Here is a 72089-nt window from a genome sequence, read left to right as displayed (position 1 = left end):
GCACCTGGGAAGCATTAATATTAACCAGCCAAGATCTTGCCAGGAATAGAACCTTGAGTTCTACTTTTGCCTCATAAGTTTCTTTTCACTGCTAGTCTCAAGAGTTTTGGCTCGATCACTGATGTTGTTAACTATAAAGAGTTAATTGATTAAATAAAAACAACCTAAATGTATTTTATAGTATTAAACCAAAATTATTTTCAAAATTTACTTTATAAAATATTTGATAATAATTAAAATAAAACACCCTAACTAGTAGTCAGTGAAATTTAATATTTTTTTAAATGTTCCTAGTTGCTTAAGTTATTGTTTCATGATGTTTGGTTTGTTATGAAGTCCTAGCTTTTGGAGTTATAATGCTCTCAGTTTATACTCTATAAAAGTAAATGTGGAATTTTTGGTATTCCTTATAGTTGCAGAGAAACATCCAAAATTTAATCACACTGGAATCTTAAGGATAGTTATAAAGAAAGCAATTTTTTTTACTTTTTAAGTCTTGTGTCTTTTTTCTTAGGGGACCTGAGGTCTGGGTTTTCCAGGTGGTTATTTTTAAATGATGGAGGTTGATAACATTACTTCTAACAGACATCTGGATTCTGAAATAGAATTACAGCTAAAACCCCAGAATTTTAAAAAGCAGCAAAATTAAATATTACAGTATAAAGTTGTTTTAATTAGAGTTAACAAGTGCATCATGTTCCACAAATAAATATAAAAGGTCAAAATTTAGTTTGAAATTCTTAGTGAAGGAACAGAATAATCCTGTGGAAGAGGACTTAAAAACTTTAAAGCACAGCTCCACTCCAAAGACAAGATAAACTCAGTCATCTGGGAAGTCCCTGAATTTTGGGTTAGCAGAACAAAGAGGGTTTTTCTTTTTCTCTGAGCTTTGTGTTCTTAAAAAAAAAAAAAATCCCTTTTGTAAGACTTTAGAATTTCTATGCTCGGGCAAGAAAAAGGGGGGCTTATGCACCTGGGGACTTGGGAACGATGAACAGTAACTGGTAGCTACAATTAAACATTAATTAGATATTCACTCTGCTTTACTTTGAATGTTTGTGCCAAGTCAGAAATCTCAATTTGCTATGGTAATTAGGCAGACTTTCTGCATAAATAAGGCTATATTAAGACAGTTTATGTGGATAATAATTTGTTCATAGACTTGATTTTTCTAGTTCATGATCACTCCCATTTTAATTAATTACTTATTTTTATATGAGTGATAGGAAAGTCATAAAACTGCACCCCTGCAGCATGTACCTGGGGGGGCTTCTGTTGAAGTGTTTTGAATAACAGATATAAGTTAATGCTGGGCAGACTGAATTTACATACTAAGTGGCGTTTTTACGTACATGTGCAAAAAGAACTCCTTGTTTATTGTAATATGACTCACAAATGTTCCCAAAGGGAAGAAATCTGTTATTCCCTTGTATCCTCTTTCTTATACATGATAATTATTGTATATACAAACATATGCACAAAAAAATCCTGTGTCTTGGATTAGAAGCAGTAATTATCTCTGCTTAATATATCTGTCACAGTGTTAGTAACCATCTGATAGGGAATGCTTGTGCTTTTTTGCATTCATTCAGGCTTCCAGTAATTTTTTTGAATAATTAAGAAAATTCAGTAAAGCTCAGCTGTGATTGAAATATTGGAAAGCGCTACAAAACCTGCTTAATTATATCAGTCAATGCTGCATCAGAAATTTGCAATTTGCCCACTGCAAATGGATAGTTCACGTGTGCTCCCAAACTGAAGCAGGCCATGACTTGTACTCCGCTCTATTAAAAATTGTTCAGTATTTTCATTTTTGTTTTCAGTCTGTACTAAGCATCATATAATAAGAACCATTACTTTTTATTCTGGGAACACTTGTTATGAACTTGATACTGCACACCTGAAGAGAGGCACAGGATGGATCTTTTCTGTGAAGCCATGGTTTGCCAAGCTGTCTGGGGGCAAGTTCTGCTGACATCCAGAGAGTTTCTGCAAAGACGTGTCATGAAGCAGGCAGCTGCAGGCATTAAGGTTATGATCCCCAGAGGAATTTATGATAGCATAACCTAGCTTTTAGGTGCATTGCACCCCTGCCTGAGAAATTCTCAGGAATTAGATCCATAAGCATGGGAGCCTCACTTCACCCAATGAGACACTTCATAATTATCCACAGGACAGCAGAGAGCAAATGCTTGTGGTTGAAATAATTTTCTTCATTTCCGAGAAACTAAGTACATTTCCTGAGACTGCCAGAGGGGTCTGTCTCCAACTGGGACTTACCACTTTGAATCCCTTTTAAAGGGAAATGAGAGACTTGAGGATTGTACCAAGGTGTGCTCATAAAATGCCCCTGAGAGGAGTGTCTCTCCTTTTTTGCATGACTTCAGTGATTATAGTGCTCACTTGACATGGGGGAGAATCTTGTTTAATACCTGTCACAATATAAGTAGTTCTCAGAGTGCTCCATATGCAGATTTTAGTTATCTGAAAAAATGCAATGGCAAAAGCCTTCAGCATAGGTTGGTAACTGATCCAGGATCTTGAGGATCTACCAGCTTTTTGAGAATGCTGAAACTACTAGGATGAGATGAGAAGGGGTAGTGCTTCACTGCCAGAACATGAAAAGTATCAGGCACATTAGCCATGGAAGGACTTCTATAGGTGTAAAGTGTACACAGTTCAGGGATCTGTGAGGTTTTTAATTTGGTTGTTGTTATCTTTTAGTCTGGCTATTTTTTGACGTGTTGAACTCAATAAGTCTATAGGAGGAATTAGGAAGGGAGGAAAAAGCAATTCATCTCCTAATGGTCCTTATGTTCAGAAAGCACTTGGGGACCAAGCATGCAAGAAGAACTCATAAAAAAATTCAGCTTAGATTTACTCAGCCTACATGTCTGAAAGTGTCTGGTTCACAATGTGCATGTCTAGAAGCTGTATTGTACTTAACATTGCGGGGCAGTCTCATTACGTCATAATAGAAATTTGAAGTCAACTTTTCAGTTTCAATTACTGATTTTCACTGGCTTTAAACAAGTCTGAGATTCTCCAGATTAAGACGCAGAACAGTGAATCTTTCTTATAATTCATGTTATTTCTTGCACATCTCTTAAAAGGGTCGAAACTGATGGGTTTCTGTGCTATCTATATGAAATAGATAGCTTGGCATATATGAGTTTATCACTTTTCACCAGTGCGAAAAGTGCAGGCTAAAGCTAAGTTCTCCTAGCCTCAGAATTTGTATTCTTTATGGTGTTATGGGCCACCATCAATAGAAAGAGGAAAGGCTATCCCCTCTGAAATAGCAAAAAACCTTTAGGCAGTCTAGGACCCAGCTTTCCTGCGCTAGGCCCTGGGCTGTTGTGTTACACCCAATCAGCTCAGTTAGGTCCCTGTCTTCTGAAAGTAATCAATAGTTCTTCTTGTAATGAACTGTATCAGTGCAGAAATGCCAGGTAATGTTCCTATACACTTAGATCTCTACTGTGTATACTGTTAACTGTACCAGTTTCCAGTATTCAAAAAGACTAGGGGCCATTTGAAATAGTCTGTTTACTGAGGTCGTCTTATTTTGAAGGGTTTAGACATTTAATAGTATGATATGGGCTGTTCTGTATCAGTTACTTAGATGCCAGAGAACAGCCCTGGACATTTACTTCCGTAGGCAATAGCCTCAGTGGACAAAGTTGCTTAATTCAGGGGCTTAACTCAGAGAAATCTGGGAAAAGATATACTGTGCTGGGTCTCTTTCCATTTGGCCAACTCTAGGGAGACTCCCTGTTCAGTATGTCGTCCACCAGTTGTCATGTCAGTTGACTCTTTTCTTAAAGCTTAATTACTCTTCCTATATTGTATGTAAAACTGTTGAATTAGGGATAATTCCCATGCTGAAGAGCTAAAAGAAGTTGCAGGTTAACAAAAGTCTTTTCTTTTTATATTATCTTTTAATCTGTTGTAAAAATGTCACAAGCAGGTTTCACTTTAATTACCAGGAAGACAGGTGATGTGATACACTATTTCTGCAGTTAGGAGCAGCAGTAACAGATATTGATTGATCAGAGCAGGACCCTCATCATGGACAGCCAGCATGATAGCTATAACAGAAGGACAGGGGAGCAAAGACATTGCGCTCCCTTTGATAAGATATGACAAAAATGCCAATAGTGAAAGAAACCAAAGCTGATAGCTTTCCCTACTGTTGCTAGTAGCTGTACTCATGTAATATTTCACTAAACCCAAGAATTAATTCTGAGTCTCAATGTTTCTTTTTGACAGAAACAATAGCAAGTATTCTGAACGTTGCTTGGCTTTACCCAGGGTGAAACTGACTGACAGAGTCAGAAATTGCTACTGCATGAATGTTGATTTTATTCTCAGAAGACTCATCAGCAACACTCCAACACTGTACAACCAGATTAGTCTCTCTGTCTCAAATACTCTACCTGTATTTTCCACTGCAGCTGCTTCTACTTCCATGACAATATAAGCAGCAAATTTTATTATCTTGCTGTATTTAAAACCAGATGGGTCTTGTCCCACTTAACCCCAGGAAAATGTTGTGATTCCTCCTTTGTCAGACAGATTTTTGATGTTTGGTTGCTGACTGAAACATCAGCGTTTAGAATCAGTGCTAAGTTACACAGCACCATATTTTTTCTACAAGCCTTTGTATGCATTTTGTATATTTATATGTGTATACATAGAGAAACATATTCATTTTGCTGCCAAATAGAAAATGTGAGCGGTCATCTAAAATACATGCATGAAACATCAAAAAAGAAAAAAACTCTGAGAGTGATAAAGAGCTCCCTGACTTTTATGTTCCTTGTTTACATGCATATCTAAATTTGGAATCATCAACACAAGCAAAGGCTTACAAAATGATGACATTACCCTTTGAATTAGAAATTAGGAATTATGATCAGTTCAGTCGAGTTTAGTAGTAGAACAATTCCACACTGTTTGTTTCCAAGATGTATAAGTATTTGCAGCTCTATAAAATAGTTATATTAGTCAGTATGGCACAGGAATTATATGAGATGATCACTTTAAGGCTAATGCTAGTTCACAACAAAATGCCCGTTGACCAGAACTTGTCACAGAGAGCTTTTCATATCTAAGATTTGTTATGGGATTTCCATCTGTAACAAAGTCTTCTGATATCTGCTGTGCTACAAAATCCATCTGGTTTCTGTATACATCTGAAAAAGAAATTGGGTGGACACCTTTGACTTCTATTCCATAGGACACAATAGTTTTAAAATCATAGAATCATAGAATCATAGAATAGTTTGGTTGGAAGGAACATTTAAAGGTCATCTAGTCCAACCCCCCTGCAGTGAGAAGGGACATCTTCAACTAGATCAGGTTGCTCAGAGGCCTGTCCAACCTGACCCTGGATGTTGCCAGGGATGGGGCATCTACCACCTCTCTGGGCAACTTCTTCAGCGTTTCACCACCCTCATCGTAAAAAATTTCTTCCTTACATCAAGTCTGAATCTACCCTCTTTTAGTTTAAAACCATTACTGCTTGTCCTATCCCAACAGGCCCTCCTATAAAGTCTGTCCCCATCTTTCTTATAAGCCCCCTTTAACTATTCAAAGGCCACAGTAAGGTCTCCCTGGAGCCTTCTCTTCTCCAGGCTGAACAACCCCAACTCTCTCAGCCTTTCTTCATAGGAGGGGTTTTCCATCCCTCTGATCATTTTTGTGGCCCTCCTCTGAACCCACTCCAACAGGTCCACGTCTTTCCTGTACTGAGGACCCCAGAGCTGGACACAGTACTCCAGGTGAGGTCTCACCAGAGCAGAGTAGAGGGGCAGAATCACTTCCCTCGACCTTTGATGTAACCCAAGATATGGTTGGCTTTCTGGGCTGCGAGAGCACATTGCTGGCTCATGTCCAGCTTTTCATCTGTCAGTACCCGTAAGTCCTTCTCAGCAGTGCTGCTCTCAATCCATTCATCCCCCAGCCTGTACTGATACCTGGGCTTGCCCCAACCCAGGTGCAGGACCTTGGGACCTGGCCTTGTTGAACCTCATGAGGTTCCCATGGGCCCACTTCTTGAGCTTGTCCAGATCCCTCTGGATGGCATCCTGTCCCTCAGGCATGTTAACTGCACCACTTAGCTTGGTGTCGTCTGCAAAGCTGCTGAGGGTGCACTCAATCCTGCTGTCTATGTCATTGGTGAAGATATTAAACAGTACTGGTCCCAATACAGACCCCTGAGGGACACCACTTGTCATGGATCTCCATCTGGACATTGAGCCATTGACCACTACCCTCTGGATGTGACCATCCAATCAATTCCTCATACACCGAACAGTCCGCCCATCAAACCCATATCTATCCAATTTGGAGAGAAGGATATTGTGGGGGACCATGTCAAAAGCCTTACAGAAGTCCATAAAGATGACATCCATAGCTCTTCCCTTGTCCACTGATGTAGTCACTCCGTCGCAGAAGGCCATTAGGTTGGTCAGGCAGGACTTGCCCTTGGTGAAGCTGTGCTGGCTGTCTTGAATCACCTCCCTGTCCTCCATGTGCCTTAGCATAGCTTCTAGGAGGATCTGTTCCATGATCTTCCCAGGCACTGAGGTGAGGCTGACAGGTCAGTAGTTCCCAGGGTCCTCCTTTCTACCCTTTCTAAAAATGCATGCAATGTTTCCCTTTTTCCAGTCCCCAGGGACTTCACCTGACTGCCATGACTTTTCAAATATCATGGAGAGTGGCTAATTAAAATTGCCTCTCTTTCTGAGGCTTTGGATATGTTTGTTTTATTTTTCCTGTTCAGTGAGGTCTCTGTGTTCTTTCTGTGGCACCAAGTTCTCATTTTCTTCTGTGTTTAGTCTTTCTCTGAGGATCTTATGAAATCTTTTAGTGTTATCCACCCTTCTGGCCAAAGGCAACAATGAGAGCAAGTCAGAGCTGCTTCATAATCATCGACATTTGTGTTTTCCAAACTAGGGGAGTATTACTCCTAATAGAAAAAGTTAGCAAGAAAACAAAACCTGTAAGATGGAAACTAGCATGTTTTATACCGGGTAAACAAAACCATGACCCCCCCAAACAAACAAAAACCTAACTAAACCAAAAAATCCTCCCACAAAAAATCCCAAGCACTCTGAAAGCTGTGTATACTGCACGTGCAACAGAAACCTTATAAAGTATGCTCCAGCTATTGCTGTAACCTGAGAATCACCGTGATTGTTCTTAGTTGTAAATAAGGGTATTGAACTTCCTAAAACCTCTTTGCCAGCTACTCAAATTGTATTAGAGCTGGAACAGTCTATGTGACCGGACTGACCTTCAACAAAATAAAATGTAACCCTTTTAAAAGAAGATTTAATCACTCTATAGAAGTGAAGCAGTGATATGTACAGTCCCTGACAAAATGAGCTATCTGGGTGAATACTCTGCCTAGTCATTGACTACACTACATATACATTACATACACACTTCGGTATCTGTTGATAGTACTTCTTGAGTATAGAGAGTGTTATGCTCAAAATCTTGTTATGGACAGAAAAGAAACGCACCTCAGGTGTAAACTAATTTATTATTAGTCCATTTGAAATCTTAAAAGTTTCATCAACGAATTATTAGTAGTCCAGAAGTAACTCTTAAAAAAAGATAAAAAACCCCAGTGATATAGAAGGAAAAGAGTTAAAATTTTTACACACACTACCCCTTTTCATAGCATCAGAGAGTCAGGCAGAATTACAGGATGGCTGAGGTAGTAAAGCACCCCTGAAGACCACCTAGTTAAACTCCCTCCTGCTCAAAGCAGGGTGAACTACACTAGGTTGTTCAGGGCCATGTCCAGTTAGGTTTTGGATGTGTCCAAGGACGGACACTCCACAACCTCTCTGAGCAACCTGTGCCAGTGTTTCCCCTCCTTCGTTGTGAAGAAGTTTTTTCTTACGTTTAAGTGCAATTTTCTGTGTTTCAATTTGTGTTTATTGTCTCTAGTCCTGTAAATGGGCACCACTGAGAAGGTTCTGTCTCTGTCTTCTTTACTCCCCTTATAAGGTATTTGTACACATTGATAAGATCCTCCTGAGCCTTCTCCAGGCTGAAAAGTCCCAGCTCTCTCAGCCTTTCCTGACAGAAGAGATGCTCAAGCCTCTTCATCATCTTCGTGCCCTTTTGCTGGATTCAGTCCTGTCTCATGATCCATGTGCCTTTTGTACTGAGGAGCCCAGAACTGTACCCAGCACTTCAGATATGGTATCACCAGAATTTTTGTTTGTTTGTCTGTTTGTTTTTATGCTGGTGGTGTGGTCACCTTTCCAATGCTCTTCTGGATCCTAAGATGAATGATTCTGGTATGTGTGTGGGGTATACAGTCAGTTGTCAACATCTCAAACCCTTTGTTGGAAGAAGTGTGATCATAATGATAGTTTCTTCTTTCTTACTCTAGGATGCATTTGAGATCTTGGTTATTTACTTACTAACAAGCACTACACTTTTTTGTCTCTGGTCTTCAAGTTCACATTATATTTGAATTTTCTCTATATGGTGTTTTTAATATATGTTAGATAGCTGTTTTTTCTTCTCTTTGTTACCCCTAAAACTGCTTTTGCCCAGCTTCATGTCTGCATTTCTTTAACTGACCATAGCCAAGTTGTTTTTAGCCTTCCAGTTTCTAGATTTCCAGTGCCATCCTGTTCCCATTTTCTTGTCACCCTGTGCCCATAACCCCTTTACAGTGCATCTTGTGTCCCCTATTCAAGGCCCCTGCTGCCATACCAGTCCCATATTCCTCTACGCTCCATCATCATCTTAGTGTCGTAAATATTTCTTTCTGCACAGAATAACTACTTGTTATTACTGTCTTTACAAAATTATGGTTATACCATACAGAGATTAACAAAAGTAAAATAAATAAGGCTTAGTCACTTGTTCATTAGAAAAAAATCTACTACATCTAAACAAACTAGAACAAAGTGGCAGACAGCTCAAAACAATTTCAGACAAGTAAGCCTAACAAACCTCAGTCCTAAGGTGCAGCAAACCCAGTATAAAGTCCATGGCCTGTTGCTAGCAGCAGCAATACTATATGAACTCCACTTCAGAGGATCCGGAAGGAATTTCTGGGTCATGGTAGAAAGTTCGAAATGGTGAAAAAATCTGAAAAGTGGAGAAGAAATATAACCTATATAAAGTTTGTGATTTGTGCCTGGTTTCAAATCAGTTTGCAGTGTGTTCTAAAGTGCTGGCTTGCTGAGAGTGTGAAGAAGTTGTTGCTGTGACATTTAGAGAGCAAGCATCCATAATTGAAAGTTTAAACTTGATTTTTTTTTTCAAGGCAGAACTTGAAGGACTGAAAAATCAACAAGACTTGATTAATCAAGTTGGCAATGTCAACAGAAAAGCCTTTTAGGCATCCTATTTGTATGTATGAATCAAGAGCAGCAAAAGATACATACAGTTGCAGCAAATGTACAAAAGCCGTTGTTCTGAAAGTTATACAGCCTGAAGCAGCTATCCCAACAGGGCCTTTGTCAAATAACAGCGTTCTGCAGTGAATTAATTACACGGCTAAGTATGTCAACATATTTATAGGGGTGGTCCTTTGTGCATCTGTTCCAGCACACTCAGTGGAAAACTTAGTAGAAACATCTCCAGAAGCAATCCAAGATTTAAATGCCTAGAGGGACTGATCTCTGTCAATCTGCTCCAACAGTGTTAAGGCAAAATAAGAGCATCTTGGCCACGCAGGTAAAGAAAATTAAACCTAACAACTCTTGCGTTCATGCTCTTGTAGTCCACAAAATTCTTGCCACTAAGATCATACTTGGAAACTTGTATGGAGGATGGATGACAGGTGTGACCTTCCATAAGGCTGTCAGAGGATTTTTGACTTAGTGGCATTGCTCCATGGTTCAGCTATGATTTCTTCTTTTGTGAGCAACTTTTCTTTGCCATCAGCCGATGAGGCTATCAGCAGAGAAGGTCTAACATGATTCTTTGAACCAGGCTCTAGGCTTTTCTAATGACTAACATTTGTCCTTAGCTGGTGATGCCTTCAGAAATTAATTTTGTGTGCTGCACCTTATCTACCTTCTTGACAGCTCCAAGCACCTAAATGAGCAGAACTTTTCTCTCCTGAGGCTGAAACTGAACCTTTGTTTACATGTAACTTGATAAAAACATTCATCAGAAAACTTAAGGGTGGTTATTTCCTAGGCATATGGAACAAGTTTATCTTGTTTAAGATCTTATTGACAGAAACCAAAACCAGTGTCTGAGACTGTTACGCACCTTCACACCTGGTGGTAGAATTGTTTTCCTGATAGGATGGGAAAGAAGTGCTTATCTGTCAATTTATCTGAGCTGCTATTGGCTGCGTTGTATGGGTTGGTCATTTCAAAGTGAATAGTAAATATCTCTTAAGATTGTGCTTTATGGGTGACTTTTTATTTCCCATAAGCTCAGAAATGTTTACTCTCTCTGAATAAGAACCCAAGTTTCTTCACAGAAGCCCCAGCAATTCTCATTCTATTTCTGTCTTCTGAATCAGGCTTCTTTTCCATCACAGTGCCAAAGAAACTATCTTGTTAATATTTTTGGTCAAAAGTGACGTAGATTAAGTATTCCTACAGATTTATTTTTGTGTAGAATATCTCTTACTGTCTGAAAAGATTTATCAATCACCATATTTTTATGGTGTTTTGAAGTGTCATCCCTTTAAAAAGATCTTCCTGTCTCCAAAAGACTATACTACATTTTGTTGTTATTTCCAGTATTGTAAGAGTCCTGAGAGAATTCCAAGATAATATTTCCTCCTCTACAGATAGAAACTTCCATTTCAGAAAACTTGGGAACTCTTGTTCTGCAATGGCTACAGTCAGCTTTGTCTTCTACTAGAGCTAATTTAGCAGTTAGGGGGCAACGTCTCAGTCTGTATAAGTACACAGAAAGAAAATCTGACAAAGAAATGAAACTCCAGACTCTGACACAGCCGTACTGAATGCCTCTTCTGTTCTGCCAGACCAGTTTAGCTATCTCGCTTTTTCTTCTGTGCAGGCTGAGAAGCCCAAATCTAATTAAACAGTAGAGAAAAATGAGACATGCAATTGATCTGTGAGAGGAGAAAGGGGAATAAATTAGCATTGAAAAGTTTAAACTAAAAAGTAATTTCAGTGTATTTATCAGATTGGCATTTGAGGCAATCCATTTGTTTTGGAAGCCATTTTTACAGTTAGCCAAGAGATAATCCACCATTTCCCCCCCCCACTATGCTTCTTCCTTTCAAAAGCAGAAATCAAATGCTCTTGATACACCTTCAGAATTTATCCTAGAGAGGAAAACAAAAATAAAAGCTTTCCTAACATCCCATTTCTTGTCCTTGCCATGTACCTAATATTCTCCCACAAGACACATATCCTTGTCAAGACCTTTTTTATTCAGCTACATCTTATGTTGTTTCTCTTCATTAAGTGCCACCTGGCCTCTTACATTTGGCTTTGGCAGAGTGCTTTGAATATTCAGATAAGGTATACAGAACCCATTGAAGGGCCAAGTCTGAATTTCATGATTCTTACTGAGAAGGGGAGAATAAGATTAGAAAGAGCTTGAACTGCCCTTTGCATTATCACATTATCATGTTCAAAGAATATTTAATATGTAAACACAATCAATCTTATTTTGAGTATAGCCTGCAGCATTATCTTTACAGATTGTACAAGCAGGTGTACAGTGCACTTCGTAGTCTCATTTTAAAGGGGCTGTAATTCCATATCTGCTTAGTGAGTCTTTGCTCTGACTCAAAGCGCATGAACATGCAAACAAGGACATAAATCTTGAGGAGAGGGAAATGCAACAGAAACTTGGCTGTAAATGAACAAAGTTTCACAGTCAGTCAAATATGCAGTATTACTCAATATTTGATACATCACAGCTGTTTCAAGTCTCTCTAATCTCAGCATGTTCGATGTCTCCAGAGCTTTTATTTGACTCACTCATGACTTATGATCAGAGATGTCATGAGACACAGTTAAGCGGTGCAAATGAGCACTGGGTGGAGATGCTGTTAGGGCTGTGGTAAATCACTCTTCCAAATGTTTAATAATATCCCCTTGTAGTGTCATAATCTCAGTGTCAAATATCAAAACTTCAAAGCTATGGGGCATGATGGATTGCCTCTGCGTTCCCTTGTATCTTTTAGAATAGGATATTTTGTAGACCTCACAGGCTTTCTTCAGCTGTTTATGCTATGAACACAGCAGGATCTTTTGGTGCCTCAAGTAAGCTACCTGGGCATTGGTATTAGACAACTTTTAAAAATGTCGACCTGGTTATTTTTCAGGACTTCTGGCAATTCATATTAATTTATTTAGAGGTGGAGGCAGAGCACAAATTCTCCTTCATAGGGAGAAAGCATGCAAAAATATCTTTTTCTTCTGCTGCCCTTGAAAGGAAAAAAGGTTCTATTTTAGCGATATTCTGAGATGGGTCAGCTGGAAAATGGGGGAGGCGGCCTTTACTCTCTCCCTCTAAGGAAAGGAGAAAGAAGCATAGGTATCTGCTGCAGCTGTAAGAATGAGATATTAGCAAAGCTGAATTACATATGCAATCAGCGAATCATGCTGGAAAGCGGTGCAGTCTGTTATTGAGGATTATGTGTGCACTGGCCTTTGGAACCAAAGAGGAAAACAGACCGGAGGAAACTTTGAGCTATAGTGCACATATATCTTTGATTTTGGGAATTTCCCTAAACACCACTATTCAGTTCATATTCAACTTCCAAAGGAATGTGAGAAATTGTTCCCGAGAAATTCTGTAATGTCTCACTATAGGGCATGTTTTAATGTATATGGTTTTACTTTGAATATATCTTAATTGCTTTTTTCATGTGATGAAGTTGCAAAACCAGTGACTAGAACTCAGAGTGAGACAAAATAGTGGTGTTATCACACTGAGGCTATAAATGTCTCCATTGAGAAGAAGGAAAATGTTATTTTTCTGTTGGTAATCCATAATTAAAAATTCTACATGAACATGAAAACATGATAATGAGATATTCTTGTGAGTACAGAAGAAGGGTGGGTTGTTACTAAGGAGGCTGCCAAGATGTACAACACTTGCAATGATGTGCATTATTAGATGAAATTTCAAAATATTTAGGTGGGTACATACAGAATAGTAGAAGACCCCTGCGGTCCTACAGCTCAGCTTTCCACTGTAAAAGTGATGAATTGTTATTTCTGCTAAAGTGAGTCGCTACTGGAAATCAGAGAATATAAACCCTAGAGTAATCCAACATGAACTATAAATTTTGATTAGATTTATGATAATATAACACATTTTCAAGGGAATGGAATAGCATTCTTCAGACTACTTCACACTTCACAAACACTTTTGATAGCTGGATATTTGCTATTGGTTTTTGATGACTTGGATAAGCTCTTCACCTACTCATTAGGCTGTGGAATTCTTCATATGTGTGTCCCACTATGCTTCCCTTGCTTAAGGAAAACTCTAACACTGGCTCTTGTCTTCGTCAGAATATTTCTATAGTGTAGTCTCTCTGTCTGCTGTTTCTTCCTAGAAATGGGAACTCAAGGTCTACCTGTCTTAGTCCTACAGATCAACCACTCTACAGATTTTCTAATAAATTAAAGAACAGACTTCTCTTGTGGGTTTACAGGCACTGACACCATTGGGCTTATATGGGTATGTGGAAGAGTAGAGATTTGCCTTGGTAGTTTAGATCATAGCGTAGTAACTCTTCCACACAAAATTTAAAAATAGCAAACATCTCTCTAATCTCTAAAATAAAGTGGATGATTTATCTTCATGTTATCATTTTACTTATATCTGAAATAGTGTAGGTGTAAGAATGTGAGATCAACCTCTAAAATTGAGTCCCAGAAACTCAGCCAGAAATGACTACAAAGACAGTTTTTGAGAGTTTTTATGTTTGGTTAGAATCAGAGATTATGAGGATGGAAAGTAAATTTGCAGTACAGCTAAATCTGCATTGAAAATGAAGAAAGTAATTAATATGAAATCCAATGCAAAAATTAATAGTTTTAGTGTTTGGTTGTGTCATCGTGTCCCATCCCTGCCTCCCCGCAGGTGTATCTTTTGGCTTATTAAATTTGCAGGTGGTTTTTCTTGATTTCCTATGTACTAAATAGGTAATGATGACTTGTATTAGCTTGCTCATCACACAGAATATTAAAAATAAAATACACCTCTGAAGTACTATTTTAGGCATCTACTGCTTGTCATATAATGAGTAACTTGATTGAAATTAAATGCTTTCATTATTAATGCTTTACAGTGCTAGGATCTCTTTGTTTCGTTATCTTATGTAAGACTCACTGAGACCAAATAAATGTGGTGTGCATATGCTGTTGTACATATGAACTCACTTTGCTAGCTTTGGCTCTTGGTAACTCGGTTTCTTTCTTAGGTGATGATTCAGTAGCGGAGAGGGAAAATCTGATGCAAATGTTACACATCGGAGGATTCTGCACCAATGACAGAAGTGTTTTTTTGTGGATTCGTGTTGTTGTTGCCAACATTGTAATGTTATGCTGTCTAATTTATAGTTTCATTATTGCAGGTGGTCAGGAACATATTTTGGTGGAAAATGAAGTTTCTGCATATACACATACACTAATGGTAAGCAAATTGCAACTTTCCACTGTAAGAGTTGCTAGAAAATATTTCTTTTCAGTCAATTTGATGTCAGTCTGAAAAATATGACTTCTGAATTGATGCAAAACATTTTTTTTCAAAACACTTAATCAAAACATTAAACTACATTTCTTTGTCCGTATTTATCTCAGTCAGATTGTAGTTTGGTCATGAGTTCTCTTCAAGAGTCTGTAGCCCCTGAAAAAGAGTATCCCTCCATAATGAATGCAGACTTCCCTTTCACAAGTGGGGAAGTCAGGAGTTCCATGAAGCTCTTGGTACATTTTGAATCTGGCTTTTAGAAGAGCATGGAGAAATTATGCTCCTGTTCTAAAGTTCTCATGAGAAAATATACCAGAATGTTTAAACAATGTTTTATGAAGAAACTTTTTCATTTTGAGATGAGATTTAATTTTACTAGAAATGTCACAAATGAAACTCTCATGTTTTGAAATCGAATTGTTGAGATTATGCATAAGAAATTTATTTTTTTTCAGGTTTTGCCCAATATTGGAATAAAACTCAAAGTCAAAATTCTCCCAGTCAGAGTTCTCCCAGACATAATTTCTGCATTTTCTCAGAAGAGAAACAGTAGGATAAAAAATTAAGAAAGGAAGAAATGTAAGACACAGCAACATAATGAAGGCAACGTTTTAATGATTAATGCAGCCTTAAAAAGCTTGTATGTAGGTTTTTGTAACTGACAGTGTATTGGGTCTGGCTGAGATGGAGTTAATTTTCCCCATAGCAGCCCTCATAGTGCTGTGCTTTGTATTGGTAGCTAGAAAGGTGTTCATAAAACACCAGTGTTTGTCCACTGCTGAGCAGTGCTTGCACAGCATCAAGACTGTCTCGCCAACATTCCCCCCTCACGATATAGGCTGTGGATGGGCAAGATCTTGGGAGGGGGCATGGCCAGGACAGCTGACCCAAACTGACTAAAAGGATATTTCATACCATATGACTTCTGCTTAGCAACAAAAGCTAAGAAAATGGGGGGGGGGGGGGGGGGGAGGGGCATTCGTTATTACGTTTGTCTTCAGGAACAACTGCTACGCATACTGAAGCCCTACTCTCTGGGAAGTGGCTGGACATCGCCTGCTGATGGAAAGTAGAGAATAAATCTTTTCTTTTCTTTGCTTCCGCACACAGCCTTTGCTTTTGCTTTATCAAACTGCCTTTATCTTGACCCGTGAGGGTTTTTTTCCATTTTATTTTCTACCCCGTTGTCCTGCTGAGAAGGGGAGTGGTAGAGCAGCTTGGTGGGCACCTGGTGTGTAGCCAAGGTCAACCCACCACAGACAGTATGTTAAAGTTAAACTTGGACCTGTCACTTCATTCTAAAATAAAGACTTCTTTTCATATTTTAAAACACCCTCTTGTTACTATTGCTAGTACTATTTATTGGAGGATTTCATCAGGCAAAAGAAAAAAAAAGATGGAAGTTAGCTGCTGAAATTTCCTGTATGCCTATAAAGAGGGGCCCACCTTTCCTTAGGACAGTATGCAAAAATGGATTGGGTATTTTTGTGAACAGCTAATAGACCAAATAGTTCTGAAAAGCAGGAAGTCAAATGGAAAGCTCAGTCTAACAGATGAGGTTCTGAACAGTCATTATTTTAGGAGTGTGGATCTAACAAGGAGTACAACAATAACATCCCTTAATTAAATGGACTATTTTTTAAAATTAGAGGTCAGACATTCAAAGTAAATGGCACCTAGTTGTGTGTGTGTAATTTGCATACCTCTTTCTTTCACCCCGTACAATTGCATGTCCTCCCTGGTTGAGGAATTATTATACTAATTTGTTGTTGTTGTTGTTTTTTTTAATTTGAAAATATTTTCTTTCTATGTATATTGATATTTTTAGGGTTTACTTTACAGTAATGTTAGAAACTCCAAAGAAAATCAGGGCCTCATTTCAGTATGTGTTACAAAATAATAATGTAGTCATAGAAAGGAACCTTCTCCTCCCACAGATATCAGAGGAAAAGAATTAGAAAGAAGATTCTTTCATTAAGGCAATTGTAGCATTTCCAACACAAAAACATATTTTTTCCCTGCTCTTGACATTGTTGACATTACTTCTGTGTTGAATGTTGAACAGAGGCATAAGTGATTGCAGGAGTGTAGTTCAGGAAGCTGGTTGAAACATATGGATATGTAGAGAAAAATAATAAATGCAGGCAACACTTCCATAACTATATAATGCTGTCTTTTGAGATGTTATCAGTCTTTGACCTATGCTTCATTTTGTCTTCAGAAAGGTAATAAGCTTTGTTAAACCAGATGATGTAGGTGGAAAAAACAGGCACACTTTCAAGCAGGCAAATTTTCAGGATTTGAAGAAGAGCTTGTATGTCTGTTTTCTCTGTGTCAATTGATCTAATAAAAGAGGTTCTTTCTTCCTCTAAACCTGGCCCTACTTATATCCTTAAAGACAGTTATGACAACATTACTAGAATGTTTCTTAGCATGCTAATAATTTCCTTCAAATATCCCAGGTTTGTCTAGGTATTGTACTGAATTTCCAAGTCAGAGATACATTCTTTTTGCAAACCATAGGTTCAATTTAGTAAGCTTGATGTGTTCCACCATTGACTACAACTATTAGATGAGAACATAGTTTATAGTCCATCTTGAATTTTGCTGCTGTAAAGGAAATATTATATATGTTGTTCTTAAGTGGCTGAACATCTGAATTCCTTGGGCAATAATATTTGGCAATAACATTGGCTGTTTCCCTGCCTGTTACCAAGGGAAGTGCTTATATACATATCAATATATTTATTGTAAGAAGTAACTTTAATAAATCTTATCATTTCATTTTATTCCATTTTTGAAAGGAGGCATGTTGTGCTGAGAGAGAGTGTACATCCTTGGCAGGTAATAGGGACCTGAAAATAAATAGGTTTGAAGAAATAAAACAGAAAGAGGGATCATTAGGAAACCAGCAAGCTGTTGAAAGAACAGTCAGCCAGACACTGTCATAAAGATTTGAAATGCTGCAGTGTTTTCTTTTATGGCAGTTCTCATTCAGAAAGGTCATGATGGTATGGAGGATGAAGGGTTATCTTTTATGATCTCTAGCAATTTAAAATAGTGTAAACAAATAAATCCTAAGAATGAGAAAATGTTTATTAGCTTTCAGAGACTTTGCAAGAGTTTAGTTGTTACTGAAGTGCTATGAGTGTCACAAGAAGTGATGAGAAGATCAGTAACTATAACCATACCCTGTATATTTTAATACCTCAGAGAAATATTAATACAAATTCCACACAGTAATAAAAGCAGAAATCTAAAATCAAGGTATCACTACATAAAATATTTCCTGAATTAACAGGCAGGGTGGAAAGAGGGTAGGGGTTACAAAATGGGTGACATTCCTATGTAGGAAAGGAAGGAAGAAGGAGACACTTGCTAAAAAAATAGGGTCAGACAATCTGTGGAGGGTGTGGTAATATTCTATTTATTTAATTTTCTGGAGCCTCTCTCTAATAAAACATCACCATGGGTAATATTGGTGGCAGCTTCCTACTTCTGGCTATCAGTTAAAACAACAGTTGGTCAAGTTTCAGAGTAGTTAAGGTAGTCAGTAGTAAAAGGTCCCTGTTTTGATCACAAGTATAGGTTCAGGTAGCTGATGAGCTGTAAACACTTTTCTCAAAAATAGTATTGACACTGGCAGATCCCCATTCCCTGAATGAATATTTAAGCCCCACTTCAACTAACTTGCTAAGCAGAATCCTAAGGTCTTGAGTTCTCTGAATGTAGCCAATGATTGATCATCCATTTAACATTAGTGATTTGTTTAAGCAGCTGTTGAACGTTCTGCCATCTGCCTGTAAAATTGTGGCAGTCAAAATTTTTGTGAAACTACCTGGAGAGAAAGGGAGGAAATTTCTTGAGAGCCTCTTCCTCCTCCCTGACATGCCTCTTCTGCCAATTATCCTTCCTTAATTTGGACAAATTTTAAAATTATTCATAATGTGGAATGACTAAATTCTTATAAGTATAGAAGGATGTTGCTAACATTTACAATTTTGTTCTGGAAACATTTTGAATCAGGGAATATCTTGTCTTCTATGAAACTCAAGATACTAAACTAAGCTTCACAAGTAGATTATGATACTGTGAGTATAATAATCAAGAAAATAGTCTGAGATACAAATTTCATAGCTAGCTTCAAGGATTTCTTCTAAATCAGGTTTGAAAAGATGGCAAAATGTAGAGGTGTTTGTCTATATTTTTGTTGTAGGAGACAGTTATTATTCACAAATGAATTATGAGTGATAAAAAAGATTAGGCCTATGAACAGAGTTATGATTTTATCTTGAACAAGTAGAAACTACAGCCTATAAGGCTGTACCCACAATACACACTGTATTGCTTAGATTGAATGTATTTTTTTTTAAAGAATTAAAAACTCTTAATGGATTTTTAATAGTGAGGATTGTATTTTTTGAGCTTAGTTTTTATTGACATCAAAATGGCTGTGGTGATTTGACCTTGGCTGGCCACCAGGTGTCCACCAAGCCACTCAATCACTCCCTTTCCATCAACAGGACAAGGGGAGAAAATATGACAAAATCTTGTGGATCAAAATAAAGACATGGAGATCACTCAGCAATTAATCTCACAGGCAAAACAGACTCAACTTGGGGAAATTAATTTAATGTATTGCAAATTGCTTGTAACAGATTAGGATAGTGAGAAATAAAAACAAAACTAAAAAAACCTTCCCCCACCACTCTCTTCCCCCAGGTTCAACTTCACTCCTGACTCTTCTACCTCTTACCCTTGAGCGGCACAGAGGATGGGGAATGCGAGTTGCAATCAGTTCGTAACACTTTGTCTCTGCCTCTCCTTCCTCTTCATTCTGTTCCTCTGCTCCAGCGTGGAGTCCCTCCCACGGGATACAGTCTTCATGAACTTCTCTAATATGTGTCCTTCCCACAGGCTGCAGTTCTTCATGAACTGCTCCAGCATGGACCCTTTCCATGGCGTGCAGTCCTTCAGGAACGGTTCCTCCAGCGTGGGTCCCCCACAGGCCACACGTCCTACCAGAAAACCTGCTGCTGCATGGGCGCATCTCCACAGGCTGCAGCTCCTGTCAGGAGTCTGCTCTGGCATGGGCTTTTCATGAGGTGCAGCTTCCCTCAGGGCATGTCCACCTGATCTGGTGTGGGGTCTACCACAGGCTGCAGGTGGATATCTGCTCCACTGTGGTCCTGCATGGGCTGCAGGGGGACAACCTGCCTCACCATGGTCTTCACCACAGGCTGCAGGGGAATCTCTGGTCCAGTGCCTGGAGCACCTCCTCCCCCTCCTTCTTCACTGACCTTGGTGTCTGCAGAGTTGTTTCTCTCACAGTTTCTCACTCCTCCCTCACAGCTGCTGTGCAACATTTTTTTCCCCTTCTTAAATATGTTATCACAGAGGCACTACCACCATTGTTTATTGGCTGAGCCTTGGCCAGTGGCAGGTCCATCTTGGAGCCAGCTGGCATTGGCTTTATCTGGCATGGAGGAAGCTTCTGGCATCTTCTTACAGAAGCCACCCCTGCAGCACCCACTTTTGTGCCCCCCCTTGCCACTTTTAAGAGTTTGTCTATGCCTGAAGTTTATTCTTTCATAAAATAGAAATATGTTTGTGATATCACTCCTCATTTCAGCAGACAGGATTATGCTGTTATACCTAGAAGATGATGGCTTAAAATGAGGAACAAACACATAAACGCCCAGAAACAAAGTTCATGTTTTCATGCAAATGCCTCTAATAACAAAAAGATTCAGAGAAAGAACATTGCAGAAAGCCTGTGACATACAGATAGTTTTATCGTAAGAAAAGATTTTTTTAAAGTATCATCTGGCCTCTAGGAAGAATTAATCTGAGCATACTTAAAGCTTTCAAACAGCATATATATCAGCAGAATATCCATATCATGTGAGCAAGATTATATTCTGTGAATTTTGCAATATCCAAACCGGAAGTGGCCAGAGAAATGTAGACTTTGATGTTTTTATAATCGGCAAAATTGTGAGGGCTTGTTAACAAAATAAAATGGTAAAGGGGAAGCATAGGAAAGAGGTCATTACTGGATAGGTTTAGGAGTCAGTGGTGTGTTGCAAGGAACCTGGTCTGTATTTAGCTAAGCACTGACAGTTTTCTCTTTCAGTTCACCCCATATCACTTCTGCTGAATGCCTTAGCCTCCTTTTCAGTTATACTGATCCTTATTATCCTCAATATAAAACCACTACATTGCTGTTTGTTTTTTTTTTTTAGTGGAGTACTGCTTGTATTTTCAGCTTAGTGCCGTCATAAAATCATGATGACAGTGGAACCCTGTTCTGAAGATTTTTGAAATGAAATTTAAAATTTATGCTGAATTTTCATGAGAAGTAATTTACCCAAGAGCAGAGAGAAGAGATTTTTTTTTTTTAATATTTTTTTTAATAGCCAAGGTATGCAATAATAATGTGCCCTGACTAGAGTCACCCTCAAGGGAGACTGTGATTTAGTCACTATGTCCCTCCTGTTTCTTCTCCTGTTGAGTATAATACTGCTGAACGCACAATTTGCCTCGTTCAACGGAAATTGGTGGAGACATGGGCCACTATTTTTCCTTCTCATGTGCTCTTGGAGGCAACTAAACAGAAATCCACTAAGACGCCTTTCACTGCCTATGCATTCGCATGGTTTTAATTTGGTCAAAATTCAGTCTGATGTTTTTGCCCATTCCACACCACTGCCTTATTGATTTCTCTCTATATGTTTCTGACAATATAGTTCTCTGACTTGCATTCTCGTGTCAGAAATTGACTCTATTCCATTGAAATCAATAGCAACCCTCCTATAGATTTAAAATTGAGATGGCAATAAGTCTACTAAAAAAAAAAAAAAAAGCCTCTCATGGCTGTGCTGCTGTGCTCAGCCCCTCTTGTAGGCCAGCCCAATGAGGGTGAGTACGCTAGCCTGCTTCCTTCACACCTACCCTGCAATACTGACTGTCCCAGTATTGCCCATGGGCGTGGAGCAGTCTTGAACATAAGACATGGTCCAGGAAACTTGTGACATCTACAGCAAAGACCTTTTAGGAGCAGTCCCACTGGGCCTGTTTTCCTCAGGTCCATTCTTAGTCATCCTCATTAAGAGAGGTTCATGATTTACTCTGATTATTATATCATACTTCAAAACCTCACTGATGACTATGGCTGATTTATGCACAAACAGTGCAGAAAGCAGTCTTACACAGGATGGCCAAATGTTTTGGAACTGCAGCCTCTGTCTCCAGGGCAAAAATGATGCTGTGTTCCCAGCAAACAGTGTTAACATTCATTGAGTAGGGATACCTGTATCATCACATCAGCTAGCTATCCAAGTTGTCCATGTCCCCACTTTGATGACCAGAGTATTCATATGGAGTTCAAACATTCTTTCTTGCAAGGTCTTAAATGTACCTTCTGGTGATTCAAGACCTGCTAATGCTGCCTACAAGATCAAGACAGTCACGAAAGTCACTGTAACATGATGTGCACTTTTTTAATCTGTTCAGAGGTTGACTACAGGGCAGATACACTACTGTTCCCACCCTGTGATAACTTTAGATATGGCTGGATGTAGCTCAAATATAAGAAAAGATATGTGCCATCAGCACACACATCTACTGGGTTACCCAATGCTGTCTCTCAGAATTTCTCTTGAAGTCTGCACCTCCTCCTGAATTTCTGAGAGCTGTCCAGGGATTTTGCTTCTGCATGTACCTACAGAGCTGCCACAGTAGAGTGAAAATGAAGACCATATAAGTATGAAATTAGTGCCTGGCATATTTTTGTGTTATAGAAGTGAAAGCGCAGTAAGATTCTCTCTATATCTGTTGCCAAATTTGGAGAGGGAAAGAATCCTTAATGTTAAAATTTATGTTTGTATATGTGAGTTCTGTTTTTTGCCACAATGCCTTATATACAAAAATAAGATGGGTGCCTAAGATTAATACTTGCAAGTTATGAAATCTGAAGAATTCTAAACATGATTAATGAAGAATTATATTTATGGTTTATAGGCACTTTTAAATAACTCATCTCCTGCACTTCATATATATGTTCTGCAGACAGCTGTTAAGAAGACTTAATGCTGCTTTCTGCTTTAATCATGTTTCTCCTTGCAGACACAAATTAGTTTAAGTTTTGCAAATAAGTAATCCAATAAGTTTTGTGGAGCTTCCAAGTACTAACACCAGCTGAGGTATTGTTCTTTTAAAACATCAGAGTTCATAATTAGCATAGAATTATGTCTTTTTGTCCACTTTGAGGATGAACAAACTGATTTGGACAAAAGAAAACTTTTCTGTTCTCTTTTGAAGCCTTCTCCTAGGTTCAAAACATGTGCTTGGGAGTTTTGAGATGTCCAGATGTGGTCTTTCAGCCTCTTTCCCTCCTGGTGCAGAGATGGGAGAAATCTAGCTGTTCCATTTCTTCTGGTGAGCACCTGACTGAAACAATTCTGAAGTAGAAACAGCTTCTGGGTGAGATGCTGGGATGGGAAACAGAGATGAGAAAGGGGGAGAACTGGGATAAAGAACTAGGAGTAAATAAGGAGGCAGAGGGGAGAATGGAAGTCATCAAGCTGTATCAGCTGAATCTCCCTGATGGCAGTCATCCCCTGATGGGCCTATTACTTCATCTCAGCAGCAGGACATTTTCTGTGGATCTCAGGCTAGTAATGCTTTAATGTTGCTGAAACTTGTTGTCAGGTGGCTGCACATAGCACAGCTGTGTTCAGAGATATGATTTCTGCCTAACAGTGATTGAAAACCATTCATCCATGGAAGATGTGGTAGAGAAACAGACCAGGCAAGCCTTCTTTGACAAACAAAGTAGTCTGCAACAGATGAGCAAATTCTGATTCCTATATTTGCTGGGAGGCTGAGGGGAGGGAGAAACACTGACTCCTCTATGCCTGTAGTAGCAAATAAACGAGTCCAGGGCCTCTTTCTCTAGCTCTGAGGCCAAATGCAAATGGCATGGCTCATCGTGGTAACTGCACACTGAAGATTACACCAAAGCAAGGTGGCTACACCTAAACCTCCTAATCGAGCAGTCCTTGTCTTCTGCTGTCATTGAACTGTGCCTGACATTGTCTGGGAAAGAGGTAGGTGGTGTGGGCCAGGACCCACACCTGTGAGAGAGCAAGAGCAAGAAGGTAAGCAGCATGGATGTCTACAGGTGTGTGCTCAGCCTGTGCCCTAGCCATTTCTTGATACAATCATATAGAGATTTTCAGCGAGTTTCATGACTGCTGGGATCTTTTCTCCTTAGTGATGGTATCAGATGTATGTTGTCTGTGCCTTGAGTACATGCCCTAAAATATAGACTTGCCATCAAAAGTGTATTTAAATGCTGACATCACTGAAATGCGGGGAGTATTCTCCCATGCATGGACAGATGTGGACAGTAGAGAACATTTTAATTATCTTGCTAGGTTACACCTGTTACACCTAGGTTGTTTGCAACCGTTATTAAAAGTGAAAAAAATACTTATATATAAGCTGTGTGCAGAATAGTGGTATATTTATTTTTAGCTCTTTGTTTAGTGAAGGGAGTGTTTTGCCTAATTAAAAGCAACTCCCATGAAATGTTAGATAAAGACGTGGAGCTTTAAGAAGAATATGTCCTCCTGGCCCATAAATCTACACTATTGACTCGTAGGCCCAATTGCGGTTGCTAGAATGCAGTTCTGCAACCTCTGTTTAGATGAAGAAGTTTGTGCTATTTATTTTACAGGGTAGTAGAACTGAATATTTGAATGCATTCTTATTTTGTACCCAGTACTTGATAAGAACTGTTAAATGTGAGTTATGGTAAAGCAACTGTTAATTGTTGCCTTTCAAACTATTTAGTTAGAAAGCAAATTTCCATGAGGAATGGCTTACTAAATGGCCAGGCAATGACATTACTTCAACAGAATCTCAGAGAGGAGCAATGTATATCAGAGTTTTCTAAAACCACAGAACACTGAGACAAGAGACTTCTCTCTTCCCTTCCCTTTTTGTGTGCCCCTCTTTGTTCACAAAGAAAACTTCTGTTTTGACCGGATATGGAAAATCTTAGGAGTATTCTTATTGAAAAAGACCTTTTTTACAAATCCTTTAGAGTGTTTTTGGAAAATTCAGGAAAATATGGATTGCTGGAAAATACTTTGTTTAAAATGTTTTAGTTATTTCATAAATATTTAGAAATAGAAGAGCTTCTAGAATATGTTTATTTGCAATGTTTGTAGTTTAACAGACCGTTTCTATAAATAGCTGGGTGGTTAATTTGTAAATAAAGTCACCTGATAGTATGGTTGGTTTCTAAAATAAGAAAACTCAGTTGAGAATGTTTATTTAAACTGTAGTAAAACTAATTATATAGCAATGTGAAACAGTTTAGCTAACAAAAAGAAAAAAGGTGCTTCTCCAAAAAGTGTTAAGAGGAGTTAGTGCTCTGTATGTGAAAAATAAACTTTTTTGACAGTTTAACAGTAAAAAAGAAGCATGTTTGCAACTATGAAGCTGAGCTATCACTACCTACCCACCCAAGGCTTATCACAGGAATGAACTGAATATAACAAATTGCAGTTCTGAGCTGTAAATACCTTGTGACAAGTCACAACTTGTGTATAGATTGTATATTAAGATCCAGAAAGTGGTATCAGCTCTAATCCATCAAGGTCAGAGCCACCTGCGGTTCCCTCTTGACTGCTTTCTTGCTTCATTAGCTACACAGTGGCCCAATGTTGCAGACACAGTGCCATCTCTTCCCTGGAAATCCCTGGAGTCTGTGGTTATGACCCTCCTCTTAAGCATGAACCAAGGTCTTGCAGTTCTTGGGCCAGTAAACTAGGCTATTATGTAAAATGTGGAGCATGCTGATTTTACTATCTTTTCAGGTAATATCTATACTCAAAAGAGAGTAACATATTCATATGACTGCACAGAGATGTGCATATCTCTCTTGTTCCTTATAAACCCCTATTCACAACCCACGTGTTGTGCTCATGGAAGAAGAAAGGTCACCTAGAGCAGCCTGGCTTGCCTATAGAAGGTCTCAGCTTCCTGGACAAGAATACTTAATTTAGTTGGCCCGAGTTGCCCTCCCTAGGTTTCAAAGGCTGTATCTAAATGATGTGACAGAGAAGCCCTTCCTGACTGTCCTGTCAAGGTGTATAACAAAGTCAAACTCTGACTGTGTCTCGGGACAAGACTTGGTGATCTTCCCTTTTAGTCAACTCATAGAAGAAAACCAGGCACATAGATAAGGCAGGAGCCCTGGTGAGCTCCATGAGGTCCTGGTAACTGCACTCTCCTTTCACCTCAGATGTATTCAAGTGTCACCTCTCTCCATTGACTATAAAGGGACCTTACAGTGCTAATCTAAGAAGTAGCAGCTCCAGAACAAGCTATGTGTCTTCTATGTTTCAGGATTTAGGGTATCCTTAAATTGTTACACATTAGTTTCATGATTTTAATTTTCTTCTCTCTGTTACAAGTAATGTTTGCACAAGTCTATATCCTGAATGTAACCCTGTGTGTGCCCTGCAGAGCTATCCAGTTGTACTAAGGCACAACCATGCTTGAAGTTGGTACGTATGTTAATATCCTGGACTCTAGGTACAGTTTATACTCAGTATTTTTAGGAAAAAAAAATCCATTTGGCAAAGCCACAGTAACTATGAAAGAGTTTTGCACTGTCAATGGATATGGTGAATATCTCAGAGATGGTCCAGCAATGCCGCCTTTGCCATGTGACCAAAGTGCTATACAATGGGAGAGTGTTTCTACCTTGAGATGATCCCTCTACAGCAAATTATGTCAGTTTTGCGGACAGAGTCTATTGGCAAGGAAGTGCCACATAGCCAGTCAGAACCAGGTTGGGATTCAGTCCAATGTTCGCCATTTCCACAGCAGCCATGTGATTTTTTTTACTTTCATGGCACTGGACCAAGCTCATGATAGGGCCAGTGTGGCATGATTATCTATAAGGCACCTAATCTTTTTTCTCCTCTTAGTGGGCTTGAGATATATCAGTGCCACTAACTGAAAACAGCACAGGAGAGAAAGCTTTTTAGCACAGAAATGAAAAGTGACACAATCCAATGATAAACCTGTCTTTTCACTTCTGTAGCCAGAAACACAATACTTTGCTAAGATTCCATTTTTATTTTATTGCTTAAATATGCCGTGTCAGTGCTTACATAATGTTTTTAACTTTTTATTTTCACAATGGGGATTTCATGCCTTGTGTACAATTGAAAGGTGTAAAATTACTGTGAAATCTTACTGAAGCATATGCTGAATTTAATATGCATAGTATTTTTATTTTTCTACTGAGAAAGAAAATGAGAAATATTTAGTAATGTTAGTATAAAACTCTTAGGTTTCATACTAAAAACAATAACCTATGCTATCTCTCCCTCATTTATGGAAGATTATCAATATTCTTATTAATTATTTGAACTATAAAAAACTTTGCAGTACATTTTGGTATTTGGATTAGGTGTTATCATGGTTTACATTACTAGGAAATCTGAAATACCAGCTTTGACTTTCTGACTCAATATCCCAGCAACCAGAGTGAACATACTCTTGGATGTCTGTGCACAATACCATAGCATAGATCATGAATTCCCTGTTTGGAAATCTAGATATAGCTTCAAATATGGGTGCAACTCACCCCATAATTTGGTTATGACTATACTCAAATGCTGTCAGCTCCTATTCTTTTTCACGGTTGCTGTGTCTGCAGCCCTTTTAGGATGCTGCATCTGCTGTTTGTTGTGTTCTGGGAAGGACAGCAGGTTTCAGAGGGGAGCTGGGGACAGTGATAGGTAGCATCAGGAGGACTAACTGCAAGGTATGGCATGTCAAAACAGTTTGAAACACTGGCAGGAAGAAAGTGCTGTGAAGAAAATGATGGAGATAGATGACAGAAAATGAGAGAAAATGTCAAGTTATCATTTGGGAAAGAGGTTGGGAAATGTGAGAAGGTAACACTGAAAGCTAGCTGAAGGAGCAGATTAAGAAAAAGAAATTAGGTGTGAAAAAGGGAAACCAAATCTATATACCTCATTGTCACAGAGAATCTGCTGCAAGACATTTTGAAGTAAATGAAAGTGATTTAACTGGGTCTTTAATGAGAAAATACAGAATTCAGGTATTTTCCTTGGACCCCTTAGTCTTGGTTTCAGATGGCTGGCAAATAAGCCATGTATATTAAAATTTGATGGAATTACTGGTAAGACATGAGGTATGACAAGTAAATATGAAGGTTTTCAGGAAGTGCACTTGGTTTGTGATGAGTTTTAACTGAGGAAAAGAAATGGTGAAATAAGTTTTAGATTTAGTTTTAGTCCAGAAAAGGAATCAGAGAAATATGAAGTAATTTTGGATACAAAAAGGCCGAAGGGTGAAGTTTAGTCTAATTTCCTTTGATTTAAGGGCAAGACTATTTGCTCAAATAAACTAAAATGATTTTTTTTATATCCCTGATTCTGGATTTATGTAATTTATATTTCAGTTGTACACATTGTTTCCAAGTAAATTAGGTTCTTTAACTTGGAGATTGCAGACATTTAAGTCATGATTTATTTAGATTGCCTTATGCATACATAATAAGTTTTACATCCTTATTGTGCTAAAATGAGGGCTAGGCTATGCACTGTGGGCTTCATTTTAATGATGTTCAGTGCCAGAGTTTGGAAAGCATTCAGATCACTAGGGAGAAGGATAGGGAGTCATAAGATAAAAGCAAGCAAGTTCTCACAAAAGTTTCATTTATAGATAGATGTGATGTGTATGGCTGATTCCTCTGAGGTTTACCTAATTTTTCTAGCTACACAATATGCTGCCATTTAGGCTGGATGTTTGAAGGCTGTTTTGCAAGATTAATATGAATTAATCCTTTTTGATTCTTTTTTTTAATCAAAGAGGACACATCCAGTTCTGTGATGATAACTGATGGGACTACATTTATGCCATTTTCAATGCATCTTTTTAACTGTCACTATATATGTGTCAACAGTATTCCATTGTACCCCTGGATCACTAAGAACAAAATAACAGCCAATAACATAGGAACACGATTACCCCTGTAGCTTTAATGTTTTAATTATTGCAAAGTCATAATAGACACATTGATTGCTCTATCTTAATGTGTGCAGATCAAGACTTACCCATTTTTGCTGACAACGTATTTTGAATCTACTAATATCAGAGTGACTTTTTACTTTCGAAACTAGGCATAGAATCATAGAATGGTTTGTGTTGGAAGGGACCATTAAAGACTACCTAGTATAACCCTACTGCTGTGGGCAGAGACGTCTTTCATTAGATCAGGTTTCTCAGAGCCCTGTCCAACCTGACCTTGAATGTTGCCAGGGATGGGGCATCCACCATCTCCCTGGGCAACCTCATTGTAAAAAATTTCCTCCTTATTTCTAGTCTGAATCTACCCTCTTTTAGTTTAAAACCATTACCCCTTAGTCCCAACAGGCCCTGCTAAAAAGTTTTTTTCCCATCTTTCTTAGAAGCCCCCTTTAACTATTCAAAAGCCACAATAAGGTCTCCCTGGAGCCTTCTCTTCTCCAGGCTGAACAATCCCAATTCTCTCAGCCTTTCTTCATAGGAGAGGTGTTCCATCCCTCTGATCATTTTTGTGGCCCTCCTCTGAACCCACTCCAACAGGTCCACGTCTTTCTTGTAATGAGTACCCCAGAGCTGGACACAGTACTCCAGGTGGGGTCTCACCAGAGTGGAGGAGAGGGGCAGAACCACCTTCCTTGACCTGCTTGGCCACACTTCTTTTGATGTAACCCAAGATATGGTTGGCTTTCTGGGCTGCAAGCACACATTGTCAGCTCATGTCCAGCTTTTCATTCACCAGTACCACCAAGTCCTTCTCCACAGGGCTGCTCTCAATCTTTTAATCCCCCAGCCTGTATTGATATTCCCTCTAACAAATCAAATGCACTACTCAGCTTGATGTCATCTGCAAACTTGCTGAGGATGCACTCAATCCCACTGGGTAATTGATGAAGATATTAAATAGTATTGGTCCTAATATGTACCCTCAAGGAACACCACTTGTTACAGGTTTCCACTTGGACATTGAACTGTTGACTACATCTCTTTGGAAAAAAAGATTGGAACTCTTGGAAAAAAAGATTACAATTGAAAACTGAGGCAAAAAATTATTGAGTACCTCAGCCTTCCCTATGTCAGTTGTCACTAGTTCTCCTGTCTTATTTATCGAGGGGTTACATTCAGTTGCTAAGTGTTATTGGTAAACAAATTGCATGTACACAGGTCCTTGGGATTTCTCCATACTTATTCATAATAATTTATTCTGTAAAAAACTGAAAAAAAAAATCTCAGGACATTCCCCAGTATCTAGCCCAGCTAAGAATGGAAGTACAGAAATTTACAGAGAGGTAAAAATACTGCTGCCAACATGAAAAAAATATTCAAGAGTCAATTTTGTAGGAAAATCTGGGAGTTATGATCTGTTAAATTGTATTAGCAATATTAACTGATAAATCACCATATAACATGTTATGGCCATTTGTCACAAATTCTCAATTTAATTATTAGTAGATGAAGCAAGAAGTAAGCCCCAGGAAGAGCCCAATGCTCTGCTATATTTGACTGACAACCAAACAAATACGAAAAACTTCTTACTGGATCTATATCCAACAAATACAGTACAGAGCAGTATTTAAATTACTACAATTACTCTTTTAGACCTGCCTAAGCATACATTAACATTGTAGAACATAATATTCTTCTTATAAGCCTACTTCTCTGCAACTTTTTAATTCTACTTTCACCTTAACTTACTATCAGATATATTAATCAGTGCAAGTAACTTGTTATTTCAGCAGAGCTGTTCATCAGTCTTTCTACAGAAAATACAAAGAATTTTAAAATAGCATGATGATGCCTTACAAAAATGGATGCCGAGAGTCTCATACAGGCCACTTGGCATATTGTGCAGAGAAAAGGAATAAACTCTTATTTTCTTTTTAAAGTATTAATATCTAAACAGCTCAAAAAGAAATAGGAGCATTTCACCTCTAACATCATCTCTTAAAGTTTCAGGTGAATGGATGGACTGAGGAACTCAGGGTGTGGATTAGGGTGTTTATTTTGATCAGATGAAGGACAAAAGAGGGGTCACAGGACAGAGTGGATGATCACATGGTATTACACCAGACAAAAGCAATTCCTCCACCTACGAGTAGGTGCCAGGCAATTTTGCGGTTGTATCACCAAAAAGTAATTGAAAATTTTTGATGAAGCATTTTTTTTACTAGAAACTGAAGCTTTGTTGGAACTGATTCTTTCAATTGGAACATGTCTATTTCAAGAAGGGAAGAGGCTGAACAAATAATTTTAACTTTTTTTCTTATTTTGCTAATGCTAAGGGTTGTATTTTGGATTCTATATTTTCCATTTATTTCATTTTGTTTAGTGTATTACATGATATATGTCATGTCACACATGTTTTTGACACCAAAAATGAAAACTTTCAATGAGTTTTTCTGGAACTTTTTGCATAGACTACTTTGGTTTTTATTCCACTACAGTTTACAAAGACATTTTTTTTTCTTTAATATATTAGAATTTTCACCTTCTGATCATTTAAATAAATTCTCAGCTCACAGAGTTCCTGAGCCTGATGTCTACCATCTGTATACAATTCAATACAATACAATACAATACTGTAGAACACACAGCTCTGTCCCTCAAAGGGATGAGATTTGTTCTTTAAGATCCACTCCTGTCCTACTGCCCTTCTTGCTGATTTTATGGGAGCCACAGGAGTGGGGCTGCTCCATGAATTCGGATAAATCTGGAGCTGAGGGTGACCCCAGCATGGGCAACGCCCCTGCCAAAGTTGTGCCATCCAGCAGGGATTGAGCGTGGTGGGCAGAGCGTAGCTGGTGACAGAAGGGTGCATTGACAGCCCCTAGGATGGTGACTGGTGCCCCAGGTCCAGGGTCCATCCATGGGCTCCAGTCTGAAGCAAAAGGAAAGTGGGCAAGAGAAAAAGCTATGATGTAGGTTAGAGGCCCCATCTGGGAGGCAGGGACAGAGACAGGGCTTGAGACTTGTGCTCTGATGGGGTTGCTGGAGCAGGAAATTACAGCCCTGGGATGAGCCAAAGTGGGGTCCTGGGCCATCGGCAGGGTGGCAGACGCCCTGGATGAGGCTGGGAAGAGATGATGAAGCCTGTGAATGACCCCAGGGCCCTAGCACTGATATGGACAGATCCTGAGTTCTTATTTCAAGGATGACATGTAACTGGAGCTATATCCCCGGTTCAGGATGCGGGGCTCAACTTCCATTACTGGAATTTGTGTGTGAATTAAAGGTCTAGATTTGCTGGTAGAAAGATGAGATCTGACCTATTAGGACATTAGATAATGAAATCTAAAGCTATCTTAAAATTTGCATTTATAAAATTTCACACCAGGTGTTCCGTAGTCTCCTTTGAGAAATAAACCTTTATTGTACTCTGGCAAAGGGTCCTGCCATTGATTTTATTAAGATTAATCTAAAACTCAAAAATTATCTGTCTCATAACTCTCCTGAAGAAAACTGAAGGTTTTTTTTCTTCCTTTTTTTTTTTTTCTTTTCTCTCCTTAACATCTATTTTCAGCTGTCTTACTTCAGATAAATATAAATATTCAGGCAGTTATCTATAAACACTTCATATAGCAGCCTTCTTTTAATTTTGAGGTATCTCAAGCTTTTTTCTCTTAGTGATTCATATTAGTGTAAGACAAAATATTTTACTTAGTATAACTTTAGCTATCTAAAAGTTAAAAGTCTAGATTAGTCATCTAGACACTCTCTAGAGTCAATGGAGAGGGATAAACATCTGAGAAGTGGTTTATTCCCATGTATTTTAGACATCAGAGCCATGATGGTCTGAATCATCCTTGAGGTGACCTTTCACTACACTAATTGTGAATAGCCAAAATGATAATTTAGGGATGAAATTTAACAAGTCCAAATGCTGGATTCTGCACCTAAGGGGGAGTAACTCTTGGGCACAAGTATAAATTGGGAGAGGAGTGGCTGGAGAGCAGCCCTGCAGAAAGGGATCTGAGGATGCTGGTTGACAGCAAGCTTAGTATAAGTCAGCAGTGTGCCCTGGCAGCCAAGAGGGCAAATCGCATCAAACAGTATAACCAGCTGGTCAAAAGAGGTGATTATCCCACTGTATTCAGTGTTGGTGCAGCTTCACCTTGAGTACTGAGTGCAGTTCTGAGCCCCACAATTTAAGAAGGATGTGAAGGTGCTTGAATGCATCCAGAGGAGGGCAACAAAGCTGGTGAAAGGGCTGGAAGGCATGTCCTATCAGGAGCTGCTAAGGACTCTAGGTTTGTCTAGTTTGGAGAAAAGGAGGCTGAGGGGTGCCTCATCACTCTCTACAGCTGCCTGAGGAGAAGAAATGGAGAGGGAGGTGCTGATCTCTTCTCCCTGGTATCCAGTGACAGAATGCATGGGAATGGCTCAAAGCTGCATCAGAGGAGGTTCAGACTTGACATTAGGAAGCATTTCTTTACCAAGAGAGTGGTCAAACACTGACACAGGCTTCCTAGAGAGGTGGTCTATTCCCCAAGCCTGTCAGTGATTAAGAGGCATTTGGACAATGCCCTTAATAACACACTTTAACTTTTGGTCAGCCGTGAATTGATCAGGCAGTTGAACTAGATGACTGTTGTAGGTCCCTTCCAACTGAAAGTATTCTATTCTATTCTGTTCTGTTCTGTTCTATTCTATAATTCATAGAAAAAACCCTATTTTTAAATGGATAAACTTATATAAGATAAAAGTAATCTGAAGAACTTTTTAGTTTGCAATATGGGTGTTTAAACTGCATTCTTCCATATCTACTTATACGCCTGACATTCTTGTATTCATTTGTAGTGGAATATATTTTTCTATAGTGTACCTTTTCCATTTTTTTTTTTGTTTGGAAAAAAAAATTTTTTTGTAATTCTATGTATTCATTTCTGAGGTGTATGAGAAAAAAAGAGTGTGTATGCAGCAAGTATAACTGAGGTTTTAGCTGAATTCTCTTGAATCTGTTTTAATTCTCTTCCCAAATAAATTTCCCACTAGGATAACCTACAAAATTGCCTAAGAGCACTCTCAAATCAAAACAGACAAGGCAAATGGAAAAATGCACTTCAGTAGGAATAGCTGGACAGTATGTTATATTATGAAATATGATAAAATGATGTGTATTTTTAGAGAAAGTTACATTATATTCCTTTATATTCTTCCACTGTACTCTGTCATTGTCACTTTTAAACTTGAAATCACCCTTTGGTGGTTCTGATTGAAGTAGCATGATTTGTTTGTGCTTGCTATAAACTAGACCTTAGCTATCAAACTAATGGGTCTAAGTGTACATTTAAGTACCTAAATCATCATGCCTAAATGCAGAATTCTAAATTTAAGCATAAAACATGAAAATTGGTTTCCTTAAAATGCATTTTAAAAGCCAGACTCAGAGATTATAATATGTTTCAGTTTTACTAAAAATGGTATTTTAAAATGCTGTCTTTTGAGTGTAGATCTCTTGCATATGCTTTGTTGCGCATAAATACGAATTGAAAATTATGCATAACAATACTTTTGAGAGGCCAGAGTGTTTGTTATTCATGGCTATCACAATCCATTCATGTATAGCAAAAAGTTCTGTGCTTACTTGATAGTTTAGTGTTGTATGGTTTGCATTTACTGAAAGCTGAGATGGGTTATTTTTCAGTCTGTTGTTTTATATAATAAAACATCAATAATTCAGTGCTAAGAAGCTGAGATACTTTCCTTTTCATTTGTCCTTTGTCCTGAGTATGATGGTACTGAGTATACACAATTCCAAATATGTTGTGCTTGGGTTATCAGTAGTCATGTGACAAAGAAAAGTCTGCAGAGCCAGCTTCTCTAGCTTTTACTGTTTAGTGATATCACATAAGAGCTATAAAAGATGACCCAAACCTAGATACATACTCTCTGTTTTTCATAATGCAGAGACAGATGCCCAAGCTAAGATTGCTTGCAGTCTGGAGAAGGTCTTCTATTACATCTTGAGACTTTGAATTTAACATAGATAAGAAACATTTGTGGGACCCTGCATTGCTACTAGGTATTCCGTGGTGGAGCATTTTGACTCTCACATTATGTTCATCCTAGAATGAATAAACCCCAGTGATCTGAGTCAAGAATGGAAAGCAGTTTACATAATTTTACACAATAGCTTTTGAAGGGGTTCTCTTCAGAGCTTTGTTTGGTTTGATCCACTTGACTAACTGGCAACAAACTCTAAACACAGATATTTCTGTGGTTGTTTCCAGTCTCTCGATGTTGTTTCAATTTTGTACTCTCACTTCACCTCCAAAACCTCTTTTAGGTAGCAAACTGTCCCTTTCATATAGTACTTAACTGCTTGACTGATTACAAGCTCTTCACTTTACTTTACCTGTTGACCAGCAAGGTAGTTCTGGCCCTCTCACCCCTCCTTCATATTTGTCAGTGTGTGACCTAATAACTTGGTTCCTGCTTTTCAGTCTCTTGCTGAAACAATAGCCCTGTGGCTTTCACAGCTGCTACTACTGCAACACATATTTTTTCCAAGAAGCAGTAGATAGGACAGGGAGAAAAGAAATAATGCATGTACTTTGCACTGTGCTGCTTTTTCTTCCCAAAAAATCCAAGTTTTTTCTAGTTTTCAGACAATTGGTCCTTTACTAACATGTCACTCGTGCTAAAAAATGTACATGTAAAGAAAGGTATTGCATAGATTCAGGCTAGCCATTCACTTTAATAATGTTGCTTCTGTTTTGCGGCACAGAAAATTGCTTTATCTTGGAAAATCAAAACAAATGTTCAGCAAAGACAATGAAGAATATATTGCAAACATCCTTACTGAACAGTCAGTCTGCCCAAGTGTGTAAACTACCCAGAATAAAAACCGGAAAATATCGCAACAGAAAATTGCATCAAACCATTTTGTTTACCTGAAAGGATTAATTACCTGAAAGGATTAATTTTCAAATATTTTTGTCTTTAAAAAGTTTAATTTTCCTATGTTGATATTTTATATCAAAATATTAAAATATTTAGTTTGAACATATTCATTTTTGAGTAAAAACTTCTCCCCAATTATGAATTTTTGAGTAATTGTAGTTATTCAAAACAGGTAATTTAATCCATGTACAGTATGTCTAGAAAAATGTCCTTCAGATTTAATTAGATGATAGTTTTTCCAGACACTCATTTTCTGTGTTCTATTTTTATGTCCTGTTGAGGATTGCCCATGTCTAGGTTTATTCCATCTAATTCTAGGCACTTATCTGAGGTACTTGTTGAGAATGTGGCATGTAATTAACCATATAGTCTTCCTATGTCTCAAAAAGAAGCATCTAAAAACGAGAAATACAATCTCAGAGTGCTGAATAATCTCCTGTAATTATCTGGTTTTCCATTTGCAAGAAAAGCCAAGCTAACTGAGCTCCTAACTTTGAAACCTCAGTCTCTATACAGGACAAGAAAAGACTGCTTTTATTGTCACTGTTTTCAGCAAGAGAACTAAAATGTCTGGGAATAAAGGAAATAAATACCATTTGAAAGATTTTTGATATTCCCATAGTTAGGCACACTGTAAAGACTTGAGAGATTTTTTAATTTGATGAAGTTTGTCAATTTCTTCTTAGTTACTCAGAAAGATCCCAGTCTTTAGGTTTATTAAGTATGACTTAAAGATAGAAATCTTTAATTTTGGTGAATGAAAGTGAAGTTATGGCTTCAAGGTGGATACCTCTAGACATGCATGGAAAAGAAGGATCTATTGCATGATCTATTGCAGAGCATGACTGGGTGGGTTATACAAGTGGACCATATTACAATATCTTTTCTGTCCGAGCTTTGCAATTAATTACAGAGTGAAAGACTTAGAAACACATTGATTTTTTTTTTTATTTTTTTTTTTTTTATGAAATGCTGGTCTTTATGCTTTAACACATTATAAAGAAAAGAAACTGAGAAAAAGGAAGAGACATTATATAAGCTCTGTAAGAGTTATATTTCCATTCTAATCTTGGCAACCAGATACAGAGGTTGTAACTGTGTAGAATTATCCATTTTCTTCAAGAAGATATATCACTTATCCTTCTATCAAGGGAAAAAAACAAGAGGTAGTGACTTCATTGTCCTGATATTAAAAAAACGAAACATCTTGAAAAAACATTATAAAAAGTTCAGGCCATGATACAATGGTAGAAATCCTCTTTAAATTCTACCAGTTGAAGTTATCAGCTGTATATTCTTGGTATCCCTACATGTTTTCCTTTCACAGTGTCTATTATCAACCCAAGTTTGTGGATTGCCATTGAAAATCAGGATTTGTCGTCTTCAGCCATTATAAGTAAGTCCAATATTGTTTTTCCTTTTTTTCCTTTAAATGGAGAGTTGTAAAATTTTATGTGATCTCCTATTGTCTATATGTCAATTTCTGCAACAATGAATAGAATTTCATTTCTCCCCTTCACTTTTTCTCCTGTTCTGCACCTGCTCAGTTCCATTATTCTCAGGTTCTTGAATTCATCATTGATCTGCATTTAGCTGATAACTATTTTTAACTTGTTCTACCCCAGTTTCTACTAACAATCATAATAATGAAAAAGAAATAAATTAGTATTTGGTCAGAATCTCTTTTGGTGTAGTATAGTGAGAAGTCTCACAAAGATGGTAAAGCTCTTTTACAGTATTTGCGGTTCTCCTGGCAAGGATATAAAGCACAGTACAGTAGCTAATATTTCTGTAATTTTGCTGTATGAAATAATTTTATGTTTTTAAAACTAATTATGTTGTTCAGAAGGCCCCAAATCTGCATAATTATCACATTAACAAGGTCTAATAATTAGCTTCCTCTGTCCTTATGCAAACACAAGTGACAGTTTTAGGATGCAGTATGAAGGTTTTAAGAAGTGGTTTAATTCTATTTCTGTACATCTAAGTGGTTCTATTCTCTCCCACTATATCTATAGAAAAAATCTTATTATAGTTACAGAGATCTGTGGGCCTCTGTGTTAATAAACTAATTTGCTTATTCTGTCCTTAATTGGTTAAGATAAGAAACCTTGTAATGGCAGAATAATTTAAGTGGTTCCATTAGTCTCTTTTGAAGGAACCATTGATTTTGAATGCTATTACTTCCTAAGCTCATTTTACCAAGGTTTTATTTACCATTAGCTTCTAATCCTTGCAAGTTAATGCATTCATTAACCTCTGGAATCCTGTGAGAGTCTGTGTTAACGAAAGCAATGAACAAAACTTAAACTGTTTGGTTTGGATTTTACATGCTCCATGCAAAATATAATTCAGGAACATTCATTTTTAATATTTGTATAATCAAAGAGACTCTGTTTCAGGAACACAGACATAAGGAGAATACAGAGCGCTACAGAGAAAGATTGATTTTGCTATATTTTTTTCCAGTCTTTCCCATATCACTGCTTCTCTGTTTTGACCTAGTCTTCAACCAGAGAAAGTTGCTAAGAGATATTATTCTATTTTCCCCCAGTCAATTTTATGATAACAATTCCTGGTCTGGCACACAACCAGACTGAGGGTTAAAAGAGGATTGGTTAAGTAGTGAATTTAGCCCTCCTCCAATCATCGCATTAATCCCCAGCTTATGCAATCACCCTGTAACAGGTAAGACAGATACAGAATTAATAACTGCCTTCGAGATATCTGATCTGGTAACTCTCAGAACGGGCTGACTGCTACTGCAGATTCTTACAATCAATTATATTTTTCATTAGATTTCATTAGATAACAATTTCCATATATTCCACAACAGTAAATATTTTTCACTCTTTACTTAGCAGTATTGTGGAACCTGTTAGCTTGGTTTTATTTTGAACATTGTTCTCATTCCTCTTGGAGCGGGAGCCCACTGACTGCAGCCCACGGCATAGCCCACCAGACCTGAAAAGGGGTTTTTGGGAGCTGTCATAAAATGCATTAATAATGATTATTATTATTATTCACTTTTCTCAACAGAGGCATGCCTTCATGAGTTGCTTTCCTTGCCCAAATCCTGCCACATAACAGCCATTTCTTTCATTCTGGCAGACCACACAGAGACTGCTTGATGATCAACTGGCAATTGCTAAGGACAGTTTGAGAACTGGGGAAGAAAATGCAGACTCCTTCCCCAGGTCTCTCAGCCATTGTGCTCTGGAACTGGGTTCCATAAATCTGACATAGGAAAGGAGTAATTTTTGCCAAACTCTGAACACAAGGGGAGGGATGAGATAGCTTTGCCTGGACAACCTGAAATGCTGGAGAGTGGTATGTGTCTGCAATACTCATATTCATTGAACATGAAAGCCTTTTCTGCAATACTGGTATAAATGCCCGTCTGATATTAGGATTAACCACATTAATTTCTTTTTTTTTTTTTTAATTATTTGTCATCGTTTTGACTATATCAGATTGGTCAAATCCCCTTTGAAATTTTAATCTGAAAATATCATTAAAACAGTAGGCAAAGAAGTAATACATTTGCTTGGGAAGTAAAAGACTGGAAGATACCCTTCACTGCCTCACTCTTTGCATGTTTGATGGTGTTCACTGCCATGGAAGATGACTGAAGTATGTAAACATGGCCTTTCCTGAGTCTGTATCTGGTATTATAAACTTTTCACAGCTGGTTGGGCTCAGTGGCTGCATTTCAGCAGAAGGCATAGAAGGAATGGCTGATTGACTTTTATTTTCAGCCCTTCGGTGGCCCAGATAAGTAATACTGTAGCCTTTTTAGCTGAAGCTAACATAGAACCTAGTTCTCTCACGTGTTCAGGAAAATGCTGCAATCACAAGTCTCTCATATAAAAGCTGGGAACTGACATTACTTCCTTCCACATTCTTGAATGAAAATGGCACAAATGGGTATGCTTTGTACTGAATTCAACGACTTGTTATGTACTGGTGGGTGTGAGTGCACACAGCAGTTTAGTATCTTCAGGAGATATTGATATAGAGGGGTCTGAACCTCAAATTTGCATATTGCTAAGACAGTTGCTGTGATGGTCAGCTTATCCAAGATGGTAGGACCTTGTACATGCATAAAGCTTTCAATACCTAAGTAATTATACATGCAAAATCATAGGTGATATAGAATCTTATCCTAATACAGATGCCTCGAGTTAGATGAACCATACCCTAAAAGTGACTGTTTCTCTTCATTCCCTGGGAACGGAACCTAGACAGGTTTTGACAGAGGTGCCTACTTGATAGGTAGGATACATCCCACTCTTGGTATCCAGAAGGTGTCTTTTTGGATTTTGTTCTTGATCATGTAAATTAACAGTCCAAGTGCTGAAAGATATTGAAGTAGTAATAAGGGACAAATGGAAGCAGAAATTTGGAAGTAGGTACTAGAGTCATGGTGTCCGAATGACATTTGTTAAATCTGATTAGACATTCTTCATCCTCACAGAGCAGGTGGGCAAAATGGAAAGAATTAATTTACTCAATGCACAGATACCACATGGCCAAACAGATCAACATCTGGAAAAAAGACAGGTGCATACAGCGTTAGGGTGTAGTGTAGGCTTTGTTTGAATTAGAAAAGTTTCAAAGGCTGAACTCAAATAGCTTAAAATGTGGACACATTAAATTGATTTAGCTTAAAATGAGTTTTGCTTAAAAATGAATTTTTTAGTTTTAATGATATCTACTTATCTTTAAACCAATCTGTGGATATGGGTATACAACCAACAGCCAGTTATCAGCTAGTGTTCACTCATCTGGGGTGCATGCCTATTTATCTTAAATTTAAGTGGTCGTTATTACCGTGTTTTTCAGGGAGGTTTAAATCATGCACACAGATTACCTGTAATTCAGTGATGCTCATCTGACAGAATAATTTAGTAAATGTTCACAATTTAGTTGCAGCTATGAAACCTAGGAAACTAGCTTCTATACTGGTTTTAGTAGAAGCATATTTTCAAATTAATTAGGTCGATTTTAAGGGTAGTCTTGAACTGATAGTACAGCTAAGACTAAATCTATGCTGAGTAAAAATAAGGGTGGTCCACGCTGCCTAATTCTTACTGCAGTCCTTGGATTGTTCCAAAAAGTCTTCTCCAAGAGCAAACTACTTTAGAAAGGACTAAGTCCTAGATGATGTAAAGCAAGTCAGTGTCCATTAGCCTTGACCTCTTTTATTCAGCAGTAAAAACCTAGCTTCTGACTCTACAGATGGTACTGACTGGCTTAACTAAGTTGTCTCTTAAACTAATTTGCAATAAATTGGTGGCTGATTGGACCAAGCTGATATTAGCTCATTTTTTTCCTTCAACAAATGAATAACTGTTGGAATTCAATCTTTCCTGACAGACCAGAAAGCATATAATCTGTAAAATTTTGACTATTTTTGATTGACTCATTTATTTGTTTAAAAGGCTCATTCATAGTGTAAGTTGTTATGTTTCTACTGTTTTTTTATTATCATGTTCTGAGGATTTATTTGACAGTTTTCAAATCTAGTGCCAAATTAATGTGATTTATTTCAGGGCATCAGCTTCACAGTTCATGAATTTGTGGTTATTCTTACTAACTTTTCAATACACTATTCCTTGAAAATTACCAGACTTTATAATATCCAATAAAAAATTATATAACAACAGAAAACATAATCATCTGGATTCAGAGCTGCTTGGTTTTTGTGTCCAATTTACTCACAACAGAAACTCACAAAGTCATGAGTAAATGTCACTAAACCTAACAAAAATTTTTCTGGGAAGTGTAATTATTTTGAGAATAACAGTATGAAAGCCACGTGTCAGATTTTGAAGACGTGTTCCACACTGCTCTGTTTGCTTTTTAGCATTTCAGGAATTTCACTAAAAATTTTCATTGTTAGTTACTTAGAGGTAAGCGGTTACTTGACTTTCAGAAGTATGAAGTAATTGGATGGATGCACATCATTGGGCAGCAGAAATAGGGAAAAAAATGAAAACATTTCTAATTCTATTTCTGTAATAAACACTGGGAACAGGAAGGAGAATATACACAATAAAAAAAACCCAAACCAAAACCCCCAGGTTTTCTTTATCATTTATCAGGGAAAATGCTAAGAAAAAAATAAATGTTGTAACAATATTTGTTTTGTTTTAGTTTTAAAAGTATCCATATTTATAAGTAAATCAGACCCAACTCTTACCCTTCAATGCACATTTTATTGTTGAAAAATGGGCACCCCAGAATTAGGATGACATATATGACGGTGGTAAGTTAAAATACTATGGCAAAAGCTATGCCACCAGGAAATTCTGTCAGCAGGCCTTTCATGTCTTGGCAGTCACATATAAGTCAGTAAGAGCAGAACAAGACACTTCAGCTTCTCACTTCTGCAAACTCAGTTACAAAGGAGTGAATATGTCACAGGTCACTACACAGTCCTGGCACTAGTCCAATATACTGGTCAATAAGGCATAACCCCAATTTATCAACAACATGACCTCTGGTTAATATGTCACAAAGTCTATATGATGACAAGAAATTCAGTATAATTCTAGAAGGGAGGTGTGGTCCTCTACCATGTGGTGGTCAAGCTCTGCTTGTTGTTGGAATGACTCTTCAGGGCAGTAGGACTAGAGCAGAACTAGAGCTTCAGAGAACAGAAGTAGTAAGCTATAGGGACAAATGCTAGAAACTGTTTTCACTACATATACTTTGCTAGAGGAACTCAGACCTATTTACTCATGACTATAGTAATACAATCTAGTTAGAAATGTGATTTTTTTTGTGTGTCTGTGTACATGAAAGCATTATACTCAAGATCTCTTGAGTGAATTTATGACATTATATCAGGCTAGAAATATATGATACCACATAACTTATCTGCCTTAGTCCAGTTTATCTACTGCATTTTGTCCAATCTGGACAAACATAATTGCCTCCACCCAGAGAGACTGTGGTATGTAACAATAGCTATGCGCCTAGCACAGTATTATGTTGACATGTTGGAAATGATTTATGATTGTGAAGTAGGAAAAAGTGGACTATAGTGGACACAAACTCAGTCCAATTAAGAAAAAAGTAAGTAAAAGAAATTTGGTGCATCAGTATGATTCTAATTTTTCATCTAGTTATTATGAACGGGCATCAAAAATTGTCACAAAATGTGTCTACAACAATTAATATTGGGTTTTATGTGTCCTTTTTTGTACCTTACAAGGAAAATGAGCTTATTTATAAGCTCACATATTTTTCACCAAGATAAAAGGAGGTAAGTCAAGACAGCCAGCCTTGTTCATCCTTGTGAATATATGTTAGCCATTTGACCTGAGCTTTCATGGAGTTAAAAGGTGTAGACCTACATCCCTTTCTATTTCAAAAGTATATTTTCTAAAAAGAGGGGTTGGACTGGGCATCCTAGATACACAGATGCACCCCATTGTACTTGGTAATATGAAGTTAAACTGCAGTTTACAGTTCAGCTGTAAATGTGAGATGGAGTGACTATTTTGTCTTCTACTTCAATTACTTATATAAGTATGTATGTAGACACATTTTAGAAAGCAAGGTATATTTTTATAAAAATTTTGCAAAAATCTAAGTATTTTTTTAATTGTGATTTAGTACAGTAGGTGAAAAGCTAGTGACTTCAATGTAAAACTTTCCTTTCTTAAGCTCATGCCATGAAGTTGATGCAAAGAACTTTGCTGAGCCTTGCTTCAGATTATAGGTTCTGATTTTCATGAACAAGTGGTATATACAACCTTTTGTGACATAACTCACAGTGCACTAATGTAATTTGTATCTCAGTGCATCAGTACTTAGTTCTCAATACCCTGAATAAAAAGTCTGCCTAAAGTAGTGTGAAATCTCCTATAGGCCTTTGGATCCAGCACATCTGAAATTTGTAAACATCCCTAGTTGAGGGCAGTAAGAAGTTTATCTTCTGTGACTGAAGCTGCAAAAATCTTTGTGCTTTAAATGATGGCAAGGCTTAGTTATATCACAATTAGGATGATTACAGCTATGTTTTACAATGCTTCTAACAATCATCTTATATTTACTTACAGTATCTGTCCTTGAAAATCTTAATTAAATGCCTTCCCAGTTTCTAAATTTAAACAGCTGTCTATCATATCTCAACAGTAGTGTCTCTGTCCATGAAACCCTCCTCCCCATTAACATGCAGCATATACTACCAATGAATTTCATGCTGTGCTCACCTTCACAAGCATCGGTAATATTGGAAACATGGAGTTATTCTGGCAGCACAATATTCTCTGTCAGGAAAAACTAGGTTATTGCCTCCCTTCTCACCTCTGCATACTGCCTAGAATCTTTTTTCTTCTACAGAATTAACTTCAACATTCACAATGCTTTGAACAATTAATACAAGGCAGGATTTGAGAAAGTAGATCATTGGCCAAGACTGTACAGTTGTGATAATGTAGGACCTATAGTTGCCTGATTGTATCAGTATGAAAAGCAATTAAAGCATATATCATGGCATGCACTTATTGTTAAAAGTTTCATTCCATAAAATGTATTTATCAGCATTTTTGATAATGAGTATGTCACAAATTTGGGCTAGAAATAGGAAAAAATTAACTTGAGAAGGTGAGGATTTTAAAAAAAAAAAGTGAAGAAGGTAACAAACAGAAGGGTTGGGAGTGAAAAATAATAAACTGGGAAAATAAACAGTCGGAGTGGTGTTATTTTTCACGTTATCACTACAGTCACACAAAGCAAAAAACAGATGAAGGGTTTTTGTCATTAAAAAAGGTAACAAATATTACTCTTGAATGTAAATTCTTAACATGTGACAGCACTAGTCTCCTTGAAAAACTTCAAGGTCATAAAGTTATTGTTGTCAACTTAATGCAAAGGGTTAAAGAGTCCACAGAGCTGGAGTCGCTAGCATTGTGATGTTGTGAGTAGCCTTTAAAGAACTGGCAGGCAACAGCTGTGGAGAGCTGCAAGATCAGTGGCGTCAGTGCCAGGTGCAATGACTAGGAATGAGAGCTAACCAGACAAAGTTACTCCTGCATTACTTGTAGTGTTTTTTCATTTTAAGTTTTTTCAGTCTGTTCACAGCTATAATAATTTCATATTATCATACGCTTTCTCCAGAAAACATCTGACGATTTCAGTGGAAGTGACTCCAAACTGTAGTTCACTCTTCTGCGTGTTGCTTAGTGGTTTGTTCAGATAGGTGATGATAAGTGGAGGTGGAGCTGATTGAGTTCTACTGCCACACAGTTTAATAAATGCTTGTCTAATTGTGCTTCAGGTGTGGTTTAGTTTTCAGTGAGCCTAATTCATTCCTGTTGAAACAATCTGTGTACATATCATGCGATTGTTAGAGCAAGATAATGTGTAGTCTGAACTCTCTGATATCAAAGTTACTTTGCAGACTAATGCTTGTGAAGATGCTCTACTACCATGCCTAGGCTTGGCAGTCCTCCAGCTATCACTTGCTCATTTGCACCTTGCAGGAGTCAATGGCAGATTTCCATGTGACTTCTTTATTTTTCAGGTTCATATGGACTGTGCACCACCTTCCTATTTAAATACTGTATGACAGCCAGATTTGGAGCATATGTTTGCATGTTCCTGGCATCAATGGCATTGATCCACACCGTTACAATATGAAAATATACTACTGTTTCTTGTGCCCCTGTGTCACCTTCTGGGGGAGGGTCTTTTAGCCCACTGGATTGCTTTGCTCATCAGAGTAAGAAACTTTATTACCAATGGAATGAGGAGGACTTCACCTCAGACAAAAGGAGAGATACCTGGAAGATCTAGCAATGGGCAAAAAAAAGTCTAATATGATATCCAAACTTCTCCTGTCTGTGTTGTCTGCCCATGTTAAGGAGAACTGATAAGTTGTTTTTTTCTTGGAGACACCTTGTATTGCGGATAAAAAGATCTTCTATTGTGGAGAACAATGAGATGAACAAAGACCTTAGGCCCACCTAAACCTCTCCTAAAAGTAAGAGCAAACAGAGTTTCAGGGGACCTCAAGAAGTCATTAGCTCTGTCTGTTCAAGTAAACTTATGATGGGCACATATTTTAGTACTGGCATACGATGCTCTGTACAGTAACTGCACATGTTCTGAGGAAAAATTTCAATGCAGGCAAAGCAGCGCCCTAGAAGACAATGACCAGGAATGGTCTGGGGGAGATCAGAGGCCAAGGAACATTCCCAACTTGTCAGTTTGAGATGCAGGTATGTAGTTCACTGAGGCAAAAGGGTTTAGTTGTATGAAGGCATGACATGCCAGGCTAACTGACATCAAGAGCAGCTTCTCATTTGTTTTATTTGCTGATAAAGGTGCAGCAATTTAGTTCATTCTCCTACCCCAAGACAAGTTCTGATGAAAAAGAAATCTTATTAGTGAGCTGAACTATCTGGCAAAAGTCTGAAGTAATTCAGAAGATGGTGATGTGGTCTTCAAGTATGCATCTTTTTGTGACATATTATGGTGAATTGCAGTGGTATTCAGAAATATAATTCAGAAAATTTTTGAGGTGTTATAAGACAGTCATTGTTTGAGAAATGGTGGTTGGGTGTCATCATTTTGTGCAGAAGTAGGAGCACATTCAAGTTTTTTTCCTCAAACCATATGATTGAAACATGGATGAGAGCAAAGGGATTGTTTCTAAAACACATTTGCTTTGGGAATTTTTATGTTCTCTGCCTGAAGCCAGCTTTAACTCCTTCTAAAACATTTATTTCTCATTATCATTTCTTATACCATCCCCTTCTTGCTATAGTAACGCCTCTTTTACCATATGTCCAAGCTGCAACATATTATTAACATAATTGAATTTGTTACTGTAAAAAGAAAACACCATCCAAATTAATTTTCTTCAGTGTTTGGTTAGTGCTATCTCTGAAATTATAGACTTAATAGAATTTCTGAGACACATTCCATAGCTGTGTATGCAATATTTTACCGTAGCATTTATTGCACAGCATTTTATTTGGAATTTTTATCTGGTACAAAGACTAGCATTTCAGCAGTAGATAAACTCTTTTGGGGGAATATTTCAGAGCTTAAACTTGCATATAGATGGAGATTTACAGAGATAGTAAGGCGCCAGGGAAGCAAATGGTGAAGAATATTTCTAATTCTTGAGGTTCTGAGCACTACTTGCAAAAATCTATTAATTTTACTTTGAGCATTGCACAGAATATAAAATGGCCCTCAAGCAAATCTAGACCTCTGTTTTGGTTATAATTTTTTCTAGGTTTTTGTTACCTGAGTCTGAATATGCAGTTATAATTTCTAATATTCTGGAGTATGTTCCCTGTGAGGAGAGACTGAAGAAACTGGTCTTGTTGAGCCTGGAAAAGAAAAGGTTTCAGGGGGGACCTAAGAGCTTTCCCCCAAAACCTATGAGAAAGGTACCAAGAGGATGGATCCAGGCTCTTCACAGTGATGAATGGTGTAAGGACGAGAGACAGTAGGCATAAACTGAAAAAAAAGGAAAGTTCAGGCAGAATATAAGGAGAAACTTTTTCACCATGGGGACAGAAAATAATGAACAGGTTTTTCACTCTTCATCCTTAGACATTTTTTCATGGCCTGTCTGGTTAAAGCCCTGAGTGACATGGTCTGATTGCGTAGATGACACTGCCTGGAGGAGAAGGTTGGACTGGATCCCTCCTGAAGTAATTTGTGGATAAATAATGTCACTGAGTATATTTCTAGTTTGAGTGGGCTCATTCATTTTTGTGGGAACTGGTATCAGTGATCTCTTCCAGCACAAGCAGTTTCTGCAGAGACGCACATGTGACTTCTAACCTGATCTCCACAATCCCACCACAGTTTCCAAAACTATCATGTTTATCTTAACAGGTCTGGTACTCAAAGATAAGTGTGTTATTGGTTTTCCAACCCCTATGACTAGGTAGCTAGAGGACGCAAAAATGAATGTCTTTGGTGATTTTTCTATGAATTTCAAAGGACACGAGTGAGGTAGCTCTGGAATGGAGTTCCTGTGGGCTCAGAAGATGAAGAATAAAAAGCAGATTCAACAGAGCTCAAGATATTAGAAAGGTGCCAAGGACAAATGGAGGCATCAATTGGAGACTGCTTCACCGGAAAACAGTTGCAGTTGTCTCCCTCCTGTTTACCGGTGAAGAGCAACTCAGCCAGCCTGTCACTCTTGGTAAATGTTACATATAGTATCGCGCAGACGCTCACCTCACATCAGACAGTGTGAAAGTGACTTCACAACCAAGAGGTGCGTTTTTCTAAGATGCGTCACTCCACGAGTGAGGGACCATATATAAAGCCTGAAATACACATAGCAGCCCTTTTGGTGGCATATAGCTGTAACAGCAGTAGTAATGGGGATCGAAAGGAAAATAAACAAAAGAGACGTTCTTCTAAGCACCCTCCATAGGTAACTCCATGCCTGGATGCAAGTTGAATTTCCAAACAGACATGTATTTTCACCTTCTCACAATGGGTATGGCTGTGAAGGTTCTTGGATGCATTTACACTGTCACTCTTTTTGTGTCAAACTGCCATCTAAAAACACCTAAGGAGACTCAAATGTTTGTGCTTTGGTGCTTTATTTGTTTTTAGAAGTTGCCTATTAAAAAAAAAAGCTTGCTTGGAAAGTAGCCAATAAGTATTTAACATAACTAGCTCTGAAAGATCATAATTTCCATAAAAACTTGGATAGTATTCTGGAAACATTCATGAAATTTTGGATTATATATTTTGTCCTGAAGCATAAGAAAGTTCATGAAATGTCATAGCAATGCTCATGAAATATTTCATGAAACACTCATGAGAAATCTCTCTGAAACTGTCATGTAAGATTTATAATATTTTCATGAAATATTAAAAAATGTATAAAGAAAAAAGCACACTGAGCTACAACTACAGTGAAATACCACATGAAACAAAGTATCCATTCATGGAAAGTTCCAGAAGAACTGTTCACAGAATCACAGAACAGGTGGGGTTGGAAGGGACCTCTCGAGGTCATCTGCCCAACACTTCTGCTCAAGTAGGATCACCTAGAACAGGTTGACTAGAACCAAGTTCAGATGATTTTTGAATGTCTCCAAGGATGGAGACCCCAGAGTCTCCCTGGGCAACTTGTGACAGGGCTCAGTCACCCTCACAGTAAGGTAAGCATTTCCTGATGTTCAGAGGCAGCCTCCCGTGTTTCAGTTTGAGCCCATTGCCTCTGGTCCTGTCACTGGACACCACTGAAAAGAGCCTGGCTCCATCCTCTTCACACTCTCCCGGCAGGTATTTATGTACATTAAAAAGATCGCCCCTGAGCCTTCTCTCTTCTAGGCTAAACAGTCCCAGCCCTCTCAGCTTTTCCTCATAGAAGAAATGCTCCAGATCCTTAGTCATCTTTTTTGCCCTTCATTAGACTGCCTCCAGCATGTCCATGTCTCTGTTGTACTAGTCAGCCCATAAGAGGACACAGCACTCCAGGTGTTGTGCTGAATAAAGTGCTGAATAAAGGGGAAGAAGCACCTCCCTCCACCTGCTGGCAATGCTCTGCCTAATGCAGCCCAGGACAGCCTTTGCTGCAAGGGCACATTCCTGCGTCATGTTCAAATTACAGTGCACCAGTAACCCAGGTTACTCTACCTCCTCATCTTCCTGGCCTGTCCTTCCTAAAGATCTTGTATCCTTCCATTGCAGCACTCCAGTCATGCAAGCCATTCCTGTTCTTAAACATGCAAGCAGTTTGTTGACATAAAACTATTCGCGACATTTCTTACAAATATCTATGAAATTGTTCATGAGCTATCACAAGGAATTTATACGAAATATATAATAAAATATAATGCAAGGAAACCTCATAGTCACTTGAATAAAGTGTAAGTTTAAAATTGTTAAAATAACTCTAGTCCTCAGAATAGGAACACTGGGCATCTCTGAGTCAGTGCCTTTGGCATCTGTCATTGGGAGGGAGAGAAGTTTTTTTGACTCCTCACTGCATTTTAAGAACCTCCCCTACTGCACCTCCCAGGGTTCACAGGGAAGCTCTTTCTTTTTTTCCCCTTGGGTATTTTGGAGTACATGGTGTACAGTCATGGCACAAAGGAAGTAACATTCAGCACGAGGCAGTAGCAGCTTCCCTTTAGTCTCCTAAATGCACGCTTTATAGTCATTTAATGTCAATTTAGGCAAGCATTAATGAGTTTCTTTCTGTAATCCAAGTGGAAATTCATAAAGTTTAACTAGAATTAGTATTGCAGAGGGCAACTCATCCCACTTGGATATCTATTTTAGCCTGGGATGTTATTCCTTATTGGTTATAAAGGGAGTTTAGGTGATTAGTGGTCTACCGGGCTGAAGTCAGAGTAAATTAGTCATAACGAATGACTAACTAGTGTCTAATTAAAGGCTTTATAGGTCAAATAAGCAGAGAAAAAATGGGATTATCCAAAATTATGAGGGAATTTCAATGGCACTAACATCCATAATGTCTGGAAACAAATATACTTTTAAAGTTAAATAAAAGAGGTGTCAATTGACACCCTGAATCCTTTCGTAATAAACTTTGAATAACACTGGTGAAATTACCAACGTGGTCAACAAACTTTTGAAGGAAGAGAGGTAGTAGAAATAATCATGTGGGTTCTGTCTGTAGTCCTGTGCAATGTGGGAATCAAAAATACATGCAAACTTATCCACAGCTTCTGAGAAATTACAAACTTTAAAATCTATACAGACAATCAGGACTGGATAAGGTGTTAGTTACTGCTGGGAAGTTTTGGTAGTTTAGATCTGATGTTTACGGTGATGTTCATAACGGTGAGTGATGGCCACAGTTTTATAAACAGACAGAGGAGGTTTCATGCTGACCTGCAGTTCTGAAATGAGATCTGCACAGAGCTCCAGAAAAATGGTATTTGTTTTCTTGATATTCTACATCCATTGCCACAGATCAATCTTTTCCTCGTAGAAATGAGCCCATAAAAAGTTTTGAACTGAGGCCATAGTTCTGTGTTGAAATGATTAGAAAAAGAGTTGATATCAAATCAACGCTTGTTGGGATGGAATGTTTTATCCAGCACCAGGAGTGCTAAAGCTTCATTTACTGCTGGGGTTGAATCACAGCCTGATTCATGGACACAACTTCACAAGCTGTTGATCTATATATCATTTCTCATCTTCTTGCTGCTATCAGGCAAATATTGGTACTACTGCCAAAGCTCCTTGTCCAAACTGACATACACTGACCCACTTTAAGATGGGAAATATTTTGCCACAAGTCTCAATTTTACTACTGGAAGATAAAAATGAGGATCTATACCAGAAAGAACAGAAAAGGAGCAGGAAGCAAAGAATAGTCAAAACCTGAGCATTCAGCTTGCCACTGTAGGACTGTGGTCCATTAATACACACAGTGAAAGGTAGAACTAGTCTGAGAAATATGGATATTGACAGTGCAAATGTCAGTATCGGAATAGTGTATCTATATTCCTTTCACAGGAAAGCACTCAGGATGACTGATTCATCTCACTCTAACTTAGACGTGATTAAAAGCATCACACGGGTTGTGTCCTAAAAGTGCCCATTCCTTTCTGTTGACCAAGAAGGAAAAAGTAGGGTGTCTAACTTGGATGTAGACAGCTAGATTACTGATGTCTGAACCTCAGTCTGAGGCCCCCAGAATACCTGTACAGAATATTGTGGAGAGAGTAGGCCTATGCAGTACTAAATTTGCATTGAGCAATCTATCCATAGAAATGATTGTGGAACATTTGTTCCGTTCTGACTAGAGTACCACAGCTCAGCACAGAATAGTCTCGTTGTGTGGACAAGCCCTAGCTTAAATAAAAAGGAGATACCCTAATAACATTTTCAACCCATGTAGTGACTTTCCTGCACAGATCTCCATCTACTTTACAAATAGTATTTGTTCCTGTAACGCTCTTGAGAGGTGAAGAAGAATTATTCCTTTTTGAAAAACTGAAGATTAAGGACAGAGCTAGAACACAGGACTCCTTATTTCAAATTTTGTCTTTAATGGTTAGATTGCACTTGCCCTTCTGACATTTGGAAAAATCACATTGGAAAAACTTCATCTGTGAGGTTAAACTTATGCATGTGCACTAAATATGTAGCATCAGTTTTCCTCAGTGGTGCAGAACACTTTAAATCTTAGGGACAGGGCTATAATAAAAATGATACAAACAAAGGGGGTCTCAAGATAGTAACGTTCATAAATTTTCTCTCTGGAGCTATTAAATAGAGCCGGACTGGCAATCAAGATCTTCATTCAGCTTTATGTCTGTGAAAGGTTGGCTTATTGCTGTAATAAAGGGGTCTTAAGTTGCTTTGCAACAGTTGATAGCTACTGTCCCGAGAATATGATACAGCTGGGAATAGAACATGCAGTGTTAACCACAGATGACTTTCCTTTTGTGATGATCTTAGGATAAAAGCATTGGACTGGAAGGTCTAAGTTTTATTTCTTGTTCTTATAGAAACTTCCATTATGACCTTTGGAGGCCACTTATTCTGTCTGCACCTCACTTCCTTTTTTGTGAAATTCTGCTCCACCATTTATAGATTCTTTAGTGCACTCACATCCAAGTGCATCTCAGTCTTGGGTTAAGCAGTGTGACTAATGTTAGTCCTGCTTTTATTCTTGCCCATCCCTGTAAGGAAGAAATGTGTGGCATACAATATTTCAACCTGGGAGATGTGTGCAATAGAAGAACGGGTATGAAAGTTAGAAAAAAGTAACTTTTACTTCAAAAACAGATGGTGCCAACATTCACAACTGTCAGTTCTTGACTGAATAATTTCCCAGTCTTGGGCTGCCCCATATGAAAACCATTTTTGTGTCGGACAGTTCAGATCTGCCACAACACTGAAGTTGTCTGTTATTATTAATAACACTAGGATGGAACAGTTTTTGGAGCAAACATAACATGGAAGTTTTAATGGAAGGCACAGACATTTTAAGCATGCTTTGACATGCAGAGCTGTACATGCTAGAGATGACAAACTCTGATGGGACTTCTCTAGGTTTACAACAGAAAAGGTATGTAAATCTTGTCTTGAGGGCATTATTTAGAGGAGGCTCTAACTATGTTGCTAAATAGTAAGGGTCAGAAACAAATCCACGGCCTTAAGGCCAAGGGGCACCAGCTGGGTTATGTCTACACTTCCCAGGGCTGCAGCATATTTGTATGCAGTTAGGAGATTTCATTCCCTAATGCTGACTCCTTCAGATTGCCCTTGCCTAGAAATTTTTTACATAGGAAATGAGCCCAAAGCCAGGGACTGACATTAGTAAAGGACAGATAAAGGGACTATCTACTACTCAAATTCATCCACTAGCCTTTTTTCATTAACGCAGAACTCCAATATTTGTGGTCATGGTGATGGAGTGCTTTCGTGATAAAGAAGACACGATGAAGATGGCGTTACTGTAGGAGATCACGCCAAAAGATCCTGCATCGTCTTTCTAATATTAACCAAATATTAATATCTAGGAAAGTGTATAGGAATGGAACAAATGTGGTTAAACTTTATCAGCATTCTCTTACAGTCTAGTAACTTGCAGCACAAGGAATTTCTGAACAAGAAATGCTGATGTGTTTGCAGTTAATAGCTACTGATGAAAATTTCTTCCATGAACTTGTATAGTCTCCACTTGAATTAAAAAACCCTTTTAGCATTTGCAATGCCTCATGGCGGGAAGTTCCACAGATTACTTACACAGTGTGTGAAGATCCACCTTTTCTTCTTTTGAATGTCACACCTAGCTTTGTTTGATAGCTTGTGGTGTTTCCATTCAAAGAAAGAATGAGCCATCAATCCCTACTTACCTCTTTGCACCGCTCATGACTTTATTGACTCCTATTATGCCTCCATCATTTTTCCCACATTTTTACGATACTAAAATTCCTGGTCTATTTACATGAAGCATTTAGAGGCACTGTACTTGATTATTAATTCTATAAGAATATACTGGTTACTGCAGGGCAGGTCTGGTAGGCTGAAGCACTCTCTCTCAATTGAGAATACTGGAACACTGAAGGTGTCACTGTTTCCTAAATGTCATTGTCATTCTCTAACTGAGCAGTGATAAATAAATGAGACCAGATCATTTACCGTCAAGATAGGTCAGAGCCTTTTGTCAGGTAACAGATAACAAAGATATTGCCAACCTGAACATAGACGGCAGAAATATTGTTAAGCTGATTGGATTCAGCTTCAGTCGCACCTGAAACTTCATCTAATTGTTTCATTCAAGAGGTAACCCTCTCCCAACACTCTAATATTACAATTATAGTAATCAGATGTAGTGAAGATTAGGTAGCATTGTGTGTCTTCTGCATATAATTGGCACTTGACTTTGTACCATCGGCTGAAATTAAACTGTGTGGCATTTATATTCCATAGTAAGTTTGCTCTTCCAGATCAGGAAAACAGCTGGAGAGCACTGTGACTTCCAGTCTGCCCATGTCAGAGTTTCCTTTCAGTGGAAACTAGAACATGGAAAGAGATATAGCCAGGATGTAAATTTGCACTGTGGGGCATCCCACAGTGTAGAAGCAGCCATGGTTATCTGTGTCAAGGGGCTGAAAAGGAGTGGGAAGACAGCTATATTTAAAAATTAATAAATCAGTTGTACTGAGGTTCAGTTTCTCATTATTATCTACTGGTATGACGTGTGGGGGGGCGTGTCTCAGAACACTTTTAGGTACAAGTTGCTTCTTTCTGATGAGACAGAAAGATTTTATTAGTGGTACATGTTGCAAATAAGACATGATTGGAAAGACGAAAACACACATCTGTTTTCTATACAAGGGAGAGCCACAATTCATGATCTTAAGTCAGTGTTAATTCTATGTCCTGCCTGAAGTCCAGTTTATAGGGCAGAGAGGCCATGCAGAGAGATCTGGACAAATTAGAGAGCTAGACAATCACCAACCATATGAAGTTTAACAAGGGCAAGTGCTGGATTTTGCACCTGGGACAGGGCAACCCTGGATGTACATACAGACTGGGGAACGAGAGGCTGGAGAGCAGCCCTGCGGAGAGAGATCTGGGGGTTCTGGTTGATGGCAGGTTGAACATGAGCCAACAGTGTGCCCTGGCAGCCGAGAGGGCCAACCATGTCCTGGGGTGCATCAAGCACTGTATTGCTAGCCAGTCGAGGGAGGTGATTGTCCCTCTCTACTCTGCACTGGTGCAGCCTCATCTTGAGTACTGTGTGCAGTTTTGGGCGCCACAGTACAAAAATGATACAAAGCTACTAGAGAGTGTCCAGAGGAGAGCCATGAAGATGGTGAAGGGTTTAGAGGGGAAGCTGTACAAGGAGCAGCTGAAGTCACTTGGTCTGTTCAGCCTGGAGAAGAGGAGACTGAGGGGAGACCTCATCACAGGCTACAGCTTCCTCACAAGGGAGGGAGGAGGGGCAGGCGCTGATCTCTTCTCCCTGATGACCAATGATAGGACCCAAAGGAATGGCAGGAAGATATGCCAGGGGAGGTTTAGGTTGGACATTAGGAAAAGGTTCTTCACCCAGAGAGTGGTGGAACACTGGAACAAGCTTCCCTGGGAGGTAGTCATGGTGCCAGGCCTGACGATATTTAAGAAGCAATTGGACAATGCCGTCAGACATATGGTGTGAATTTTGGGGTTGTCCTATGCAGGGACAAGAGTTGGACTCTATGATCCTTGTGGGTCCCTTCCAACTCAGGACATTCTATGATTCTATACTTTAAAAAAAAAAAAATTAGACTTGTAGATAGTCTTTGGGCATTTGTTGGGGTGAAAATTGTGCATACAGCCAGGATAAATTTTGTTGTGTTTGCAAAGTATTCAGGTGCCACAATTGTGAGTTAATAGAAAATTATACAAGTAATATACTATTATTATATGGGCTTTTTGAAATCAGTACTTCTGAAAGGATTATATATACTGATAAATGATGAATACTTCTGATGATAACCAAAATAATTTTGAGTTTAATGCTATCAGAGGGATGAAATATCTGATTCTACTGCACTTAAGTAGCCTGAATTTATGGTTGCCTAATGCTTAGTGGAGCCTAATATTATTTCTAAAATACAATCTTTCTGATATTGGTTAACAGTTGTAGAATGGAGACAGGTCTCAGTGAATCAATGATGTATTTTTAGATTATCACTTAGAATTCAAGCCATGAGAGTAGGACTGAAATCCATTGTCTTCTGAGACCATAGTGTTTCTCTGTATTGAAGGGGACACAATACATACACACTTGATAAGGAAACCAAAAGGCCTAAAAGAACTTGGAAATTATATTTTTACCCAGTACAAGAAATTACCTTTCAGACTGCTGGAACGGTTTGTTTGTGGCTTTCTTCATGCTGTGTGCTGCTGAACATGGATACTTATTCAGTCACAACGGCTGCTAAATTTGAGTTTTTCATTTTAAGAGAAAATTTATCTTATGGCAGGAAATGCAGCTTCAGTCTTTTCAGATGGATTCATAGTCAGTGTAGTAAAACCATTTTTTTTTTTCCCCATGTGTAATAGTTGAAGGATGTAAGTGAATAAATCTATGTCCCTACAGGCAATATAGTTCAAAAACATTTGAGGGAATTACATGGAGTTTAAAAAAGAGACCCCTCTGAGTATTTGGACATCAGTCTTGGATAGGTGAGAACTGTAATGAGGGTTGCTCTCACTCAGTGATTCAGGAAAAGCAGTATGTAATGTAATACTGGCAAAAACTATTACTTCATCAATAGCTTTTACAGTTTTTATAACTTGTTGCAGAAATGTCTGTGTGAGTCATGGGAGTAAACTGCAAATGGCCTGAGATTGACTGGAAAAGACATGAGAGTGTCCATAATTATAAAGTATTTGAGCCTCTGTGGTAGCTTCTGCCTTCACAGAAAAGTAATTAAAAGTTCTAAAAGTATGAGAGGAAGTTGAGAAATACTGTGTACATCTCAGGCTGCAATTTCAGAATCTTGAGAGGGTGTTGTTATCGTTTAAGTCTCTAACATGAGAAATTCAGTAATAGCTGTAAGCTGTGGTATAACTTTCATTCTCAAACGTAAAAAAAAATGCTATCTAATGAATGTACAATGGTCTTGTCTCCGTGCAGTGTGCATCGCCTTTTTCAAGCTTTCCGATGCAATCTTCAGCATTGTTAAATTCAGTTTAAATGTAAGTAATTCTATGATGACAGCAGGATTTATATACGGACACTAAATCAAGTACTAGAAAACAATGAAGCACTGTGTTGTTGCCATAATGTTAGCAATAATGAATGCATAAGCAAGAACTGAATGAGCCTGCCTTTTGAACTGTCGTTAGTTGCTCTTTTGACTTTGAAAATCATTTCAACATATGCCAAACTTGTTTTCCAGAATTCTGGTGTGTGACATATTTGAACTGCTATCAGGTTTCTTGAGACAACAAATTCAACACCATATTGCAATTTGCTTTTCTTCAGGAGATATAGTGCATTAACTGGTTTGTCCAGAAGAAAAGAAATTAAAGGTTGTACCTTTCATTGTTTCAATAAACAATTCATATAGCACACACAGTGTGTCAAGAGAAAAAAAAAATAAAATCTAGGGAATCTTCCCTAAAGATATTATATCATCAAAAGAAATTAACAATACGTTAATTTATGTTTTCAGAACTAATAATCTTTGTATTTAACATCTTTGATGAAAACTGAATCCCATATTTGGATGATGGGAATTTAGGAAGCACAGGAGTCCTTTACTTTGAGTATGACAGTATTTAATTCACTGACAGAGATTATATATAGATTTGAGTTCGCGTTCATATTTTCATCTAGTTTAAAGAAGAAATTCAGATGCTGCTGTGTGTACAAAAGAATCATTAGATGCTATTTTTCATCTTAAATACATGGAAACACCAGAATTATGTCCTGCTGACAGTCTCCTAAACTTCAGTGACCCTCAGTCAGGAAAGGTTTTAAGCAACTGCCTAAAGGGTTTCCTGAGAAATGGTGTTTTTCTTGGTTGGGGCCAAGCTGCTTTATAATCTCTATGTAGATAATCCTTGCAATATTTGGATGTAGTGAGTAAGTGGGTAATGATATCAGCATGTTACAGTTAATGAAACAGTGGCAGACCTCTTGTGAGTTAAAGCCAGATTTTCAAATTGCCCTATTTCCATTAAGTGCTTAACATAAATTAGCTTTTCAAAACATCTCATGTTTTTTGAGAACACTTGTGCATACAGTAAGAGTAAAAGGCAACACTGAAGAAGCGATTCCAAATCATCAGACTCTGGTGCTTAAAGGAAGTTGCTTAATAGCATTTCAGTGCCTCAACTATAAGTACCTAGATGGACAGGGTGAATTTAACCAGATGAGTTAGAGTCATGGTACCCATATATATCCAGTGAGGAGCATTGCCTGCAAAAGGCAGTTTAGTAGAAACTAAAAGACCTTTTTTTCCTGGGTAGTATAGGAAGTGTAAGTGACCCATCCTAAGTAAGCAGCATGGATGAGTTTGCTCCAGGTTTTGCCCTTCGGTACTAGCCCAGAAGGCTTTGCACCTTCATATGCCATCACACACCCTACAGGCAATGTGTCGGTTACACAATACATTCACATCTTTGTGTTTTCAGAAAACAACTCTACTGGGCTGCAGCACAGTCCTCAAATTATTTCAAACACTTTGAACTGAAACCAACATCCACTCTCTCTCATCCAGTTTTGTCTTATGGCAACAAAAGCACAGTATGAAACCAGGAGACGCAAAGTTGAAACCTACGAGGTCTTGATGCAGCCAGTCTGCTATAGATGGGGCTAGCCATGAGCAGGGTGGATGTCATCCTGTGTAGCCCCTCTTGGTTCGGGACACCGTGGTGCACATATTCAGCAGCATATAAGTACCTTCAGTAAACATTTGTGTTGAAGAAATATATGGAGGTGATGCAATGCAGTTTCTGGTTCAGGACAAAACCAGGTATGTATTACATTTAAGTATTATATGTAAAGCTGAATTCATTATGAAATTAAATAAATTGAAGCTATTGAGAAATTTTGAGGAATTTTCCATATAATCTGATAGAAAGTATTTTGGCAATCATTATCTGTTTTGCACTGTACTTTTATCTGGAAATGTATTTAGGAGGTGCTTAGTTGGTTGGAAAGATGTTCACATAGGAACATAAGCCTGTTAGAGTTCAAATCTGTCTGACATCAGTCCAACAGAAGAAGGTCCTTTCTTATATAGAAAAGTCACCAAACCATTACCTCTGCACCTTCAACAGCCAATCCAAACATGGCATTTGTGTGCAATTCTGTTCCTTGATAGCAAGCTAATCTGTTACTGCAAATTACTAAAGACTAAATTAGAAATAATGATGGAGAAAAAACTCATTAAGGATAATATGTTAAAAACAATGAACCAGTACCTTTCTTAGTAATCAAACCATTAAACATTTTACCTCATATTAATAATGCTTTACATTTTGGATAAATATAAGCTAACAAATTCTTGAGAAATTTGGGCGAGGTAGGTAAATAAATCTAATACACTTCTAAAGCATTTTCTAAAATAAAATTAAACATTTTTACCCAGAGGATCCTCATCGCAGAACAGTATAACAGAGAACCTGTACTGATTTTTATCCATGGTTCAATATTTTTCTTAAAAAAAAAAAAAATTCCAGTTTATTATTTCTGTGCAATGATCACATTTCTATGTTTTGCATGCATCCATTGTCAATTAGGTGCATATCTTGTCATTCATACAGAAAATATTGGTACTTTTCTCAGGAAATTGGCCATACTTCATGCTGATTATTGTAGGCAAGGATTTTTGGAAGCAAAATAAGTCTTTGGCTTGCACAAAGTAGATGATGTGAGATGTCTATTGCGCTACATGCACTGAATATCAAGTATCCATGTTATTTATACAGTAACAGCTGATTAAGGAAAACTTAATCTGTAGTTCTTTCCAAAATAGTCACTGCTATTGCACTGATTTATTTTCTGTTTTAGATAAAGATCATATACAAGAATTATTTGTAAATAAAATAAAGGTAAATAAAGAAGTATTACAATTTCTGTGTTCTAATACTAAGTTTTTAGTCTTGCTTCTTTCATCACTATTAGATTATGATGTGTCTAATTTAATGTAAATTTATGTGAAAAAATCACAGAGATTTTAAATACTATGACATTGCCACATTATAGAGAGCTATCAGCAATTTTCCTCCAACACATATTCACTAGTGATCTGATTTTCGTGTCACATATTCTGTGAAAGGAGAGAAATAAATAAATGGAGCATAAGGTTTGACTCATTGACAAAGTGATGTAATAAAACTCCATAGAAGATAAGCGGAAAATATTATTCTAAAAGGCAGAACCTGATCCAGCTGCTTTGAGATTAGTGAAAAGGAGATTCCTCTTGCTCAAGTTCTGACCTCTATAGTGTGTTTCTATCTACGTGAGTCTTTTAGAATTTATTTTAAAAATTTATTTTAAACCTTGATGTCTTTTGGGGTTGGATAGCCAGTCTTCAGGCCAATCTCTCCACTTCTTGCTATGATATAAACATCTGAAAAAAAAAAAAAATCTGCATTTAGTGCTAAATGCTAAGCATTTTACTGCACAATGACTATCATCACCGTATAATAACATCTGACAAATAGACTATTACCATTGGAGAGAGGCTTTTAAATCAGGCCTTAACTACTTTTATTAAAGCCTTGGAAGGTAATCACTGAAATTATATTTTTTTTCTTGTGTGTTTATGCTTCTGTCTGCAGTCTTTAGAGATTTGCCAGTTACAATCTATCTACTACCTGTTGTGAAACACTGGTAATGAGATAATACAAGCAATTAGAAAAGCATTGCTCACTCCTGAAGAAGTGTTATTGCCTTAAATGAATGTTTCCGAAGGGAATACACAATAGTGTTTCAGTTACAATTTTTTCTCCCATATTTTCCCAAAGATACCTTTTGTTTCTTACATATCCTGTCTAATCAGTAACTCACAGGTGGCTGCAGAATAGTGCTAATGCAGTAAATATACTCCCTTGGGAGTTACTAACATTAAACCTCAAATCCACAGAAAACAAGGTCAGTCTATGATCCCTTTATACATGATGTCAAAACAGAGTATCTTTAAAAACGCTTCTTGATTAGATTTAATGTTATATTTCTTAAACATATCAAAATCTGTAGTCTGTAATTAGATTTGCCACAGTGTTACACACTAAGGGTGAGAATTACATGCATGGATCTCACCTTTTAGCATCCAGATATAGGCCCATGTATCTCCCACTTGCCGTGCTGTGTTGCATGCTTTTTCCCAGCCTGAGACCCTGTGTGATGGTCCCAGCTGGTCACTCTAGTCTGTGACTCACTAAGTGCTTCTCGTACTGCGAGACAAAACATGGGCTCTCATAAAGCAGAGTTATGCTCATGGACTCCCATAAGGCAGAGTACACCTACCTTGGACAGCGAGCTCCAGAACTCAATCTGGTAGAGATGAGTTCTCATGTACATATTCCCAAGGGCATCCCCTTCCACACAGGCTGGACACATCCACACTGTATAGGACTTGGTGGTGCGTCTCCTCTGTGCCACAAGTGTAAGCTTTGAGATATAAAACCCACTTTTGATGTGTGGCACTTTTTTTTTTTTTTTTTTTAAATTGAAAGTGCAGCATAGCTCACTGGAGTGGAGTCTTTTTAACATGAAACTGAAGGTGTGTTTTGCTTGGCCTAATGTCTGATATGAGGGCGTGTGATGGCACTTGAGGAGATAAAGTTCACTGGGATGTTATTGGAAGACAGTGTAGGAGAGGAAAAAAACATGTCTGCTGCAGTATTCTATCCATACCGCTTAACTCAAAAAAAGAGACTAAGGTTCAAGGGTAAATTTGAGTCCAAAGAAATTTGATGGTGTAGTTGTACCCTTCATTTGTTTTTGAATAGGTCTATGTCTAGTTAGATTATGGCTGTGGAAAACTGAAAAATTGGGTTCACAAGGGTACCAAGCGCTTTATGTATTTTTCTTGTCTCCCTCTTTTCACAATCTGCAAAAAATATTTGCAAAGTAAATAGACCATGTAACTCCTTCTTTTACCAAAAGGCTAGGTGATTTTTACATAAAAATATTGAGAAATTCTGTTCAGGAGCAAGAAGTGCTTGGAGTTTATCAGTAACTCTTATTTCTTGGTGCTAAAGTTGGAGAAAAAGTGAGTACTCTTGTCTTTATACTCAGTCCTACAGAACATACTATACTCAAAATGAGATGCAGAAAAAAAAAAGAGGCTGCAACAGGAAGAATGTATAATTATCGTGCAGACTGCTTTTGGGTTTGTTTCTTTGGGTTTGTTTTGGTTTAGGTACTACTTTTCTTATAACTTGTCTTACAGCTTGTCTTACAGCTTGTCTTACAGTTTAAAGGGACACTATTATCAGTTTTCAGGCAAGTAAAAAAGTGTTTCTTGTTGTCTTGTTAGTTTAGCAAACTGCTGGTTTTACATGTAATATTGACTACTAAAGGCTAAATTACAATAAAAACAACATCCATGCCAGAAGAGTGAGAGGTTTTTAGCTATCAAAGAATGTAAATTAGTTTGCAAAATCAGTTGGCATGGTCAGCCCAAGTCAAAGCTCTCAAGCACATTTTTGCCTCTGCTTTGATAAAATGCAAATAAGAAAGCTCTTGTCCACCACAAGCTGTAAAATGAAGTAGGAACCTATATGATATACCATAAAAATTATGGAAATTTACTTGTACTGCCACCTTGTTTTCTTTAAAAACTGAACAAAATATATATTTATTAAAATTAATAGATTTATACTATGTCTCATGGAAAAGAGAAGCAATAGCTGCATTTGCAATCAATTAACACGCTGCATAGTGAGGATACAAGTGGCATTTATCCCCTTTGAGCCTCTTGCCTTATTGATAGATTTAATGCCTGACTGGGCAAACCAGCAAGGAAATCAATGTCTAGAGACTACTTCATATTGTTTGCTACCCTTATAGAGATGATAGCTCCTTAAGCAAACATATGGGTGGGACTTGCCACATTAATCTCCTGCTAAATCTATTCCACAACCTATGCAGTTGAAATTAAAATAAGCTCAACTGATAAAAAATACAAAAAAGTAAATCTTGAAGAGCCTCAATTAATAAGGGGCTAAAAGAAACTTTTGCCATTTGGTCTGTAGAAACAAAATATTTCCAACAGCACATACATAGAGCAGCTCTTTGCAGTCGTGCAGGCCTTCCTCAAGGAGATCTGTCCTTAACTGGAACTTTCACATCAGAAACTCAGTTGACTTCACCAGGCACTGAATGATGGGAAGGTTTGTCTAAATTGTCCTTTCCTTTAGATTTATGTTTTCTTTATCACCAGAAAGGGATTGTTTTAAGGAAATGGGTTGGCGTCAGCTGGAAAAAGGTACACCTTTGTATAGGTACATTTGGAAGCAGATGGAGGAACTGATGGAATAAAGAGTCTTATATGCCATCTGCATTTTAAAAAGGAGTTAAGGAAATTTCAAGTAACAGTGGACATTTAAGTTAGAATTCTGCAGTGTGAATACACCAGAAACACTAATCAGTGACAGTCTCTAGGGTACTATCCAGTAAGCAGTAATTTAATTAAGTATAGTCAGTATGGTTTTGGAAAAATAAATTTATAGCCAGTATTTGATTTTTTAAAAAAAAGAGGTAACAAAAAGCTGATGAGAGAAAGTCATAGACATAATATGTCCATACATTAATTTACAACTGCATTTTTAAAGTACTACACAGGCTGTTAGCTAAGCAATTCCCATTAGAGATGGCAAATGAAACCTTATTTCCTGCTTTCAAATTGTGGGTGCAAGAATGCTTTTTGAAATACGCCTACAAAGTTGATGAATACATTACAGTGGTAACCTACTGGTTTGGAACTCCAAGAGAGAGAAAATATTTTAAATAAATAGGTAGAGGGAGTGAATGACTACGGATGAGCGCTAAAGCAATTCTGTTCACTTTGTAAAGCAATGATCCAGAGGAGGAGATGTGCTGTAGAGAGATAAAATTTCCTGATACTGAAAACCAGAGAGGCATAGTAGTCACTGACGGAAAAAGAAAGTATACTACAAAATTACTTGGATAGATTAATTGCCTGAACTGATAAATACAGTTCAATACTGAGAAATTTAAACTCCTGTATCTAGAGGGACTTTCATACTAAAAATAAAAAAAGAAAACATAATTTAAATGACCAAACACAACAGAGTTCTGAGAAGTGTCTGAGGACAATGATCATAAAGAATAAACAAACTTTTTTTTTTCTCCCCTGTACAGAATCACAGTGTTTCAAAATGTGGTGTGAACCACCCTCTGTGTACTGAGAATAAAACTGCATGCACATGGCTGGCTTGGTGCCTTGGGAGTCTTACTGGCTGTTCTAACTTCAGCTGGCAGTTCCAAGAGTGGTGGCTTAAAATTCAGTACACTCTCAGTTCCTGCCTGCACATTGCTGTTGTGTCCCTGGGAAGTCTCAGTCTGTCTTGTTGTAGGAAAACCAGCAATTTAGCAAATCTCAATGCCAGACTTTACAGGAGAAGGTGGTTTTATTTTTTAAAAAAATGGATTTCATTCATTCATGCTCATGCTCTCCTACCCATATACTCATATGCACCAGGATGCTTGCATGCAGGCTGTCTGTCCAAGATTCCCTTCAGTGGCCTGGAGGACAAAGGATGCCAGCTGTCAAGTCTTCCTTATATCTTGTGGCTCTTACTTAGTTTGGCAGCCATACTGTTTTGGGTGTGCTTTTTCATACCTTTTAGGAGTTGCCAGTGTTTGGTTTCTCTATTCTGTACAGACTGTGTGTTGTCAGGATTTATTCACTGTACTTTGTTTCTCAATTTGGGTTTCTGGGCTTTTGATGACCTGTAAATCTAGTGGACATCAGTATATGTCATTCTCATAAAACCTCTCTTGGTGTTAAATTTCATCCTTCACACATGATAATCTCAACATTTCTATTACAATTCTGCACATCGTTGAGTTGCTGTTGATAATATGACCACATATGACAAAGGTCAGATGGGACAGATGGACATTCTTGGTTGAAGAACAGTCCCTTCGTGATGGCAAAACATATGCCCTAAAGCAGGCCCCAAAGAACAGGGTGCAGCAGAGGATTTCTTTTTTTGATTTAAGGAAAAGTAATAGAGGGAGCTTCTCAGCTCATGCTGAGGTAGATCTCCAGACTGCATGATGCTATGCCGAGTTATATCCTCAAAGGAATTGGTCTGTTTAAGATAAATCTGAAAGACATGATTCCGATTCCAAAGGCAAATGAAGTCATGATCTGAAATGGAGTTCAAGGTGATAAGAGGGGTAAAAAGATCTGTTTCATGGATGTAGCTGCATTAAATGATGGAGAAATTTGCATATTGTTGCACATCATTGTCAGGAGTAGCCACACTGAACAGTGCCATTAGCACTGGTAGAATATTACATATATTTTCAGATAATTGGAGACCCTGTGGTTGATTTTACCTCCCTGCTTTCACAGAATGGTTAGCCTCAGTAATTTTGTGAGTTCCATGAATTCATAACATGCAAAGAGCCAATAATGCACGTGGTTGATGAGCTGCAAGTTCACACAGACCTGTTGGTGTATGTCAGGTAGTCCAGCCCCCATGTCATTCTTTCAAAGCTTTCTATTTTTTCAACATCCTTTATAAAACCCTAACTGGAAACAATATATGAGGAATAATAATATAAATTTGTCACCTTGGTACTTTTTTGATTTTTGCAGGATTGCACATCTGACAGTTCTGCAGCAATGATATGAGTATTGCTTACATGCAGGAAGGGAATCATAGGATCATAGAATCATTAAGATTGTAAAGGACCTCTGAGATCACTGAGTCCAACCTGTTAACCTAACTGCCTGGTCCACTTCTAAACCATGTCCCTAAGCACCACACCCACACGTTTTTTGATTACTTCCAGGGACTGTGATTGCACCACTTCCCTAGGCAACCTGTTCCAATGCCTAATCACTCTCTCCGTGAAGAAATTTTTCCTAATATATAACCTAAATCTCCCCTGGCACAACTTGAGCCTTAGATATTTGGAGTTAAATATCTGTGCCTGTGCTAAGAATGATAGGTTCCTTTTACAGTCAAACAATAAATATCTTCAAAAGGTGAGTCACTCTAATCTTGGTACTTTAGATAATTATCTCTGGAGGAGATTAATTCCTTTCTAGATGTGCCTGTCTCTTCATTGTCTATTAGAGGAGACAAGATTTACCTTATTCTAATCCAGATTTAGATGTTTAATTTGGATTAGAGCAGATAACTTCTACTGTAGTTTTTTTTATCCTTGCATTTTTATTGTACTACTTTCCATATAAGCATTTCTAGCTTTACAAAGGTGATCTGAATTCCTTGTCCTGACATACAAATGGTCTTGCCAAGTGATTCAGATTTGCTTGCATATGGAAATGGATAGATTCAACACAAGATAACCAGAATGCTAAAGGGAACACAGAAACTTGGAACTCCAAGAAGAGAGAAGCTGGGTGTATAACAAATGTAATGTAAAATAAGCAATGGTGCTTAGCTCCTTGAAGAAATTGCTTAAGCACTGTGCATAACTAAGCCAGAGGATCTTTATTATTACTGTTCTGTAAAAGAAGCTAGAAGAATTATTTAATTCTGCAGGTAGCAAATTGCTACCCACCAGCAAAGGTAGTAAACAAATGAAAAGGACAGATAAGAAAGCAAATCTGAATTTCAGCTGGAGTGCAGCAAAAGTGATGTTCTTCACTGATCCTTTCCAGTACCTAAGAACATTTTCTCCTTCTTGTGGTTGTTTTTTTAAAAATACAAGGAACTCCAGTTTATGATTTTTTAACCTTTTTTTTTTTTTTTTTTTAACTAGAGGCCTCAATTGTAGCTTTGTCAGCTCACATCTGTGAGGTAGGAAAGCCAGCACTGAAGAATTCTAAATGGGAGTTAGTTGTAAAAAATATTCCCTAGTCAACAAGGAGGGTTGGTCTGTGTCAGCTGGATTTCACTCTTGACTCAAAACGTCATTAATACTGACATGCTGGAACTGATGCTGTGCAGTATAAAGCCTCACATGCTGCAGTATTTTCTACAGCAGAAGGTGAACACTGTGATTCTGCAGTCTACAGGGACTCTCCAGGGCTAAGATGAAGTCCTGACTCCATTTCTTATCTCCTGTTAGTTGCTTGGCCTTGACCATCTGCAGAACTCTTTATTTATGCCACTATTTCATTTGCTTTTCTGAGGTGAGCTCTAAGGAGAAAGCGGCAAGATGATTTCAGCCTTGCTGCATAATGTCTTAAGATCTGTTTTTCAAACAGTGCAGCCCTAATCCAGCAAACTGAATAAAATCCTACCTTGGATTCACTCAATAACTGGGTGGCAAATGAATAGCCATGAAGGGAAGGCAAAGTTCAATGCCTTTAAGGGCCTTCTTGCACTCTGATAATGGCATGGAAAGAAACAGTTGTGGCTGTTACAGCTGTGATAGTCTGATGACAGAGGAAAGAAAAAGTTCGTAGGTGGAGGTAAGAGGTTTTATTCAACCAGCTAGCCAAAATGGAAAAGAAAAATCAAACTCTCAGGCATACAAGATCTTCTAAAGTAAGTGTATGCACTGGAGAGTTACATTTGAAAGAAAAACTCCTCCTTGCTGTTTCAAGGTATTTCTGTTTACAAAAGAATGGAAATTTTTCATGTCAGTGAGAACTGTGGGCATCAGAAGGGTGTTTTAAGCTGTATCTTAGGAGACAGATGCTGATACGTTTATCAATACAATTTACACAAATTTGTTTCATGTGCCTTCCCTTTTGAAGACATAGTATATGCCGGGAAAATATTTATGGTTTTAGCCCTTACACTAGCAGAAAAACAATAGTCCCTATTTTAGTTCTCTGTCCTCACCTCTGCTCTAACTGTATCCCAAAGCCTCATGGAATAAAGTGAATCCCCTTCCTCACTTGTACTCTTTTCCTTTGTCTGTGGCAGCCTCCAGAATACTATTTTGACAACACAGCTATGTTACCAAGAAGATGTATATGCAGTTAAATATAATACTTGACATTTACATGTCTCCTTTCTTAGATCTCAAAGGGAACTATAAAGAAGTGTAAACTCTCCCGTTGTTATTTTATACACAGAGAAAGCAAGATACAGTTAGAGGCAGAACTGAGAACAGAACCAAGCCTTCTTATCTCTAGACATGAGCTTGTCATTTTAGACCAATTATATTGTCTAGTTTTGGTTTTATGGGGAAAAAACCATATATTTCAGGCTCCAGCGTGCAATGTGAGAAAGTGCATGTAGTGATGTGTCTCATTAAGAGTTTCTTCTTTGCAGAAATAGCCCATGTAAAAACTCTTATTGCTCTGTACAGTCTGCTTAGAGAGTTTCTGCTCAGCGTTCTTCCTGAATAAATAAGAAAGGAGGTTATTTTCATGTCTTGGTTTCTGACTAAATTGCTGATAGCAGTCAAAAAATCTTTCAGGGGGAAAAAAAATCTTTGCCGAGAAAAGCATAAAGGAAGTTTGTATCTCCTAGACTAATTCTATAACCTTCTGGCTGTAAATCTGAATATATATTTGAGTGAAGATGTGATTTATACTTCAAGTGAAAAGAAAGATGATAAAGATGAATTAGATCATCTAGTCCATTTGATCATCAAGTAAGCTGCAGTGGCAATTCTTTGATAGAGAACAAAATCATATTAAAATGATAAGAACAGAATTAACAGGGAACACAGAAGAAAGAAAAAATTATAAAGGAGATGATTTTAGGAAACTAAATAACAAAAAAATCCTTGAATTGTGAAAAAAAAATAGCTCATTGTGAAATAGAGGCTCTCAATTTGATTTTGGGAGCTTAAATATCAAACAGTGCTATAGAATTATGTCAGAAACAGCAGTTCCACAAGCAGGCAATTAACCACAGTTAGGGTCTGGAGCACATAGCCAGGAGACTGCGTATTAAGCTCTTCCTTGATATGAAATCAGAATTTGATTTAATTATTGACATGAGTAGAGTTACTGCAGGTCACATGAGGGTTTCCAGTTATATACATTGTTATTTTCTGTTTTTATAAACCTGTTTCATCATCTGCAGAGTGAGACTAATACATGCCTCCTTAAGGAAGCATTATGAGTTTTGTCAAAAAAATACAAAGTTCTGTTTTTTGTTCTGGTGTTTATTACAGATCTGTTGTGGCACTGCTCAGAAGTGTTTTCCCCTTGGGAAAAAATGATGAAAACAAAAACTGAAAATAAATTTTAAAATATTTTGTGTTTAAAGAAGAAAGTATTGGAAGTCTGAAGTATTTTGATTTGCAAAGAAAGGATAAAGTGAAAATCACACAGGATTTGGATCCAAACCCCACGCATTCAAATTTCTGAACATTGGAAAAGCCAGGGAATAATTATTTTTCTTCATTCTCTGGGGCTTAAAGAGACAGCTGGGTTTCAAACAGACTTAATGGGTGCAACTTAAACAGTTTATTTAAGATTCTTAAACAGAATAAACTAAGTAGTGCTTATTACTGGACAAAAGAAAGACTGAGGAATACTGTTCTTTTTATTCCAGCATTAATGATTAAGATCTTCCTAATTTTAGAATTCTCAGAAAAGCAAAAAAAACCACAACACCAGACATCTTACAGGTTATGGATTTCTCATAGCAACTACAAAAATTTAGTCCAGTGTTTGGAAAACAAGTTTACCCTTTCGAATTAGTGCTGTGCATTCCTGTATTATGGTTGCCTGACTGTAAAAGTTCCTCCCGGGCAGAGTGCCCCGAATCCCTATTAGAGTTTTGCCTTTCAAAGGCAAAACAGAGTGGTTTATGTTGCTGTGTAAGCTGAAAATGCTGGTTCTTGGATACATTATTTGACACTTCATAGTGTGAAGCTATTACTAATTAAACAGTCTTGTTTTATGAAGTTTGTGAACTTCATAAAAAGTTTAGAAAATAGTGTCTATGCTTAATGCAAACAATCCAAGGTTAGAGGCTAGGTGCTTATTTATTCACTAGGTTCTGGGGTTTCAGGACCATTTAGCTGCATTTTGTTCCCTACTTGATTACTTGAGCCTGTTTAAGATTTCTTTTTTTAGTTTTTAGTTTTTTCATTATAAACTTTACAAATGCTCAAGACAAAATTAGTAATCTCTACACGGTATTTTTCTTTTAATGCTTGATGTTGATGCTGTGTGACATGAGTTAATATCAAGTCAATGATAAGTTCAAGTGCAGTAAATGCCTTAGAAGGGAGACGACTGAATCACTTTGATGGAATCTGTTGGTAAAAACATACAAGGCATACAAAAGGAAGAAAAAGAAAAGGAGGTCAGTGAAAAAATAAATGAGAAACAGCAGAGGAAATGAGATGATAGAAGATCAGAGATGCATTTAATGCAGGCAGACATCATAAAGAAAGCAAAGGCCAAAGAATTCTACCTAAAAAGTGGAGCACCTTTGAGTCACCTGCAACATGCAGCACTTCCATCTGCCTGTTACAGCAGGACTATCATCAATAAGCCTAGCTTTAGGCAAATGTGGTCTTTGAATATTGCTCTTCTGAGGTATCCATTGCCTATGTAAATTCTAGCTTGCAAAATCAGTCTTCTAATGCCTGTCTTTTCTATTGAGTTTCTAGCAGAACTCCATTTTTGCAAGTCCAGTGATGCATTTTGTAACATTTTCTTTGTGGGGAGGAGCGTTTCAAAGCAGGATGAGATGGTGGGCAGTTTCATATGTGTCTGCTGATCTACTGACCTTTACTGACCTTTTACCTTTTGGTAAAAAGTATATCGTGTAGCTCAACACAAGCTGGAAGAACGGTAATGCAGAGATGAATCTTCTTGTTGCCACAGTTAGCAAGCAGACTGATTTTGTTTTCACTTTTATATTTCTTATATTTATAATGATGGCAGGATGTGGAGTTCTCATTTCTCTGGAAAAGGGCCTGTATAGCACAGAAATACATTTTTAAAATACATTTTAATGCATCTAGATAGTCTTGTCTCATGATCTCCAAAGCAGAAATCTGAGAACATTATTAATCTATAATAGGAAATTTCATATATTTAGAATGAGTTCCTCAGTGTTCATTCAGAGGTCCTCAGTCACATGTACAAGCCAGATGGCTCTCTTCAGCAACTGTTGTTTGCTTTTCCAAATTCAATGAAGGTTTCTGTATCAGCCATTTGCTTACTGTTTTATCTTGCTTATTCAGTTTTTCCTGCCCTGCAAGCATATTCACACCTCCAAAATAATAGATACCAATATTATTCCCTCAAAAGCCTGCAAGTCAAAGCAGAGTTTGTTTTTTTGCGAATAAGGGCATCATATTTAATTTTTTCCTACCATGGCAAAAATAGCATTGATGAATAAATGTCAAGGAGCAGTTCTTCTGTTAGAAACTATTTCTTCTATATAAAACTCATCCTTGTACAAGGCACTCTGTGTAGCACTGGTCTAGACATGCTTTAAGGGTAAAACTGCTGCTTTGTATAAACAAAGATCAGCATCTTGCACAGACTTTGCACACAGCTTTGACTTAGATAAAGTGAAGTCAACACAGAAACTAATGCCATTTCTTCATGTCACTCTTTATCTGCATTTTAGCATGAGTAGAAAGAAGGAAGAGAAATCCAGTCAAGTGAGATCTGGCTTATGGCACTGACTGCTGAAGTCAGGTATTGTATTGCTTGTCTCCCACTGCTACTAGAAATTTACGTCTTGAACCATGAAAGCTGAATCACATGTTTCCTCTAGGGCTTGGAAGAAGAGCTGAAAAGATAATGAAAATGTTTGCTTGGGACGCACACAAACTCAGTAAGCAGGTCATGTGTTTTGAAGATATACTTAACAACAGTAACACTCTTAGAGACATTCTGGAGAGTAACACTTATCTCCCATATCATTTGAAGCATGAGTTAGTCACTTTGTCATTCAGTTCAGCACAACAAAGCAAAGTGAAGGGTCATTGTCATTCAATTTCTTGGCACAGGTACAGGGCATAATTTAATGGCTTGTGGTAGCCAAATGTGAAGTTAGCTGCAGAGGCAGAGGGCCTCTTAGATTTCCCTTTTATTGTTATTCTGTAGAATAAGGTAGATAATTTCCAAAGAAAATATGTCAGTACAGCTGTTATGCTGTTGATAACTTGTCTTTCATCTGTGAAATCGCTTTTAGACTAGGTACCTGCCTTGAACATGAGCACTACGTCTTTGCTACACTGCTGAATTCATTTGAAAGATACCCTGCTGCTGTAGCTTGGAAGGGGTGCTGTTGAATTTTAAGGGCTT

Source organism: Nipponia nippon, unplaced genomic scaffold (assembly GCF_047370975.1).
Source record: "Nipponia nippon isolate SJK-2023a ecotype South Korea unplaced genomic scaffold, ASM4737097v1 scaffold_2, whole genome shotgun sequence".
NCBI classification, from domain to species: Eukaryota; Metazoa; Chordata; class Aves; order Pelecaniformes; family Threskiornithidae; genus Nipponia; species Nipponia nippon.
The sequence above is the reverse complement of the archived record's forward strand: the minus strand, read 5'-3'. Positions refer to the sequence as shown.